Genomic DNA, 72,089 nt, shown 5'->3' with positions numbered 1-72,089 from the left:
TTAGACATTTTTTTTCGGAATTATTCAGCAGGAATGGCGGTTCTGCCTACGTTTTATAATTGCTTCATATTTGAACTCTTGTTACATTATTTTAGGTTGGCAGTTCTTTAATTATTTCTTGTTAAAATCATGAAAAAATGAAGTTTTTGATAAAAAGCCTAAGATTGAAATTTCGAGATCAATTTTCATTGTAGAGATGTCTAGTTTTCACTAAAAGGTCTACATTTGAGCCGGTAACAACTTCAAGGTAACCGCAAATTGATATGGTAAAGATTTAAAAATTCATGTTTTTTTGGGACAGTCTACTCAACACATAGCATTCATTCATTCATTCATTCATTTAGCCCGTTATCCTTCTTGTATAGGGTCACCGTCATCTGTTGCCAGATTTAAGAATCTGGCTGCGTCAGTTGGATTTGTCCAGAGGCTTTGGACAGTGAGGTTGGTTGGGTTTCCAGAACAATTAAACAGGTGTGCAGATGTATGACTATTATCACAGTTAGGGCATTTGTCATTAAAATTGTGGTCAATTCTGGCTTTATAACTATTGAGATAATGGCTATAACCAGATCTTAGTTGGGCCAATGTAGATCTAGTTACTCTGGGGAGGTTCTTCTCGGACTCGTCAATAGCAGGTGGACGAGTATTTAGCACGTTATTATTTGAAAAGGCCAAAAGTGAGTCCTTCACAGAATTGGTGTGTATGACTTTGAGCTTTTTCTTGTAGTTTTCCTCTGTCAGATTTCGAGCAATGGGTTTCACTGCTGAAGCAAACTTGGATGTCAGTGTTTGTTTCATCTGACGTGGAGGAGGTTGTCTGTACAGGTCAATGTGATTAGGGTGGCCAGGTTTTTGTGTTGCAAGAATAAATTGTTTAGAGATCATTTCGCAATGATCCTTAACTTTCATGGTCTTGGTCTCATCATGTAGGTGGTCAATATTTGTCATTTTATGGCAGCCTGTAGCAATGCGTAGGGCATGCTTTTGGGCTACCTGGAGCTCGTCCCATGACGTTTTGCTGATAGAGGGTGTCCATAAAGGACAGCAATAGTTAAGATGAGACTGACCTGTGGCCTTGTAGGTGTTGATGATCACCTCCTTCTCCTTGCCCCAGGTGGAGCCAGACAGGGCCTTCAGGATGTTGTTTTGGGCAAGGATTTTGGTCTTGGTGTTACTGACGTGTTGTCTAAAGGAGAGAAGACCATCAAAGGTGACACCTAGGATCTTTGGTTTCTTCTCAGTGGGCACATCTTCTCCATTTATTTTCACCTCCAATTCCTGTCCAACTTCATTGGAGAAGGTGGTGAATATAGTAGCCGAGGATTTGGAAGGTGAAATAAAGAGATTTCTGGCCTTGAACCTTTCATCAAGGACATCAAGGTATGCATTAATTTCCTTGACTATTGGTTCAATCTGTGGACCAGAGTTGAGAATGTTTCCATCATCAGCGTAAGATACAAGTCTAATATTGCCAGGTGGAGATGGCATTTTAGACATATAAAGGTTAAACAGCAGAGGAGAGAGAACTCCTCCCTGAGGGACACCTTGTTTAACCTTTCTTAGTTTAGATTTAGAGTTTCTAACCATAACGTATGACTGCCTTCCACAAAGGTATGCACATAAGAATCTCTTAATGTAGTCATTCATGTTGAGGTTGTTGATATCATCGAGGAGTATTTGATGGTCTACTGTGTCAAAGGCACGTGACAGGTCGATGGCTACAGAGATAGTGCGGTGGACGGGTTTCTTACGGTTGAGACCAGTGTTGATGTGGTCAAGGATGGTCTGGAGGGCAGTGTTGGTTGATCTTCCTTTCCGAAAACCATGCTGGTGTTCAGCAAGTTGGACAGCATCATTGATAAGAGGTAGTAGAAGTGCCTCTAGTAACTTGATGGATGGTGACAAGAGGGATACAGGTCGGTAGCTAGGGCCAAGGTCAGATGCTTTGCCAGGTTTCAAGAGAGGAATTATCTTCGTCGTTTTCCAAATGCTAGGGATGATGGATGTTGCCATGCATTTGTTGAAGATCTTGGTGAGGAAGTTGATGGCATGGGTACCAAGATTCTTTAACACGATTGGTGACAGACCATCTGGTCCAAGTGCTTTTGAGTTTTTGGCCTTTGAAAGCTGCAAGGGTTTGGGCTGGTGTAAAAACCACTGGTTGGTGTCTGGATTTTCTTTTTAGGGATCGAAGGGTTTTCCTCAGTTGTTGAAGAGGTTTTTTATTTGATGGTGGAGTGTATTGGTGATTGAATCTGTTTGCAATCTTCTTCGCGTCCATGAAGCCTTTATTATCAAAGTAGATACCTTGATTATCGGGCTGGTGTGGTTTATTGTTAAGGCTCTTTATGGTTGACCAGAGTTTCTTTGATCCTTGTTTGCAGTTGGCGAGATGTTCATGCCATTTATTCTTGCGGTGTTGGTTAATTTTCTGGTTAATCTCCTTGTTTAAGTCAGGGAGTCTAACATCAGAAGGGTTTGCAGTTTGAATCTCGTCTCTTTTCTCTATTAGCTTGGCAGCTTCAGTTGGGAGTGCATTGAAGGTCTTGGGTATGCGGCCAGCTGGAATGAACTTTTTGGAAGCCTTTAGAATTGTCTGGCAGAAGAATTTCTCCGCTTTGTGGACATTATTTACTGGTCGGGCATTTACAAAGATGTTCTCAGTGTATTCTTGAAATTTTGGCCAGTTGGCTTTCGAGAAATTTATATAGGTGGAAGGTCTCGAATTTGACTTCTTAAGTTCTGCTGTTAGGCTAATAGTGATGGGCAGATGGTCAGAGCTTAGTTTCCTTTCAACAGACCAGTTGGTGACAGGTATAAGGTTGGAGGAGGCTATACTGATGTCTGGTGATGTTGAAGCATCATTTGTCACTCTGGTGGGCAGGTCTTCATTTATAATTCCACAATCATGGGCTGCAACAGAAGCTGCGAGGGCGTTTCCTCTGATGTTGTGTGTGGATTCACTTAGCCAAAGATCATGGTGGGGGTTGAGGTCGCCAAGGATGTAATAATTATCACCAAGATCCAGGTAAAGGTCATCAAGGTTAGGGGTGTAACCTTGTGTACAGCTTGCTTGTGGAGGTATATACACGTTTCTTATCTTGAGGGGGGAGTCCTTTCCTTGAATACTGATGGTCATGGTCTCCATGTGTGGGTCTAAGCTAGGTGGTGTTTTATCCAGGGTGAAGGTAATATCCTTATGAATAAGGAAGGCAAGACCTCCACCTCTATTAACACCCCTGTCTTGTCTGATCAGGGTGTAGTTGGGTGTTTTGAGAGGCTTAGATTTGTTGGTCATCTTTGTCTCTTGTATTGCAGCTACTAGGAATTTCTTGTGTTCCATGTAATGGAGAAGTTCGTCAATTTTTCCTAGGATTCCATTGATGTTCCATTGCAATATTCTTGTGTTGAAGCCTGTGTTGGGAAGGATGTTGGGTTGGGGGGGGTTACGAGGGGGAGGGGGGTTACGGGTGAGAGGGGGGGAGGGGGTTACGAGGGGGAAGGGGGTTACGTGGGGGAGGGGTTTTCTGAGGGGAAGGGGTTTTAAGGGGGGGAGGGGGTTTGTGAGGGGAGAATGTGGTGGTGCAGCATGGTCCTGTCCAGGTGGTGTATTTCCTGCGTTCTTTGGATGTTTTCAGTTTAGAACATTTGACGTGGAGCCAAGCCAAGCATTTGGAGCATTGTACTGATGTGGTGCCGATGGATTCAGTGCACACTGGGCAGTAGTGTGGCCCAAATGAAGGTCTAAATCGCTTTTCAATGTGCGGAATGTAAAATTAGGTTATGTATTGTTTGTAGATTTTAGCCCTATAATTGATTTTAAGAAAAAATCTATCGCTATCTCGCTAAATGCATATTTATTTTCACTTTTCTTCACCAAATTATGAAAGCCTTACACTAGATATAAAGCAAAACATCAAATTTTCTGGCTGTTTGTTTACAAACATTGAAATAAAATATTAAAATCACCAGGAATAAACATATGAAGAAAGAAAGTATAAAAATTTATTTATGTACAATTACAATAATTTGGTAAAGCTAATTCATACTGCAAAATCATTGAAGAAAAATAATTGAAGATAAGCCTTACTCTTTATTCCTGGTTTAATAAAAAACAATCAAATTATTTTTTGCAATATTAATTTTTTTATTAGTATGCTTTTTTAAAAGTTGAATATGAGAATAAATATAATACATATTTTTTTACCTTCATTTAATTTTTTATTTAAGTAAACTGTCTCTATATTGGCGACAATGTCTGTTGAGCCATGCAATTTATTAAAAACACTTTTTCCTATTTTATGTCTTTAAAATGTATATTTTTTTGAGTTTTTCATCATTTCTCTTCTCATAAGACTAATATCTACTGTTTTAGTTCAATTTCTTACACAAATTATCAATTTAAATAAAACAATGTTTTTAGACGTTTTTCGGAATTATTCGGCAGGAATGGCGGTTCTGCCTACTTTTTATAATTGCTTCATATTTGAACTCTTGTTACATTATTTTAGGTTGGCAGTTCTTTAACTATTTCTTGTTAAAATCATGAAAATATGAAGTATAAGTGATAAAAAGCTTAAGATTGAAATTTCGATATCAATTTTCATTGTAGAGAGGTCTAGTTTTCACAAAAAGGTCTACATTTGAGCCGGTAACAACTTCAAGGTATCCGCAAATTGATATGGTAAAGATTTAAAAATTCATGTTTTTTTGGGCCAGTCTACTGGGCAGAACCAAGGTCCTGGATTCTGCTCGATACCAATTCTGATAAGAAGGAGCCGAATAAGACAGGCTGGATTTATCTTATTCTTTGTCAGGCAAATTAAAAACACATTTCAGCTTAGGGATTAATCTCAATGTCGTAGATGTTAAAAAACCTCTGGAGTTGACGGTGATGATGACGGTTCCCATATTGAAGGATGGGAGATTGTAAGCGTTGGCTCTTGGCTCCACGTCTGCTGCTGTTGTTGTTGCTGCTGATGTTGGAGGTAGATGTGCTGCGTAGAAGAGGCCAACATAACATCCAACACGTAGCGCATCCACTCATTGTCGGGAAGGTGATAGGTTCGAATCTTGGTCTGACACTGCGTCATAACTAAAGATGTTAAAAATGGTTCCCACTGCTACTATGTCAGATGTGCGACGTAAATAGTTAGAGTGGGGGAAATGCCTTGGCCTAAAACAGGCGCAGCTCGTTACCATGCACAGTTGGGAGTTCTCAGACAAAGGTCGTGCATCTCAGGGAGTTGGTTGTCTGATGGGTGAACACTTTACACCGCAATTAAAGGCGGAGTATGTTTCAAAGTGCGTGGAGTGAGGTCTAGTACCCGAAGCGACACCAAGCCCCCTAGAGTCTTAACTCTTATTAAAGGATAATTTATGATAACAACAGGGAGGAATAGGTTATGGGACTGTAAAATAAACTGGTACCCAAAGTTTTTTATTGCGTTATCTTATTCGTTTGCTACTTTTAATTACTTGTGATTGGTTGGTTTCAAACTAGTGTCCAAACTTTTAAAGACTAAAGCTTGTTGGAATCATTGAAGGATAATTTATTATATACATTATGGGAGGGAGAGGACATTGTACTCAAAATTACACTGGTATCCAAAGTTTTTATATCGCTTAATCTTATTAGTTGTCTTATCAACTTTGGTTAATTTAAGTGACTTGAGATTGGTAAGATCCAAACAAGTAGTGTTCCAAAATGTTCCACCATTAATCAATCCACGGAAGGAGTAATTATCATTGGGATTGTAAATAAGACAGCAACAAGTCATTATAATTCAGCAAGTATATATCATCTTTAAAGACTAGAGCTTGTTGGAGTTATTATGATAACAACAGGGAGAAATAGGTTATGGGACTGTAAAATAAACTGGTACCCAAAGTTTTTTATTACGTTATCATATTCGTTTGCTACTTGTAATGACTTGTGATTGGTTGGTTTCAAACTAGTAGTATCCAAACTTTTCCACCAATAAATAATCTACAATTTGTCATTACTAGGGATGTGTATTAATTTCATACTTTGTCTTATCCCTTAAGATCCCTGGATGTAAAGTAGAAAGTAATTCAGCAAGTGTATAGCATCTTTAAAGACTCGAGCTTATTGGAATTATTAAAGGGTAAGTTATGTTAGTAACCGAAGGGAGAGGACGCTGGACTAAAATTTACACTCTTACTCAAAGTTTTTATATTGCTTTATCTTATTCGTTTGCTCAAAAACTTTGGCTACGTTTAATGACTTTTGATTAGTTGGATTTAAACTATGTATCGTCCAATGTCTTATCTCTAAACATTCCTGGAAATAAAGTAGAATAGGCCTAGGTGTTGTTTTGCCTGTTTGTTTATTACTCTAGGTCAGGTTAGGTGATGATTCACAAAATTACCCCTTCTGTAGATTTCAATTAGTAGTTAAAAGGACACTTAACTTAAAGAACCAACCAATCAGAATTCAATAAAAGTCTTCAACAATATTAATTTACCGAATGAGAAAACGTTATGATAAAACTTTGGGTACCAGTGTAATTAATAACCCAATGTCCCCTCCCTCCCTGAATTTATTCAAAAATGTATTTATTCCCAAGAGGTCTATATAACAAACCAGATACAACCCTTCTGACACGTTAGCTATTCATAAATATTCGTATATTTTTCAAAACTGCTAATGTTTCTATTAGCCTGACACTTTATTTACTAGCGATTACGCCTCTAGAGCCTCTACGTGACCTGAGGGGAAGGGGTGGAGTCGACCTACTCCATTTTTGAAGAAAAGAAAAGACGTCATACATTACAAATGACCAATGATAGGCCAGCATACATTTTAACCCTGTTCAATTACAATGTATACTGGCCTATCATTGGTCATTTGCATTATAAGACGTAATTTTTTATTAAGCACCAAAAGATTTTTTTTTTGGTGGGGGGTTATTTTTTATAGGGCTGATTTCCCTAAAAGGTTTGTTGTTATGAACCTTCCAAGGACCTATAAGAAGCTATACTGTAAAGGAGAACCATACCAGCTCAACGGTTAGCAAGATCCTTTGGTACAGACAGATATACACCCAGATATCCTATCTCACTTTTATATAAAAGGAGGATAAAAGCTCTTTATTCCCAAGGGGTCTATATAACAAACCAGATACTACCCCTTTTGACACGTTAGTTCTTCATAAATATTCTGTTATTTATCAATAATGCAAATAAAAAATTTAGCAAGAAGAAGGATAATTTTTCTCTATTAAGTTCACATATAACATCCATAAAAGAGAAGCTATGAAATTGATTTAATACAGGATACTTACATTTTTATGACTTAATTATAGTAATGCTACGTTTATAATATTATAAACTTATCTTAAAAAGCAAAGTAACGGATAGCTTTTTTCGTTAATTTAGACATGTTAGAATTGTCCTATCGATTTCAAACTTTCCATGATGATTCCTGAAGTAGTTAGGTACGATTTAGAAAGCGTAGCAACTCTATAAGCGTTACCAGAATTACGTCCATTCAAAAGTGTTGATTATTAACTTTTTCTAATAACAATTTATAATATAATCTTCCGATTAATCTGATTTTTGGAGTACTGATTCCTATTACAATAAGGTATAATAAGTTATAATCAAATCCTAAAAATGTCAGTATGTCCCTCCTGTTTTGGAAGCTTTGGAACAAATTTACGTATAATTTTGTCAAAACTTTTTTATTATGTCATCCTTGTCTTTTTAAAAATTTGAAGGAAATTTCGCTTTCACAAATTTTAACTGTGAAGAAGTCATAAACTTAAAGTGCTATAGTATTAATTATAGTATAGTAGCGCTAAAAGATATTTAAAATGGATTAGGCATAATATAAATGTATGAGTCTAAATAAAATTGTATATAAATTTTTTACAAAATTCCGTAAATACAGGATGCAGTTGAAGAACATACTTTCATTTTTAAATGGATGTACGGACATTCTGTTAAGAGTCATAGAGTTGCTAAGCTTTTCAGATTGTACCATACTACTACAGGAATCCCCATGTAAAGTTTCAAATAGACGGAACAATTTTTTACGCTCCTAAATTAACATAAAGAGCTATCCATTACGGACAGACAAATGGACCGACCCTAATTAAGGAAAGCTTCGCTTTTAAAGTAAAGGTAATTAAGGTCAGTGTGACATTAGCAAAGCATTTGAAAATATAATTATGTTTGAAATAGAGACAGCGTAAAGTACTGCCAAAAAATGACGTCATACAATAAAATGACCAATGAGAGACCAATTCTAAAAATAACCATACCGGAATCTAAGTTTAGCTTCCCTAAAATAGAGAACTCAATCGGCTCAGCAGTTAAGCCAAAGACAAAAATAAACTTAACCTATAATATAAAGAAGTAAGATTTTTTGTCTGTAGTGAAGGACCGCTGAACCGAAATGGTGCTCCTTTACAGTGAAGCTTCTTATAGGTCCTGAGATGGCTTTAGGCTATTTCATAAAGAGCAACTTTTTTTGGAAATATCTATACTTTATATAGTAGGATTTACTTCCCATTACCTCAAAGGGCGAAGCCCCTAGAGGATAGGGGCGAAGCTGCTATTTGCTTTAAATAATAGGATATAAATTATGCATTTATGTTTATATTTTTGTATTTTTTTTGTAAAAACGTATTCTCAGTAGGCCTAATACAACCCTCTATGGTCTAAAAGCCTTTTAGTAGTCTTTCTCTTTCTATATATGGCTCTCTCTTTTCTCCCTCTCTCTCTCTCCTTTCTTTTTCCCTTCTCTCTCCTCCCTCTCCTTTCTCTCTCCTCACTCTCTCTATTTCCCCTCCCTCTTTCTCTCTCTCTCTCTATCTTTCTATGCCTTTCATGATACTGCATTACAATTTTCTCTCTCTATCTCTCTCTCTCTCTCTCTCTCTCTCATTATTTGTATGTTGTAATGTTGGTAGATTAAAAATTGTGCTGCAATGTTAGAACCATAAATCATGTTGCCAGACAAACTAAAAATAATATGAAAGAAAAATAAAAATGTAAACCTCAACCTTAATGATTCTTAAGTTAACAAGATTGACCATAACCATGGGAATCGAAGCAAGGTAATCTTAACAAACAATCCAAGTAAATTGATTGGATGGGTATAAAAATGAAATAAGTTCATTAGGAAAAAAAATTCTCACATCTGAATATAGATGCCCTAAAACTATTTTTTGACAAAGCAGCTTTTTGTGCTTAATAGAAAATGAAGTCATACAATACATAATACCATTTTACCATTGGTCAATTATAATGTATACTTGCCTATCATAGGTAATTTGTATTTTATGACGTCATTTTTATTAGTCTCTGTAAGCTGCTTCTTTGTTGTTCAAGGCTGTTTTAGGTAAGGAGAAACTACCAAAATAATGAATTATTAATTATTATTTAGAAACAAATTTTTAAGTAAATTTGTTAAAAACTATTATTTTTATGGACATACTTACATTTTTAGTACTTGATCATAGAGATGATTCGCTGATAACATAGTACTTTGTTGTCCTAGGAATCAGTATTACGATCACAGTAATAGTGTCTGACTGATTATGACGTAACAAAAAAAATAGCCAATGAGAGGCCGTTATTGACCAATGGTAAAATTTATAGTGGCCTCTCATTGGCTAATTTTTTTTGTTACGTCATAATCAGTCAGACACTATCACTGTGTTCAGTATTACAAAAATAAGACCAATCGGATAATTTATCACATAAAAATTTGTTCTTAAAAAGTTAAAAGAAGCAACATGTTAAAAAAGGACGTACAGACTTTCTGGTTACGATTATATAGTTACTTCGCTTTCTAACTTATACCTAGCTCCTATAGAAATCATCATGCAAAGTTTGAAATCGATAGCACAATTCTACATTAACGGAAAGGCAATCCGTCACGTACGGACTGACCCTATTTATAGAAAAGCTTCGCCTTTGAAATACACTTATTCTCAACAATATTGGGCCTTTTCCATAAAAAAAATCTGGCAACACATCTCAGGGAAAGTATTATAAATATCCACTAGAAAAGAGTAAAAGGGGGGAGGGGGGGAAAATATAACCCCACATTCAAGCAGAGAAAAGCAGAGGAGGGCGGATGGTAGTACCCATCCACGAAGAACTGACTCAGGGGAGGGCACCCAGTAGAAATATTATATTTACCCAGTAGTAGTTTGTAACCAAAAGGAGGGCAGAGTTAGAGACACTTTGTTATTAAGCCAACATTTCTATGGATACTGTTATAGGCTTAACTTTCTATATAAAAACATATTTATAATTGTAGGTGCTATTATGTGATTTAGTGTACTTTTGTGTACAGTTTTATTGATTCTAATATCATTAAAATGTTATAAATTATTAGGTCCAATTAGAAAATCTAAGGCGATCTACCTGTCCAACCTTTTCAAAACCCTTTCCTTTAAAAAAAAATTAATCCATTTTAATACAAAGAAAGAAGTAATTTGTAAGTCCAATAAGATCTTGAAAACATTATGAGTGCCATAACTAATTCTATGATATGAAATGAAATGACTTCATTTGCAGATAGCTTTCTTTATTATTAAGCAACCCTTTACAGTTGCATTGTACTAAACATGGATAACAATCATGAAAAACAATTTAGTCCTGTAAAATTCAAAAGCTTTGTGAAATTAAACAATTCAACTGTTTTAGTCGACAGTTTGGTAATTGATTAAAGAGATCATGGAAGAAGCGCTGGAAGGTGTCATGTTTGAAGACATAAAAAGACGTCTGAAAAGAAAGGATGAGAGGAGAAGTGAAAAGGAAACCCTAAAAAGATATGGATAATAGACATAGTTTTATGACGTCACACATGACACTTTCCAGCGTTTCCGTGTTAACAAGCCGTTATAAGATCTATGATGACGTTATTACAAGTACTTTTAAAAACATTTCAAAACAAACTTTTACTGCAATATAACGTTATACCTAAAATTTCTTTTAATAAAACGTATCAGGATGTATGTCTGTCTGTACCTAAGGATCTCTCTAACCGATGAGCCGATATTTGTTTTCCTTTACAATGTAGCTTTTTACTGTTAGAATATTTGTTTCTGTCTATGTGCAAACTTTCAATCATACAATCCTTATTTTCTTGTCATGTTTTCTATCAAACCAGTTTTTTGCATACTTTTTTTTAGGCTAGATATTATTTTAAAGCACAGCAATTCTATAATATCAAGAATCTAAAGGGATACAATTAGTGGTTGAACCGTTTGAACACCAAATTTAATTAATCAACCAATCAAAATTCAATAAAAATCTCCAAAGTTGTTCAGCCAACGAATAAGGAAAAGTTAATATAAAACTTTGGGGACAAGTGTATATTACAAAAAGCCAATGTCCCCTCCCTCCCTGCCAAAATATGGGAAGGAATATAGGTCTATCTTTTTTTAATACAAACATTGATTTCTTTGTCCAAAAAATCTTTTAAAAATACACATTTTATTATTTTAATCTAAAATAAGTGGTTAGAGAAATTTTAATGGACAAACAAACATTATTACTACGCTATGTAATATAATTACGCAATTTTTTTATTGATATCAAACAGGGATCTAAAGGGATCAGACAATGGCCAATAAATTGGTGTACATCTCCAAACATGATACACAAAATTACCCCTATGTAGATTACAATTAGTGGTTGAAACGTTTAGACAATCAACTTAATAACCAATCAAAATCGAAAGTCCCTAAAGTTGCGAGGCCAATCAAGAAGAAAACCTTATCATTAAACTTTGGGGACTAGTGTAATAAATAGCCCAATGTCCCCTCCCTCCCTGGATATTAAAAGATGAAAAAGAATTTAAATTTGGCTAATTCTAGATTATAAAGTGACCATCCTAAGAAATGAAATATTATGATAATATCATATTTCTTACCTTTACCCTGTAAACTCATTTAATTGGAATGTGAATTACACTAGTACCCAAACTTTTGGTACTTTTATTTTATTTTGATTGGTTGGTTTCAAACTAGTAGTGACTAAACTTTCCAACCAATTACTTAAATCTACAAAAGGGTAATTTGCATACAAAGTTCTGGCTCTCTCCAAGGAATAATGTTCGTTTATCCTACAGTCTGATGTTGTCATCCTTATTTTATTTAGAACTAGCTGGTTCGCCCCAAGAGGAAATTAAAAAAATTATGTGAGTATGGAAATTATTACTCTTCTATTACCTACCCAGCCGAAAAAAATTGCGAATGAGTTGCCAATCCCAGCCGAAAAAATTGCGAATGAGTCACCAATTTTCGTGAATAAATGGCGAATTCGCGAAATACATATATGCAAAACTAATTTTTTAAAAAATTAGGGGGGTGTCCCACCCCCAAGAATATAGCCTAAAACCACCACAGGACTAGAAGGTATATTCCCTGAAGAGTAGAATCCAATAAGTTTAGTGGTTACCGAGATCTTAGGGGATGGACAGACAGACGGACAGACACCATTCCACTTTGTTTTATAGATACTATTTTTTCCAGGAATCTAATGATATAAGTCAATGGCCGATAAATTAATGTACAACCCCAATGATGATATACAAAATTGCCCCTTCCGTAGAAAACACTCAATGATTGAAACGTTTTGACGCTAAACGAACTAACCAATCAAAATTTAATAAAAATGCCCAAAGTTGTTATGCTAACGAAAAGAAAATTTTGAGGACTAGTGTAATAAACAACCCAATGTCCTCTACTTCCCTGATTTCTTTCTTATGAATAAGAAAGAGGGAATATTAAATAGACAGTTTATGAAGATTTCTTACACGTTTATGAATATCATTAGACATTATTAATGGTCTCTTTCTCACCAGAGAATCACAATACTACATTTATATTAGATTTATCAGGGATATTAAGGGATAAGACAATGGATGATAAATCAATATCATCCCCAATGATGATAAATAAAATTTTCTCTTCTGTAGATTAATTTTTTTGGTAAAAACTTTTGACCCTATACGTTTGGAACTAACCAATCAAAATTTAATAAAAGTTCTCAAATTTTTGAGCCAACGAATAATATTACACAGTCGAATGTCCCCTCCCTTCCAGGTGGAATGCGGTATCTCATTTTTTAATACGCCTCTAGAGGTCTATAGGGGCATTTGAGGGAGAGGGGGAGCGAATGTGTCGACCCTCCATTTTAAATTTTTCCAAGAAATGGGGATCAATAATAATCATCCTCTATGTATTTTTTGTTTTCTAATCTGTTATTTTTTGTTGTTGTTTAGAATCACAAACGATTTTTTCAGACACAGTTATAAAACAAAACTCATCAAAAATGGCTATGATGGCTATGAAGAAAAATTTGACCGACAGAGCGGCCAAAAAAGCATTCAATGCTATTTTTGAAAAATTTGACAAAAATCAAAATGGTAAGTTTTCTTAAAAGCGCAGCTACTCATCATCTATAAGGTGTAGCGACGAAGCCCAAAATACATAACTTTTGCACCACGTCGTCTTCCTGTGACGTCATAAAGTGAGGGAGATGAGAGGAGAAGTGGAAAAGAAAATCCCTAAAAAAGATATGGAGAATATGACGTCACAGGAAGACGACGTGGTGCAAAAGTTATGTATTTTGGGGTTCGTCGGTGTAGCTTCCAGAGAGAGATTGGATGGACAATGGGCTGTTTATTACACTAGTCCCAAAAATTTTATAATAACGTTTTCTTATTCGTTGGATTAACAACTTTGGGGACTTTCGATTGGTTGATTTATTAAGTTGAGTGTTCAAAAGTTTCAATCATTAAATCTGTTCTACAGAAGGGGTAATTTTGTGTATCATCATTGAAGATGTACATCAATTTGCTGGCCTTTGTCTTATCACTTTAGATCTCTGTGTAGCTTCTCTTATTAACATGTTTGTCTGTATATATACGTTTATGAGCTAGGTAATTAGGGATTTTAACTAAAGTTACTTTCTTTTGGTGAAATTCAAGTCTTCAAATCCAAAATATTTACTTTTAAGTTTTAAAACCTTGAAGAAAAAAAACGTTTTTGGGACGTGAATTTAAAATATGTTTTGTGTTTTTAAAACATTGTAAAGCAAATATTTCCATTAAAAGTTAAAACGTTGCTGAAATATTAAATAAGTTTTAACTAAATTTTTGTGCACTTTTTTACATAACTTTAGTTGAGCATCGATTTTTTAATGCTAGGTTTTATCCAAGTTTTCAGTGCAAAAATTTCTACAATTATTTTTGTTTGGATTAGGTGGTCTGTTGAATTTTACCAGTACCGTGAACTAGGTTTGTCCAAGGGGATTAATACAACTGTCAAGAGGGTGTAATTACCCCCATACATAATGAACAAAAGTGAAACAAGCTTTCTCCTAATGGTAAATTGACGCGCGAAGCGCACAGCTTTTTTCACTTGCCGCTTAAATTTAAGTGGGTTGTAACTTTTTTACCTTAACACCCTCTTGGCTCTTCTCGATAAGGGAAGCAATTTTACACGAATTTGATTAAATAATTATAATTCTGTTATATATTCTATTTATGTTTTATGTATAATAAAAATTCCAAATGTGTATTCCTGAAAACAATTTATTAAATTTATACAAATTATATACTGCAACATACCTTTGACAGTGACAAAAATTTTTAATAAAATTCGGAAACTAACATAATTTTTGGATATTCTTTTACTTATAAATTAAAATCGCATTTGCCTCTAGGGGCAATAGAAGCGTATTGGAGGCGGGTGCTGGGTTAAAGTTGACTCCCTTCCCCATTTTCAATTCTAGTTTTAAAACTAAAAACTAAAAATTACTTTTTTGGGGAATAATTTTTCGAAGATTATAAAAGTCCCTCCACAGATTATGACGTCATTGAATAGCCAATGAGAGGCCAGCATAAATTTTATTCTTCCATTTTTCGAAGTCGATTTCTCATGGGAGGTTGGTTGGTGGTGCCTTCCCCAAAAATAAACCTTTCAATGACCTATCAGAGAGGTTAGCGAGATCCTTCGGTGTAGAAAGTTAGAAATCCTGTTACTTTTATATGAGGATAGAAATAGTTTTTTTTTAAAAACGTTATTGATGCGTTACTTTTGGATAAAATTGTCCTTTTTTTTCATTAATATGTCTTTAACCTTTACTTTACAAACACATATATCAAATATTTATGTTTGCTGCAAAGTGCTGAGAACCAAGGATCTTAAGGGATAAGACACTGGTCGATAAATCGATGTTCATACGCAATGATGATTAACCAAAATATGCTTTCTGTGGACTAAATTTATTGGTTGAAAAGTCCCCAACGTTTTTAAGTCAACGAATAAGAAAACGTTATTATAAAACTTTTGGTACTAGCATAATCAACAGACCAAAGTCACCTCCCTCCCTGGCTTTAAACATTTACAAATTATAACTAAATGAGCAACGCCTAATAGAAAGCTAAATAATTTGTAATAACCAATTATACCAACATTTACATCTCAGGGGCGAGGTCGCCTCAGGTTCCCCCTACTTTTACTATTAGTATCACATGCCTACTATAGTAGCAGTAGATACTATTTTTGATGTCTTTAGTATGACGATGCAATCCAACACCTCCCCAACAACAAGCTAACATGTTAACAATACAATAATGCTCTGGGTTAATAACCAATTATGAATCATATGATCTGATTTTAGGAAAGCTGTTTTTACGAGACTACATAGATGAACTCAGGTAATATTATTAATAATATTTTTTCAACATTTTTCATGTGCCATTTTCTTTGTCTATCTGTATGTTCATCTGTTTGTCTGTAATGTTAAGCTCTTATAGTAAACTTGTCATTTACTTGGTCTATCATTCTTTTAAAAGCTCTAGCAACATTTTTATTGCAGTTATTTACCCTAATTTTGATCTAAGAGCTTAAATTTGCTTTGAGTTTGTAATCCATGAATATGTTTTTTCTTCAAAATTTTTTTAATCTAATGTTTTATCACTGTACACACACATACACTCATAATTTCTTAGTAAAATACAACATTGACGCAAGTTTAATTGACTTTTTATTGAGGTTTTATGATGTACTGAATGACTTAACCTAGTAGTAAATTAAATATTCTACAGCCATAATTTCTTTTATACTTATACCATTCAGTTATGTTGTTAAAATTCTTTTCTTTATTATATGTATTGTGTATTTTAATGAGTGGCTACAAACCTTTTCTTGCGGAATAAAATTAATTAAAATTTTGTTCTGGTAATCAAAAATTTACACAAGAGACAAAAAAGTACTTTGTTACTTTTATTTTATCATTACTTACTAGCTGATTCAAAGCTGGTGAAAGTACTTATACAAAGTGGAGAATTTGAAAGAACTTTTGTCCTAAGTATCCTGATTGATGTCATCTTCCCTTCTAATATGACATCAATTGGAATAGTTCATCCAAATATTTTAACATTGTTCATTTTTTTACAAGCCTCACCATATTAAATACAATAATAATTTGATTATATTTTAGTTTGCATGATATAGAGTTGGAGGAAGAAGAACTAGGAAAATCAATTTCATTTTCTACTGCATATATATTAGGGTGGGTCAATTTTGGACATTTTTTTCTGAGGCCAAAGCGGGGATCTGCACTCAATTTATATAGATATAATACACCTCTGGATTATTAAAACCGCTGACGACCAGACATTTAATTGTATAGCTATTTGTAAATGGGAGTCAAAAATTTATTGAATCAGAACTATGGCTTCATCGTGCTCCCTGGAAATGCCTTGAGGAGCTGAGTCAGGAACTTTTGTCCGTTTCAAAAAAATCGTTCCTAGCCTGAGAAAATCTAAAAAACCTCTGCAAATTGGACAATTCTCAATAAACCTTAAAAAAATTTGTTTTTTTAGTGATTTCTAAGGCTAGGAACAAGAAATTTTCAAACGGACAAAAGTTCCTGATTCAGCTCCTCAAAGCCTTTCCAGGGAGCACCATGGAGCCATAGTTCTGATTCAAAAAAATTTTGAATGTCGTCTTTGCATACTAATAAGTAATAAATTATATTTTTAAGTGGTCGTGTTCTAAAACTCAATTTTTTTAAATTCTTTTTCGGTCAGAAATGTTTTTAAGGTTAATTTTATCTGTTGCATATCCCCGCTTTGTCTAATTCCGATATGAACCCACCCTAATATATATATATTTCATGTAAAAGTAGAGCAAAATAATTAAGATATCTAGAGACTTACTATATAAAACAGCCAATAGGAAAATGCTATAGGTACATTCATGAAATCTCATTGGTAGGAACATTTTCCAGATCTTAGTATGTAAGGTCATAATTATTTCATTTTGTATGCATTTTGAGTCAGCTATAAATTGTTGCATTCATTAGGGTTAAGCTTTTCTTGGGTAAATTATTTCTTGTTACAATTTCTTCCCTTGTATAATGTTAAGCATATGACAAAACATTTTACAAATAGACAAATTTGTTAGAATAAAGTTAGCTTTCTACTAACTATATCATCAAAAAATTTTGTTGCCTGTATCTTGTAAATAACTAAAAGTAAACTAAGATTTTTGTATGCACAAAATCTCTTTTTAAGTTTGATGGACCATCTAGATATATTATGTCTATTAGCAAAAAATACCATAGGTAAATGACTCCACTGTTTTTTTTTCTTTGATATCTCATTACTTGGAGTAATAGAAAATAATATTTCTAACTAGAAATAACTAACTTTCCAGGACAAAACATATATACTTTTAAAATAGGTTTCTGTTGTCATAGTGGGGGAATATCTGGAAAGTTTGGATCTAGTGTAGTTTGCAGTAAAATGTTCCTTGGGTTGATTATCTACAAAAGTGATGAACTTTAAAGGCTGCTATCGATATGAAAGAATAAAATTTGGAAACATTTTTTGAAGATAATTGTTCCCAGGAACATTTTACTATGAACTGCACTAGATCCAAAAGTTTTATTCATTTATGTGTCCTAAATATTGCAAAAGTGAATGATGAATAATGAAATTCATTTGTTGTCAGAATTATTGCAAAAATATGTGGATGACAGCGGAGAGGTAATTCCATTTTTTTAGCAGCACGTATACCCTATAACTGGGTTAAGTAGTATGAGTTTGCTAATAAAATAAATTTCTAAATATACACTTTGCTAAGGTCAACCATTTAATTTCTATAATTACGAAAAGAATCATACCAATGAATATGGAGAATGAGTGGTTCTAGCATACCCTGATCAAATGTCTTACAGCTGGCTAATATAACAATACCCTCATCCCCTTCTTATGACCTTACTCCATCCCTTCTCCTGACCTCGTAGGAACATATTGCCTTATATGAGGACTATATTAGCAACCTAAATTAATGAAAAAATTTCCCTTTTACAATATAATATAAATACATTTTTTTTGTGCTACATAGAAAATGAATTGTTACACTTGTATCTATTTTTTCTATTTGCAAAGTTTGTGCAGTTTGTCAATATCAAACAAACAAAGGCAAAAACATTCCTATTGATGTACATATTTGCTTTTGATTTTTTTTTATATCTTTTGAGTTTTTTTATCTTTAAATTTTTTTTAATTTTACATTTAGGATAAAGGGTATTGTGGGTAACAACGCTTAAAGCTATTTGAAAATGAATTAACCTCATAAAAAAATCTATGGGGGGTGAGGGCTTATAGACCCCAATGTATTGAAGTTCTGATCAAGAGTTAGAGTTGCTACGCTTATTAGAATGTGACTAGATTACAAATATCTTCATTTTAAGTTCATAAGTTCTAGGAAAAACTTTGCTTTTTATAAAAATGCAACAATTTGCATTTTTGATGTTACAAAAAAAGATGCATCACAATATATTTGTTGTAATAATATTCTATACATCCCATCTCTATTGTACAATAATGTTGCAATGGATATAGGATATACGTGGATATATTGACAGGGGAAAATTTGTCATTAAATGAGTTTGCTTATACGGAACTCATTGTTGGTAAAATCATTCATCGTGTAGGAGGGGAGGCGATGGGGTAAAGGGGGTATCGTTATTTTAGGCAGCGGCAAGTGTCACTTTATTATAGAACATGAAAATTTGGTGCAACATCCAAGTAACAATATGTCCATTAATGTTGCCATTATATTCAGATAACAAAGCATGATTTCCAAAAGTACACAAAAGAATCAGAATTGTGGAAAAGCCTGGACAAGAATAAGTAAGTATTTTACCTGATTTTTAGTAGCCCAGCTGTAATATACATATTCTTTTTTTTGTATTTTATAGAACCAAATTGGATTTTTCTCTTTAATATTTTATCTGTAGACTTTTAATGTAAATTATTTATTTCAAAGCTAATGAAGTAAAAATTTAAAATTAATATCAATTTTTTTAAAAACAGTGCTCGGCACCTGAGTCGCATGGCTTACAGAAGCCCGCTCAGGCTAAGTCACCTTCAGCCGCAGCCACGCCATAAAAGGCGCGGCTGCCAAGCCCTCATGAAAGAGAAACTCTGTATAACTTAGCCTAAACCCATTTTTGTAAAATGTTTTAGATTTTCATTTGCTTTACAAATGGGAATAAGATAGCCTAGTCTAGAATATTTAGAATTTCCTTATCTGCAGTATCTTCAGGGATCTAAGGGATCAGACAATGCCGGAAAATAGATGTTTATCCGCAATAAAGATTCACAAAATTACCCCTTTTTTGTAACTTTGGGAAACTCAACTTACGAAGCAACCTATAAAATTCAATAAAAGTCCCCCAAATTGTTAAACCAACAGTTAAATCTTTGGGGACTAGTGTAATAAACAACCCAATGTCTCCTCCCTCCCTGGGTAACTTAAACATAGAGGATTAAGATAAGCAACTGCATACCAATTCATGTAATAGTGTACATTCATTTCCGTACATGTAATTAAATCACTAGCGGTTTTGCCCCTAGAGACATCTAGCAGAACGTAAAATTTATCTTTTATAAATTCACGTTAAGATCAGCTGTTTACCAAAAATAATTTCCTGGCCGCTAGATTTTTGTTGATATTTTTTGCGAATTCTCTGAGGAGGGTGATGGTACCCTTATCCAAAAAAGTTGTAAACCTTCACATGACTTAGTAGACGCTACCCTGAAAATGAGAACCATATCGGTTCTGCGGTTAGCGCGATTCTTCGGTACAAACAGACAAATAGACATCTTGTTACTTTATTATAGAAGAGGGCATGCTTTGTTTAATTCAAGAGACCATTGCCAGGTCGAGGGACAAAGTGACTCAAAAATCAGCCATATGACGTCATAAAAATGAGTGATTATCCATCTCTTTTTAAGGGGTTTTCTTTCCCACTTCTTCTCTCATCACTCTCATTTTTATGACGTCACATGGCTGATTTTTAAGTCACTTTGTCCCTCGACATTGCCAGACACATCAAGGAGTTTAAGACAAATATTATTTGATTTAGAGTCGTATCAAAACGCTTATACTTCTATATTTACTTTGTAATTAATTCTACAAGATTATACCTATAACACGACAGATATTGAATAACATATAAGAAACCAATATCCAAGCCAAATTAGGATAATTAGGGAAAAGGAAATGTTTTCAGAAAAATTGGAGAGGAATATGTACATTGAATTTTATGATAAGTGGCTCTTTAAAATGCTCTAAGGAAAAGGATATTTCAACGAATAAGGGAAGGACGTCCAAGCTTTTTTTGAGGAGGTAAAGTGAATTGTATTCAAATTTTAAAAAAATGTTTCAAAGTTTTAGGGGGGTAAACATCCTTTACAGTCCAAAGTCCTCTCCCTTTAGTGAGAGAAAGTCGCTCAAAAAAAGGCATAAAAATGTGGGATGAGGAGAGGAGGAGTGAGAAAGAAAACCCCTAAAAAAGAGATAGATAATCCCTCATTTTTATGACGTCATATGCTGAATTTTTAAGCGACTTTCTCCTCTCACCTTCCTTTATTATATGACTAGCGGCTTCGCCACTAGCCTCTAGGGGCTTTGCCCCAAGAGGAAATGAGTTTTAAATAATTTTTTTTTAAATTTGAGGGGGGATTTTTTCATTTTTGGGGGGGTTGGGGGTGTCACACCCCCCAAGAAAATAGCCTAAAACCACCACAGGACCAGTAGATATATTCCCTGAAGAGTAGAATCCGATCGGTTCAGTGGTTACCGAGATCTTAAGGGACGGACAGACGGACAGACAGACAGACAGACGGACGGAAAGACATCATTCTACTTTGTATTATAGATAAGTAACGGGGTTGGGAACCTGTGACGAGTTTCAGTTAGTTATTTGGATATCAGCATCAGCCAATAGCGTCCAAAATATAAACACACCCAAGTCACTACAAAACAGGAGACAGCAATTTGCTAGCAGACGAAATAGGCTCTTGTCACTCGGGTTATACATCTATGCTTATACATAAGGGGATTTTCCCCGCCTTTTTTGAAATTTAAGTAATGTAGTTGCATTTATTAAGCCTTTTGGTGAAAATACATGAGTGTAAAAATTTTAACCATTTTGGACAAGTATTATACCCAGTAATCTGAGGCCCCCCTTATGAAGGTCAAAAATTCATTTCATCATTGTCCAAAATGGGTAAAATTTTTACACAAGTGTTTTTTTCTCTAAAAGGCATAGTAATTGTAACTGCATTACTTGACTCTCAAAAAAATAGCCGGGAAAAATCCCTTATTATACATTTATTTGTTTAGGGATGGAGTAGTGTCAGAACTTGAGATGACAAGCAAAGCAGAACTGGCTTTTGCGGTAAGGATTATTATTCGGTGTTTTCCCTTTAAGCGTTTAGCGGCCACAGAAATCTCCCTTTTTTTAAAATTGAAATTGAAATTAAAAATAAAGGGGGGGGGGGAGTAATGGTCCGTTTTAGGGAAACACATCTTTCTAATAAAGATATTCATAGGTCTGTTTGTCCCTTAAGATCTTAAAAAACAATGGAATGATTGAAAGTTGAACTTTTTAAAATATCGCTCCAGGTCGAAAGCAAACCCTGCGGGTGGAAAGCAAGTGGAAAGCTTGCAAGTCCTATATGTCTTCAGCTAACTCTTGTAATGGCAGTTTTAATGTTTTCAATTTTTAAATGGTTCCATAACTAAAAAAAAATACAAATAAAATAAGTTTTTAAGCTTAATCTAGTTCTTTCTATTTGTCTTGTACTCAAAAGTATAAAAAATGAATATATTTAAGGTACATTTGTAACTATTATAATTCTATTTGAACATCATAAGTGATTAATAGTTTTTGAGCAAACATAAAAGGTATTTGGTAATGACTTTTTAGTAATATCCCTTAGGACGCTAATGGACCACTTTTAACCTACAACCATTAATATAAAACACAATAAGATTGTATTAGAAAAAGCCTCAGGAGATGATTTTTTATTTAAAATAATCGTAAAAAAAAACATTAATTTCAAAGGATTATTTAGCTACATTTTTGTAAAGATTCATTCTTACTTTTGATAATAACGGGATTGCGGAAAGTATCATGTGTGACGTCATTAAAATATGTAATAATCATCTCTCTTTTGGGGGTTTCCTTTCATCCTATCTTTTATGACGTATTTCTGTGACGTCACACATGACACAATCTGCTGTCCCGATAATTACTTGTTTAAATTAAAATATTTTGTTTTTGGTATTATATGCTTTACTGAAGGTAAATAACATATTTACGCTTAAAATTAGTCTTTATTGTTCATCTACTTTTAACTGTCAGTTTGTTTCTTCGTATTCATTAGTACCGGCTATGCCCCTAGAAGCCTATGGGCACTTGATGAGGGGGGAGTTGGGATTTCCAAAACCTGCTTTTTGAGAGGCTACCCTGTTAAGGAGAACCCGATCGGCACAGCGGTTAGCGAGATCCTTCGGTACAAATCCTTTTACTTTATTATAAGGATTACTATCATAAATCTTTTAGTTACACTGACAAACATTTTTTACTAACGAACCGTCAGACTTACCAGTATTTCATGTGAGTCGAGTATTAGTTGCATTTATTATTGGTACGATCATAGAATTATTAGTCTAATATTAGAGTAAAACACTAGAGTGAGAAAGGGTTAAATAACTGTATTTTCCTAGCGCAATGACCTTGTGCTGATTCTCAATTGGGTCTTTGAAAATCAACTAATGGTGACGGGAATATTAACACAGTCAAGTAGCAGAAAACAATTTGCTAGCAGACGAAAAAGGTTATTGAAAAAGGGGGGGGGGTAGTTATTTGTATTTTGTATATATGCTATAGATCTATTAGTCTGACAAGGTCATGTCCATAGGATATGCAACATTCATTTATTTAAGGGCTCAAACTTTATATCACAACAATTAAAACAAAAATTAAAGGGTGTTTAGGTTCTTTTACACAAAGTGCCTGTTGAGTAATGATAACACCCCCCCCCCCTTTTTTTTTAATTATATGAAAAATAGGAGGAGGGGGGGGCCTAACACTGCTGGGCCTACTCCTGCGGGGCATTAATCATTCAGGGCTACCTAGAACACAATATAACCTATCCTTACATGACCTAAACAAATAAACAAACAACCAAAAAAATACACCTCAAAATATTTCGAAAATATCAGTGAAATAAAAGTAGGAAAGCCGTCACGTGTCACAACAAGACGGAGAGACAGACAGACACTGGTGACTTAATGAGGAGCTTTGCTACAAATACAAAACTTTTATTACATGTTTCATATAAGACTAATGACTTGGAAAATGCATTATTACAAATAATTAATCTATATCCCGAATGAGGGAACATAACGCAACTTTAAAACATAAGAAATATTATTTTAAAGCTTAAAAATACCTTTAAAAACAATGATTTTAGTTTTATTAAAAAAAAGTAAAAAAAAATTAGGTGGTCATTTACTTCTAGGGGCAATTTCTCTCGGGAGTGGGAGAGTACTCCTCCCAAAAAAATAGTTATAAACCTTCAAGGACCTTTTTGAAGCTTCACTGTAAAGGAGAAACGAATCGGTTCAGTTGTTAGCGAGATCTTTTTGTACACACAGACAGACAGACACATATTTTATTGCTTTTAAATAAGGATAAATATTTCTTTTTTTATAAAAGAAAAGAAAAAGTCTAGTGTTTTAGCATAAACTAAACATAAATTTCTTTGCCACGTATACTTTTATTGTTGTATTCAGGTTTTAATTGCTTTTTATGGTTTTAAATTTTACACTTCTGTCTTAAAATAAAAATATTTTCTTTTTAAACATTAGAGTAAAACAATAGAGGGGAAAAGGGGTTAAATAATTGTATGTCCCCTTCCCGAGGACCCTGTGCCGACTTTTGATTAGGAAAATCAGCCAATTGCGTTGGGAATATTAACACAGCCAAGTCGGTACAAAACAACAGTAGCAAAAACTTACAAAACTTTAGGGACTACAATGAAATTAATTCAGAAAAAATCACGAAACCAATACGTGTTTTTCATCTGTCGTTAGGGGGCAACACATCGTAAAATTAACGACCTCTCCGTTTGCCCCCAAAAAATTATTTTATATTTATTTCGCTTTTTGGTTATACCTTATACCTGCTAGGCTATTGTCCCCTCTCTCTGTGTAGGAATTTGAACATAAAATTTTAGCTGTCTATTTTAAACAGCATAGCAAATTGTACATATCAGAATATTATTACCGATTTGTTTTATCTAACACTATCGGCTGTTCCCCTAGCATCTAGGAGTAAGAAGGGGGCAGAACAATAGTTTAAAACCTTTCCAAGGTATGAATTTAATATGAATTTTAGGACATTTGCGAAGCTTTCCTAAAAGGGAGAACTCAATCTTAACCTTCAGACAAAATAGCTTACAACTTTATTACAACTAGCGGCTAGAGGCATCTAGTGGCACTTTAAATGAATCTACCTATCTATTTGGCGATCAAGTCTCCTCTACTATGTTGCGTAGAAGTCTCTAGACGAAAATTTATATTCGATTTTTTTGTGATTTCTCTTGGGAGGGTGGTGGTATCCTCCCCCCAAATAGTTATAAACCTTCCCAGGACCTATGAGAAGCTACCCTGTGAAGGAGAACCCGATCGGTTCAGCGGTTAGCGAGATCCTTCGGTAAAGAGAGACAAACAGACACAAAGACAGACACACATCCTGTTACTTCATTATAAGGATTATGAATGACTTTTGTTTCAAATTTCAGGCCTTTGACAGAAGTAAATCTGGGTACATAACGAAGGCAGAATTTAAAGCCATGGCTAAGAACCTGAGTGATGAACAGGTGAGGTTTTTTAAAAATAGCGTAGCTACTCTATAACTTGAGTCCGCCAGTCCGTCCCCAAAGTTTTATAATTATGTTATATAATTTGCCTACTTGATATATTTTGGATACTTTTATTGATTTAATTGATCAATTACATAATTTTATAACCAATAATTTTAAACTACAGAATGGGTAATTTTGATTATCATCAGTTGGGAAAGTATATCATTTTATTTACCATTGTCTTATCCCTTATGTATATTATCCTACAATGCAAGGCGTAGATATAATCTGAAACAGGAAAGAACCGGGACTGCACAGCGCAATAAGTCTAACTACACGTGTTTTTTACAGTTGCGCCCGTGTCAGTCAGCCGTTTGTTCTTTTTGCATCCTTGAAAGATAACTTAAGTGAAATCAAGTCCATTACATTTTATTTTGATTTGTAACACTTGCGGAAGTGATTGGAAGACCCATTAACATATTTCTCTCTCTCTCTCTCTCTCTCTCTCTCTCTCTCTCTCTCTTGCCCTATCTAAATTACTTTTCTTTATCATTAGATTAAACATTCGGACTAACAGACATAGACAATTATAGATTATTGGTCAGGTTACTTGTTTATTTTGACTAACAGACATAGACAATTATAGATTATTTGCCAGGTTACCAGTTTATTCGGACCAACAGACATAGACAATTATAGATTATAGGCCAGGTTATTAGTTTATTCGGACTAATATATATAGACAATTATAGATTATAGGCCAAGTTATTAGTTTATTTTGACTAACAGACATAGACAATTATAGATTATTGGCCAGGTTATTAGTTTATTTGGACTAATATACATAGACAATTATAGATTATTGGCCAGGTTACTTGTTTTTTCTTGTTTAAGGCAGCGCAGCTACTTTATCAGTCATTTAGTTCCGACTGTCCGTTTTAGTACTTTTTGCTTACTTGTTTTTTTTAATTCAAAATTCATTACAAATAAGAAGGGTGGGGGGGGGGGGGTATTTTTCATTTCTTTAATTTTTACTCTAGGTCAGGTTAGATTAGGTTATATTGGGTACTACAAAACCCTACAGGGTTTTGGCACTTGAGGTACAGGCCCTGCCTTTTGAGTAAAAACACCGAACTAATTATAGTATACCTACCATCTTTCAGTATAATTACAGTTTTCTATGATAGCAGAATAATGCAATCACAAAATTACTGTCGCAAAAGTTTTAGATGCAAAACTACTTTTTATTAAATGTTCCTGGTTGGATTATCAAAAAGTTCGACAAGGTTTTATAAATCTAAGAGATTGTAGGATAATTCTTATTGTTCAATGTTCGTTTACTATTTTTCACCATAATATTGTAATTTACTTCTTTATAAGGAAAATAAAACAAAATAATCATCTAGGGTTTTTGGCGTTTTTCCTCAAAGAGCCTTGTGGAGCAAAGAACCCCCTACTTATTTGAAATGAAAATAAGGGGAAAAAATAGTTTTTCTTTTGTTTGTTTATCAATTTAGGTCAGGTTAGGTTAGGTTTTAAAGGGTATAGGGAGAAAGGTGCATCTTGTAGTATATGCAATGTTTTGTCTGTTTGTCCATTCAGTGATTTTTTGTGCTTCACTACTTATGGATGTTTTCATCCTTGTAATTCTACATGAAAATTTTCTTCCCAATTTAGAATATCCCATAAGGATGGAAGTATGCAGAAATGTGTATTGACACATTGTTTTCATACAGGCCATATTTGTAGGTTGATGCTGTAATGAAGAAGTTTGACACAAACAAAGATGGAAAGCTGGATTTTGAAGAGTTTAGGAAAATGTTAAATAGTAAGAAAAAAGATAAATAGTTTCTTTTTTCAAAAACTTTTTTGTATCATAATTATAATCACTATCATAAGAGTTCATATAAGATTTTATAATTTAAAAAGAATAAGAAAAATTTTAAAATTATTTTCTTTGTGTGTTTTGATTTTATGTGTTTTGAAAAAAGTGATATTTAATTATACAGTATGGCCCCAAAACCGATTAATATCAGCTGGATTAGAACCGGATCTGAGCCTTACTCAATAAATCATGCATCGTATCATATTATAGACAATTTTCCACGAATAAAAATATAAAACTATGTAATGAAATTAATATTGTTGGCTGCGAGAGGCTGAAGTATGAATGTAATTTTTTATTTTACTTTTCGCGGAAAGTTGTTAATGCAGTGTGGTAAATAACTATTGTACTAAAATTTATGTATATCAGTTAGGGGAGTTTAAAGTGTATAGTAGTAGAAATAAAACCTTCCTTTTTCGTTTTTAGATGAACAATGTAGTTTTTTTATATTAGAGTCCTATTTACAAAGTCAAAATCGTTATGAACAGAAGGAAAAGGGTACAAAAAGTAACATCGTATTATAAACAGATTTCCGCGGATATCAAATGCACAATTGTCCTCATTAATGTACATGTTTATATTCGTAGAAAACTAAATATAACACGATGCTAGACATAATTTTTTCTTATGTGGATGAGAACCGGTTCTAATCCACAGGATATCAATCGGTTTCGAATGAATACTAGAAATATAAATATAATGCATTTTATTATAAAGCAGGGCTTGGCAGCCGTGCGTCAGCCGCGACCAAGATTCAACTGTAAACCAGTTTAGAGGGTTCGAATTACAAGGCTTACAAGCGGCTGAAGCGCGGCTGCCGAGCATTGCTATAGACTATGTTTCAACCTCCTAACTGTATAACTAACTAACTGTTTTACTATGTAAAGTACATTTATATATAATTAAGATTTTTGTAACCACTAATAAAGAAATTAAAGACATAACTTATTGGTGTCAAAATATATTCTTAATAGCATAAAAAAATGTGTACAATTATGATAGTGGACCAAATAATGCCATTTCTCGCGGTCGTACGCCGTCATGCATCATATTGGAAGGGTGACGCTTTTTGATTTACTATTTTTCTTTATAAGATAAAAGAGATGCTTGCAAGATTATTTTATTTAATTTAATATAAAGATAAATTTTTCTCCAATCGCAAAATCTGGGATCTTAAATTTGTGTCACCATTCCAACATGACGCATGACCCGGCGAGAAATGGCATTATTTGGTCCACTATCACAATTATGTTCATTAGCATGGGGGAGGGAGGGGACATTGGACTAATTGCACTGGTACCAAATTTTATCACGTTATCTTATTAGTTGCCTTAACGTCGGAGATTACATTGGATTTTGAATGGTTAATACTGTCCAAACTTTACAACAAAAATTTTAAATATTCAGAAGAGTTAGCTTTGTTCATTGTCATTGGGTAGGGATTTTATATTAAATTTTCGTCCATTGTCTTATCCCTTAAGATCCCTGTATTGTATTAATTAATTTTCTTATAAATATAAAATCATCTTTTATTGTGAATTCACTTTCGCATAATATACACTCTTATTGTGTTTTATAATCGCAAAAAAGACAAATAGCAATTAAATAAGAGGGGCGTTTGTCAGAGGGGATATTGGACTCTTATTACACTAGTTAAAAAAATTATTATACCATTTTCTTATTCGTTGGCTTAACAACTTTGGGGAACTATATTGTTATAGATGGTTTATTAAGTTAAGTGTTTAAACGTTGGCATTGTACATCAATTTATCAGCCATTGTCATATCCCTTTAGATCCCTTGGTGTATGCTGAGTGTATGGCAACGATGAAAGGAGAGTTTGTGCTGTTGTAATAATATGTAGTGCTAATGATTTAATAATTTGATACTTGTGCGGAAGTGAATTCGCAACGCCATCTTTACCAACAAATACATAAATTGATATAGAATACGTGGATATTGTGACAAGGAAATTTTTGTCTTCAATTTAGGTTGCTAATATAGTCCTCAGATATTTGTCAATGCGCATAGTCAGGGGTAGGAGGGGATGGGGGGACGGGGGCATCGTTATATTAGCCAGTGGATAGAAATATTTTTCTTAGGGTATGCAAGAATATCTCACAATATCCTCGTATAACATATCCATTGATACATATGCAATAATTATCTGGAAAATCTCATATTTTCATAGTGAACCCCTAATCCCCCTTTGATTAGGATAGTACAGTTCTCTTGGAAAATACGGGAAAACATCAGTTTTTTATAATGTAAATTTCAACACATTAATTTAAATAAGCTCAATAATAATAATGAAAATACTATTAATATTTAAAATGCTTGAAATCACATAACAATTGAATAAAAATTAAAAATTATTAGTTTTTTATTTATCCACAGTAAATTCGCCTGTCTGTCTGTTTGTGTATACCGAAACATCTTGCTAACCACTGAACCGATTTGTTTCTCCTTTCCAGTGATGTTTTTCATGGTTCTTTGGAATGTTTTGTCGGAAAGTATCACCACCCTCCCAATGGAAATCGCCTATAGGAAAAAAATCCCCCCTCCCCCCAATTTATTATTTTTTCTTTTTACAGCAAAAATTGAAAGAGAGGAGGTGTTCGAATTCACCATCCCCTCCTTAAGGGCTTAGTTGCTAGTGGTCGAGAACTGGTGCGTTCAACATGGTATGGCCGTCCGTAGATATAAAGCAACAAAATGAGGTTCAGTTAGGGTTAGGCTAGGAGTGGTTGGGTTTAGTTAAAACATGTTAAAGCTACGACACTAAGTATTCCCAGGTGTTCACCATGTGCCCATTGGTGCCTAATTTCAGTTGATAAGACGAGAACTGGTGCTTTCAGAATGGCCGTATTTATAAACAAATTTGTTTCCAAAGTTCTGTTAGGATTGGTTGGCTTAATCCAACCAATCCTAGCCTAACCCTAACTGAACCTCACACAGTTTTCTCTTCCTGCCCTATTCCCCAACAAAACTTAAGTTTTGACAAAAAAATTCTGTTTAAGGAAATACTGATATTTTAAGGACTTGATTATAGAGATGCTTCGCTTATAATATTGTAACTTATTGTAATAGGAATAAGTACTCCAAAAATCAGACCAATAGGATAATTTAATCATATAAAAAATGTTGTTAAAAAATTTTTAAAAATCAAATTGTTAAAAATGGACGTACGTACGGACATTCTGGTAATGACTGTACAATCTGTAAGTTTTTTTATATGTTTGATCATGTATTTGGACATAACTCTGTCAAAAATGCTTTCAAAACAGACCTTTTTCAACCTAAGATACCAAATCAGTTGCTCTATAAGCCCATGTAATTAGTTTTGTAATATCTTTCTATTTTATGGAAAACTAATGAAAATGCTAAACATATGCAAATTTGGGTATAAGTTACTATATGTATGGAAACAATAAGATCTCTATTTTTAGACTTTTTTCTAATTTTTAAAGTTTGATTCTGTTCAATTAACTTTTTTAAGGGATTTTTTATTTGTTTATTGATTACTAGCGGCTTCGCCCCTAGCCTCTAGGTGCTTCGCCCTATATAGTAATGGGAAGTCAACCCTCTCAAATAGAAATATTCAAAAAAGTTATTCTTTGTTTAATTACTCTGTGGTAAAATTAAACCCAGGTTGCACAAAAATTTCAATTTGTTAAAACTAAAATTTGTAAAAAAATTATTTAAATTTTTTTTTTTGGGGGGGGGGGGATTTATGGGGCCTTCGCCCCATGTTGCAGTGGGGTTCACTCACCCCAATTACTGGTTTTTGTTTACAAAAGTTATAAAAATGAAAAATTTTGGAAGTTGAATTTTTTTTGGGGGGGGTTGGGGGGTTGGGGTGTCCCATCCCCCCCAAGAAAATAGCTTGAAACAGAGGACCAGTAGGTATATTCCCAGAAGGATAGAGCCCAATTTGTTCAGCAGTTACTGAGATTTTACAAAAAATGTAAATAATTTTTTTTTATGGGGGGGTGGGTTTTTTAGTTTTTGGGAAGGTAGGGGGTGTACCACCCCCCAAGAAAATAGCCTAAAACCACCACAGTACCAGTAGGTATATTCCCTGAAATAAAAGTATTAAAATTCCAGTTTTAGGTATTGTAGGGGATTAATTTTTACATTTTAACGCGATTTCCTCCACACTACCATTCAAGATTAACTGTGGTATTCGGCAACCGTGAGCCATGTCTATGGCACCCCTGATCTGGGGTTCGGTGGAGGGTCAATGGCCCTCCCCCGAGTCCTGGGGAAGGGGTCTAGTGACCCCCTCCCTACGCTTAGAATTAATGATTTGAATCTGTCATGTTTATTATGGTTAACTGTATTCTTAATTCTCCCCCACCCTTTCCAGGGATGGGGGAATCATTATTGCCCAAACTGACCATTGTATATACATTATTTATGCTTTTATGTTATGATTATTTATTCCTATCCATGTAATTATTGTTTGTTGTATATAACTCCAGTATATCTTAACCCTTCAATAAAGTGACAACTAAAAGTAGATGTTGATCATTATCTAGTGAAAGCTAGAGAAGCGTAGCTTCTCTATAGTAAGGTGTCCACGTCTGTCACACTGCCGTAATCTAATTGAACTCCGGTGTCTGCCATTGATCCTCGGCGGATACCACAACTTTGGTGACAGCTGTGTGAGATTACGGCGAACCACAAGTGTAGAGCAGACGCGCATCTGAGGCTAAGGTACTCCCAGCAGTGAATCTGGCAAAACTGACGCAAGCAACCTGAATTACCCACCCTGGACAGCAAAGTTTAACTCTGCATCCGGCAGTTGTGGAAGCAAAACAGCGAAATCTGACGAATAACCGCGAGCAGCGCTGATATCTAACGGAGAATTGAGCGCCAAAAGGGCTGAAACAGGCCTGCGGACCGGCTGAAACAAGCCAAATACGTGTAGACGGCTGAAAATAGGCCAACTTTACTGCAAGAAATAGCAGGATCCGAACCAGTGGCGCTAGCAGGACGGGACATTCCCTGCCGCCGATAGGCTGAAACATGCCACATAGCTGCAAGCTGCGAGCTAACATACGGGTGTAGTGCACCAGAACAGAGAAAAACTACGTCAACCCCGAGTATCCTGAGAAGCTACAACGCAGCCACCCATCTAGAAGACAGATATTATATCACATTTGCAGGGATTACCACCCTAATGTGATGACCAAACAATAGATTTATGAGCAAAGCTTGGCAAACAAATTGTTGTGTTGTGATAAATCTAAGAATAGAACAGGCTTGGATTACTGTTTATTGTGATAACAGCTAAAAATAGAACAGAGTTGGTCAACAAATCTGTTATGTAATTGTGATAAGGACAGCAATAAAAGTTAGATGTAATATAATCAAAACAATTTCAAGCCCACAGCACAATAACAAATACACCCCTTATTCCAAGGGAAGGGGAGGGGGCCCCTCTCCATTTGAAGACAAATACAATCAGGGTTGTATAACAGATAAGCCTAAGATTAAGAAGCAGAGGCCCCATTACACCAACACACAGTTACCCCCTCCCTCACAGTGGGAACGGACGGAGTTACCCCCGTCCCCTCACGCGCTTCCCCCTTCCTACCCACACTAGGCCAAGTCCGTCTGTAGTGTGGAGCTAGCGATCGGATATACAGAGCGCCATTCACGGGTAGCGCAACAAAGTGCGGAAAACATCATAAATCCAACGGACGAAGCGGACCAATGAGGGAGCGAGCTGAGGGGTGAGAGCGCGTTTTCCCCGTGTGCGCGGATTTGACGGCGCGAACGCGCGTTACAAGGACAGAAGATTCCACGTACACACACACACACACACACACACACACACCTTCACACCAGAGCAGAGCTACTCCATAGCATCTAACAGGGGTATTTTTAGCAAATAAAGAATTGCAAGTTTCTTTCCTCCTAGCTCTAGTGTGATAAGGGAAAACCCAATCAGTTCCTGACAGCAGTTCAGACCCTCAACATCTATCTACCTCAACATCTAACCATTGATAAGTACAGCTAAGTTATACCTTTGCAACTAAAACTCCCAACCTAGTGATACAAACAGTGTTGGCTGTTAGGCTAGGAAGCCTCAAGTGACAACCCATTCATTGTAGTCCTGTATAACTTTGTGCCCGCCGTTTCACCGTTGACCCAATGGACCAGCATCAAGTCCCAGGAGGTGACCAAGCCCCAGGATGGCTCCAGGATGACCCTCAGCCGGCCCCAGCCGAGTACCGCAAGCTGATGCTGAGCAATCTGCCGGAGTATAGAGGGCCGCCCAAGCAGTCCTGGTCGGCACATATCCGCCGACTGGAAATGTCATGGGCGGCTTACCGCGTGCCACCTCATGATTCCCTCAACCGCCGCAACGCCCTACTACTGTCATTGGTAGGGCAAGCGGCGGAAATGGCGTCCCATCTGTTTGGCGAGGCAGGCCAAGCCTTGACCTACGAGCAGGTCAAGACCGAGTGTGAATTGTTATTTCGTCCTGCTTTTGAGTCCCAAACGCTTAAACAAGCGTTTAGGGACTACAAGCAACACTCGACAGAACCTATACAGGCGTACATATCAACAAAGTGCGCCTTGTATAGGGACGCCTACAATCATGAGGATCTTGAATTGTTGGTGGACGAATTAAACCGTGGAATTCGTAACGCCAATGTAAAACGCCTCATGATGAACCATGAAATTGCGAGTGTACCTGAGTACACTCGCAAGGCCATGTTCACCGTGACCATGGTTACTAAGCAACTGAAGGAGGGTGTGTGCTTAGTGGACTCGACCGACGGGCTGACTGGATCTGCCTGCATCCAGTTGCCCCAATATGACGAGTCGGAGCCAATGGAGATTGGCTCCTTGGCTCCGGGTCTCCACCAGATGGGGAAGGTCGCTCCAGATGACAAGGTTCCAGGCCGCTGCTACCGCTGCCAGGGGAGAGGCCACCGAGCTCGAGACTGTCCAACGCCTATGGAAGTTAGCCTAGAGGAGAGGCGCACCCAGCCACGCCGTGACCGTTCTGCCAAGTGTGAGCGTTGCCACTATGACGGCCACACGGCGGCCGAGTGTAGAGCTGACTGGGCCCAGGTAGCCAGCCGCAGGCGCACCGCCGACAAAGGTGCCCCTCCAGGGAAGCCCAGCAGAGTGGCCCATATGGAAGGGAGCGCGCCCCCAGCACCACCACCGCAAGCAGCCGCCTCCAGAGCTGCGGACCGAGCCGATGGGATGCCGCAGTTCGGGACTGTCCCAGCTAGGATCAACGTACTGGGCGGCGCGGCTGAGCCCAACCGGGTTGGCCTAGGCTTCAGTCTTAACCATCTGGGGCCAGAGCTGATACAGCCCAACAACATAGCCGAGCCAGAGGTGCTGAGGCCCCAGCCTTTCAGTCTCAATATGATGGAACCTGCCCGACTGAGCCTACCCAGCAAGAGTGGAGGGGCGCTGCCCAGCGTCCCTGAGACGGTGTATGGGGAGGCCCTGGCAGCCGCTGAACGAGAGAGGCAGGAGGTGCTAGCCAGCACCTCTGCATCGATGTATGGGACGCCACCCGGCGTCGCCACCTGGGATGATGGGGGGGTGCTATCCAGCGCCTCCCACCGTGTGCCTGGGGCGACAACCGTCGCCGCCACCGAGATACCTGGATCCTGGAACGAGCCAGCCTCCAACCTGATGTCTGGGGCGACCCCCGTCGCCGCCACCGAGAGACCTGAGTCCTGGAACGAGCCAGCGGTCCCAGAGGAAGGGGTGACACCCGTCACCCCCAGCCAGCCAGCGCCACCAGCCTGCAGTGAGAGCCCAGCTACATGCCAGCCAGCGCCACCAGCCTGCAGGGAGAGTCCAGCTACATGCCATCCAGAGCCCTCTACCAGCCAAGGGAACCCAGCGGCTCACCATCAGGATAAGTTGAATTTGTTAAATGTATTGAATCCAAAACCTTGTAAACACCCAGCCTTGCCTGTGCCCCCTGCACTTGAGGCTGGGGAGATTGAAAATTGGGAAAATAAGGGCTTGCCTGTGCCACATGCACCTGAGTTCCTAGGGCAGGGGAGGGCATTGAGTAAGGGCGAGCCTGTGCCACATGCACTTCAGCCCCATGCCACTGGGCATGCCTTGGACCAGGGAAGGGAGCATTTAGGGCTAGGGGAGCCGACACCCAGGCAAGTGCCAGTCGCTTGCCAGTCTGTCATTGGGGAGGGTATCGGGGTGCCTCGGCCGCATACAGATAACGCTCAATGGAAATTTGTGTCTAGCCAGGAGCAGCCCAGCCGTGTCCAGCCCCAAGAAGCAGCCGTGACCAGAACCGGAGATCCCCAGCCGCGTGCACGAGGAAGATGGTTACCTGGAAGCCTCTCCCATTGGTGGATGGTCCTGTGGGGCCTCCTTCTGGCAGCCGTGTGGCCTACAACCAGCTACGTCCTGGTGGGGTGGGACTGTGCCAACCCCACCCATGTCACGTCTTACAACAAAGAAAAGATGTGTGACACGGAGCCCCTACACCAGGAGGTGCCCCTGGGCCACGACATCCACGTCCTGCAGCAAGTCAAGGTGAGGGAAACCACTGGGTTCAGCTGTCAGCTCACCGTGTCCCAGTGGACATTCAGGTGTGGGGTATGGGGTCACCTCAAGGTGACCTCGGTCCCCACCCTCATGAGGCCAACCAAGATAGACCCAGAAGCGTGCCGAGACCTGGCCAGGAACCGAGTATACACGTTGCCAGGCAAGACCCAGCCACTGACGTTCCAGCTGAACCACCCCCTGTTCTTCACCGTTGATGTAGTGGGCGCCCTCGTCAACAGCCCCGAGGGGGTGGGTTGCGAGGGGGAGGACGTCCACTTTGAGGGCCAGCTCTACCGCAATGAATTAGTGCTCCAGGAGCGGCGGCTGCTGGTCAAGGAGGAGACCTATGTGGTGGAGGATGGACGGGTGGAGTCCCAGTCTGACCACCTGACCCTCGACTGTCCCCATTCTGAGCTGTCCTGTATCACTGGGGAAGCAACCTACGTGTGGGACCACCTGGGAAGAGATTGCCCCTTGAGGCTGATCCGCAGCCTCCAGCCCAGCCTGGTGAGGGATGCATATCTGGTTGACCATCAGGCCCAGTTTTTCATCAACATGACCAGCCCCACCTCAATTGTGAACTGCGACTTCGAGGCCCATGCCACCAACCATCCAGCGCTGTTTGTGGCAGCTGACCCAGCCGCGGCTGCGCTGCCCCGAGTGTCGGCCAGGGATGTTGACGTTCCCCTCCAAGCACAGATCCATGCAGGTTATATTGGATTCACCCTGGAAACACGCATGAGGAGCACTGCAGCAGAAGAAGTAGCGGCCAACTGCTGGAAGCTCCAGCAACTAGATCCGGCCCACCCGGTGCGTGTCCAGGGGAGCACGTTCTCGGTACTGAGGGGAGACATCCTGCTGCAGCTGACCTGCCAAAGGCACAAGTATGTTGTCCGCGAACACAAGGAGTGTTGGGACAAAGTGCCAGTGGAGCCCACAGGTTTTGTAGACGCCGTGACGCGGGTATACAGTGAGCACGCCACCAAGATTCCCTGTTCCTCCACCTACCCCCTGACTGTGCACGCAGAGGAAGGCTGGATAGAGCTGACCCCTGCTCCCAAGAAGAGGCCACCCCCGCTGGATACGCCCAAGCAGTTGTTGACAGACCCCTTAGATGACTTCAGTTCAGGTGGTTTGTATTCACAGGCTGAGTTGAACGACTGGCAACAGCTGCTGGCGTTCCCAGCATACAAGAGCGCCATGCTGACTGGCCTATCCTATGGCTCCTGCGTTCAGCAAGGCAGCTGTTCGGCCACAGGAGACCATGGGATAGTGTCCTACAACATTGACCGACTGGCGGAGGAAGGAGAGGCAGCCCTGGATGTCTGGGCAGGATTTAGACAAGCCATCCACGAGTGGGGAGATGGCGCCGCCATCTTGTGCTTGCTGCTGCTGATCCTCAAACTGCTGGGGGACCTCACCATCATTTCTCTGGCAGCAGCACAAGGAGGAGTCCGGGCAGCCCTGAATGCGATATCACAAGTGTTCCTGTACCACCCAGCCTTGTATAAGAAGGCGATGGCTAGAGCCAGGCTCAACCATGCCAAGTCCCGGGACTTTTCAGTGGACTGGGATGCCATCCCCATCGGCAGGGAAGCAGCCGAGGAAATGGTGTCTATGAAATCAACTGACAGCGGGCATGACCGCCCAGGTAGACCAGGACCGCCCTCTGGCAGACCCCGCGGCCCCTCAGGAGGACAGGCCGCTGCTCAGACACTCAACCTGGCAGCCAGTGCCCCAGCCGCTGCCAACAACAACCCGCAGGTCCCACTGCTGACCGTTCCAGCAACAAATGTGCCACCACCAAACCTGATACCTGCCGGCGCTGACCAACGTATCCAACCCAAGGCAGCCTCTGCCTTCTATCCCACATTGGGAGCCCATCAACCCTAAGAAGATACTCACCACTAGGATTCCATTGAATCATTATCGTTTGTATATATTTTTAGCCCTAAGGAGCGGGCCGAAGGCCTCAACCACTGTCGGAAGTCTGGTAGGGAAACCATCTCCCAGCCTTCCGAGGGGAGAGTTGTGGTATTCGGCAACCGTGAGCCATGTCTATGGCACCCCTGATCTGGGGTTCGGTGGAGGGTCAATGGCCCTCCCCCGAGTCCTGGGGAAGGGGTCTAGTGACCCCCTCCCTACGCTTAGAATTAATGATTTGAATCTGTCATGTTTATTATGGTTAACTGTATTCTTAATTCTCCCCCACCCTTTCCAGGGATGGGGGAATCATTATTGCCCAAACTGACCATTGTATATACATTATTTATGCTTTTATGTTATGATTATTTATTCCTATCCATGTAATTATTGTTTGTTGTATATAACTCCAGTATATCTTAACCCTTCAATAAAGTGACAACTAAAAGTAGATGTTGATCATTATCTAGTGAAAGCTAGAGAAGCGTAGCTTCTCTATAGTAAGGTGTCCACGTCTGTCACACTGCCGTAATCTAATTGAACTCCGGTGTCTGCCATTGATCCTCGGCGGATACCACATAACCACTCAATTTTTTTTTTTTTTGAAGAATCCTAATAGCATTTATGTATTTCTATGGTATTTGTTTTGTCACCGTTTTCTTATCTTTTTATAGCTTAACATAGCTAGGTTTTTGAACAAGAATGATACATCAATATAAAAGCCCAGCTCAATAATTTTTTAGAAATTTTCCTTTCTATTTAAAACTTTAAATAATGATTCCTGGAGCAGTTTGGTACAATTAAGAATGCGTAGCAATTCTATAATCAATACCATAATTTCTGTATGTTCTTATTAAATTTATGTTAGTGTCACTTAATCATCCCATTTACTTAACTATTTGACTATTGATTCCTACTATCATTAGGTATAAAGTTATAAGCAAACCATTTCTATGTAGGATTGATTAAAGAGAAGCTTTACTCCTCTTTATTATAAACAGACAGCTAAATAAGATTAAGGACTAAAGGGGTAGCTGTCATGATATTGCAAGCTGCGGCTTGCAAACAAATATATGCAAAGCCAAAGTGAGCTAGTTGGTATTTGAATCATGCATAGCTAGATTTGCCCCTTGTAACAGTCCCTTAATGTGGACGTCACAGTTATTTTATAAATCCAACCCAGGATAAATATATAAAGTATCAGTTATAATATTATTGCTTGCTTTATCATTTTATGTATTAATAAAGTTGATCAACTAATCAAAGTGAAGTTTATTGATGGTAAAAATAGCGAAGCTTATCTATAATTAGCTATTGTCTGTTATACGTCCATAATACATCTATAATAGAGTATCAAAATGTAAGTATGTCCATATCCTGCATCCTGTATTAAAAAACTCTGATCTTATTATCTCATTCATCATTTCTCAAAGATTTTACAACATTATTAATGAGCAAAGCTTTTCCATAACTATTAGATTTCTTGTAGACAATGGATAAGATTAATTGGTTAGAAAGTTCCCAAGAGACCCGGAGAAGGAGCATTTGAAGAATCATACTTGGAGACTAAAGTCAGGTTAAATGGATATATTAACGCCTGACAAATAAAGAAAATATTGTAGAGTAGTTGCAAACATAAAAAGCAAGATAAGCCTTATCTCCAATATTTGATATTCAGTTAAAATTATGACTCAGTTAAATTTTTTAAGTGAAAATATTTATACAAATATCCTTATACTAAAGTAACAGGATGTTTGTGTATCTGTGTGTCAAAGTGTCTCAAAAATCAGTTATGTGACGTCATAAAAAGGAGGGAGATGAGAGGAGAAGAAGGAAAGAAATAAAAGAGATGGATGAACACTCATTTTTTAAAAATTACATGGCTGAACCTTTGTATTTGTGTTTGTTTAAAGTATAGTTATGTTTTATATGATTGCACCACATTTAATTTTAGTCTATGCAATCTGTAGTTCATTTCAATTTAAAATCTTAAAGTTATTTTGCTTCTGGCGGCTACTTGGAAATTGATTATCAGGGTTGATTTATCTTAGGAGAGTGGTATTTCCTTCCCCCCAAATAGTAATAAATTTTAGCTGGACCTATATAGTATACTAGCGGCTTCGCCCCTAGCCTCTAGGAGCTTTGCCCCAAGAGGTGATAAAAAAAATTAAGGCGAAATTCGTTAAAGGACCAAGGAAATCTTAATAAAAAAAAATAAAAAATAAAAATGGGGGGGAATTTTTTTGTTTTTTGGGGGTTGGGGGTGTCCCACCCCCCAAGAAAATAGCTGAAAACCACTACAGGACCAATACGTATATACCCTGAAGAGTAGAATCCGATCAGTTCAGTGGTTACCGAGATCTTAAGGGACAGACAGACATCGTTCTACTTTGTATTATAGATAAGCTACACTGTAAAGGAGATCCTTATTGGTTTAGTGGTATGCGAAATCTTCAGCTTTAAATGAACAGACAGACACACATTCTATTACTTTTATCAATATAATATTGTTTTATTTTGATATAATTAAAATGATTTCAGATTGCTATACATTGCAAGAGAGTGCAATTAGAATTTACAAGTCTTCAAAAAAAACAGTAAGGTATGAATTAAATTATTTATCTAGAAAGAAAATTAAGTACAATCATAAAATAAAAGCCCGTACTCTAGCCTAAATGTAATGCTAAGGAAACCCTTTTTCAGTGCTAGTCTTGGAATATTTTCATAAATAACCTTGATATCTTGACTAGCAGCTTTGCACCTAGCATCAGGGGCCTTGTATTTGAAAAGTGAGGAAGAAAAATAGCATAAGACCACATTTTAAATAGCTTTAGGGAGGGGAGGGGGATATTATAGACTACAAGAGGGTGTTATTATAATGTCAGGGGATTGGATACAATCACATGTGTGTCCAGTCCACCCCCTACATGATCAACATAAAAAAGTCAAACAATTAAACTTTGATTGGTAAATTGATAGCAAAGTGCTCAAATTTTTTACCTTGACACAACCCCTGACTGTTTAAAGAGGGTGTAGAACTCTTGTAAACAGGGATGTATAGAGGAGGGGGGGAGGAAATTGACATCTAGGACCATGAATCCTCCCCCTTTAATTTTGCCAGGGGGTTATTATTTGTCAAAATCTAACACACAAAGATATGCATCATCCTGTCACTGTAAAGATGTAGCACAAATTAAATAGATTCATTGTCCACAATTATTAATGAACTAAAACATTTAGGAAAAGAATGGCTTACAGCAACGCAGACAGTACATCAACAATTGAAGAGCAGCTAAGACAAAGTCATATTGATGGTCCTTCTAGTAGGCTTCAAGTTAAAGTTAAGAAAGCAAGAGAAGTAAAATTGAATGAAGAATGGGGTACATATCCAATGAATTCCACTCCAAGAGGTTTAGCTGTTGTCTTTAATTATGATAACATTCCAAATTATAATGAAAGGAAAGGAAGCCAGATTGATGTTGAAAATCTTCAGGAATTATGCAAACAGCTGGGATTTAAAGTTGAGATTTATGAGGATTTGAATAAACAAGAAACTTTGGATACCATAGATCTAGTTACAAAGAATCCTGTGATGCAAAGAGGTGATATGCTGATGTTGTTCATGATGTCACATGGAGATGAAAACTATATAATATGCTCAGATGGATTAGAATTGAAAACAGAACAAATCTTAAGAAATTTTACATGCATTGAACTGAAAGGAAAGCCAAAGTTTATTGCTTTCCAGGCCTGCAGGGGCCATGAAGAGGATGTTGGAGTGACAAGAAAGGCACAGACAGATGCAAGACCAGTTAAACCAACTACAACTCAGACCAAGGATCCCATGTGGCGGGACATGATCATTGCCTTTTCAACTGTTCCAGGATTTGTGGCTTACAGGGATCCCGTCTATGGTAGCTGGTTTATAAAATCTCTTGTCAAGGTATTCATGAACAGTGCTTGTGATAAGGATCTGTTATTATTGCTCAGAGATGTCTCAGATGTTATGGACAAAATCTCCCATAAACATAGATACAAACAAAGCTTTACTTGGGAAAATCGCTCCTTTAAGAGAGCACTTTATTTCAACCCAGGCTTGCCCAATGTTAACAATCACTTGGAGAGAGGTAGTTATAAGCTACAAAAAAATAGAGACTGGTTCTATTGTTGTCTGTTTACAGTATGATAAAAAGAAGATTGTTGCAGGACTATGGAATGGTTCTATTCAAATTTACAACAAAAAAACATTAAAATTAGAAAACGATATTAAAGCTCACACTCATGCAGTTTGGTGTTTACAATTTGATCAAAATATATTGTTGAGTGGTTCTGAGGATAATTATTTGAAAATATGGCGCCTAAATAGAAACTATGAACTTTTAAACACTTTAAAACTTGATAATGCAGTGTTTAGTCTTAAATGTAACTTTAAAGGTGTATTAGTTACAGGCACCTTTGAAGGTAAATTATCTGTATGGAGAATGAAAAGTCTCACAGATATTACATTAACCAAAGTATTACATTCAGGTGAAACATATCTACATTGTATTGACTTTGATGAGGCACATATAGTAAATGTATGTAATCATGATATTCAAGTTTGGTCAACTAAATCATTAGTATTACTGAAGACAATGACTGGGCACACATCCTGGGTATGTAGTCTGCAACTTAAGAATAATCTGGTTGTATCTGGAAGTAATGATAAAACTGTAAGAATCTGGGACATTGAGACAGGTCAGTGCCTCAGAAAACTAGATGGTCATAATGATTGGATCTTCTGTGTCAGTTTTGATGCCACAAGAATATTTTCTGGTTCTCCTGATAAAACTATAAAAATCTGGGATCTTGAAGCAGCTCTGGATACAAATAAAGCAAGTGACGCAGTGTGTATCCATACATTTAAGGAACATACAGAAGAGGTTTGGTGTTTCCAGTTTGATGAAACACAAATAATATCTGGTTCAAAGGATAAAACTATCCTTATTTGGAACTTTCAAAGCACTCAATAACAAGAAATGGGAAACTCTACAAACAAATCAAATCAAATAAAGAAAAATACTTTTTTGTATTACACAAGAAAAATTACAGTAACCAGCCTTTTAAGCCATGATATAAAAGTTATCCATCTATTCACAGTAATTTAGTTTAGCAATATTAAGATGCTATAATAATTTTTTCTTTATTTTATTATATTTAAAATTACAAGTACATTAGTTAATGGTTTATTTTAACTTTACATATTGTTTTAACTTATCTTTCTGATAAACTGCGCCTTGCTACTAATTAACATAATTGTCCTTGTTTTAAAATATGTAATTTCAATTCATTGATTGATAAAATGGGATTTCAAATTCTAAATTCTAAGCACTTTATGTGGATACTAGTGGCTACGCCCCCTAGAAGCCTCTAGGGGCACTTAAGGTAGGAGGGGGGAAAGTCGACCTCATCCCATTTTAAATTTGAGTATCAAAAGAGTAAAAAAAATATTTTTGGGGGGGATGGGAGTGAAGACACCCTTTCTAAAAATAGTTTAAAACCTTCCCAGGACCTATAAGAAGCTTCACTGTTAAGGAGAACAATATCGGTTTAGCGGTTAGCGAGATCCTTCTTGACAAACAAAAACGGCTTACTACTTTATATAATAGGATAAAGGACAACATTTTTAAAGAGGGGTTGAACCCCCCTTGGATAATTCTTATGGGAGGGGGGGGGGGGTATGTCGGTAGATATTTGTCCCCCCGCCCCCCCCCCCCCAATAAATTATCCCCAGAACATGCCTACAAGAAAATGATCAGGGCAGGGGGGTTTATACACCCTCCTTATAAAAAGTAATTAGCTCGCATATGATTTTTGTATAGTTTAACATACTTTTATATCAATATATGATCAATAATGTACCTAATAATTTTAGAGTTTGAATATTGGAAAAATATACTAAAATTATAAAAATGAAAAAATCTATTTATATATGCAAAGCATCTCTATAAGTATCCTTATCACATAGTCAATACTAAATATTGTTTTTGCATGTCAAAATTTTAGGATAATTTCATTGTTGTGTTTTCATCCATACATCTAGAATCTATGTATTTATGGTTAAATCTAGTCTTAAGTTAAAACGAACATTATTGTGCAAAAGTAGAACAGCAATAACGAGCTTTGTTCAATTATATTTTCATTGTAATTAACAGTAATTATGTAATGATGGGGAAAAAAATGTAGGACATATTAAGGGAATGTAAGTTTATATCCTATAATTTGAAGCAGTATAAGTTTTTTTTTTGTCTGAAGCTGAAGATTTCAATTACTACAGAAAAGAGGTGAATTCTTAATTAAAAAAAACTTTTGCCCACAAAAATTTTAGTGAGGCAAAATTATTCCCTCTAAATCTTTAGTTTGCTTCACTGATTTTAGTGGGGCAAAAGTTTTTAAAAATTCACCTATGATTTCTCTCATGAGATAGCTTAACTTAGGTTCCAGGATGGTTTTAGACTATTTATTTCTAGATTTATGCCTTGGAATGGTTTTAGGCTATTTTTCTATTATTTTGAACTTATTGTAATTTAAAGAAGGGGTAATCTTGTGCTTGATCATTGGGGAAATGTTTTGGTCACTGTCTTATCCCTTTAGATCCCTGAATTTTTTTTATCTATGAACAAACTTTATTTTTAAATCCTTATCATACTTCAACAAAGACGACCTTCAATGAAACTAGAAAATGCGCAAAAACGCGGCATCCTCTGTTTACCGTCCGTGCCGTAGACATGGCTGCTTTGCGGCCGCTGTATTTTAATTTTACAGTGATAAATATTTAAAATTGATATATTTATAACAATTTTATAATTTATATTGAAAATTATATTAAAATAATGTTTTTGTTGGTAACATTTCATGTATTTGATTTGATAATTGTTGGGATTTTAGTAGTTTTAAACAGAAAACGTTTTTACTGTTATTATTATACTCTGTATATGTACACGTAATTATATACGTTATTTAATTGGATATCTAAAGTAAGAGAATATATTTGTGACTGTCTATTATTTATTAGCGGCACGCCCCCAGTGGCTTCTCGCATCAAAATTTTTTACATTTTCTAACCATTTTTTATGGGTCTATATAGCTAGTTCTGGCCTCACTGTATTTATTGGCCGATTTAAAAAGTACCTATATATCTAGCTCCATTTTTATTTATTTTTGTTTCTTCATTTTGGGAAAATTTCATATCCTTTGCTTATATCGTATTATATTTCAGAAATAATAAAATAAAAAAAATCAGTTTAAACGACAAAATGGCTGATGATCTGGACATTGATGCTTTGTTGGAGGCACCATACGAGAAAAAAGACGATGGCGGGGATAGAGATAGAAATGGGGACAGGTATGATGTTCTTTATGACTAGCGGAGCGCTTGATCGACTAGGGGCGCTTGATCGAGTGAATAGGTTGTGGTTTGGGGGGAAGTCGACCCTACACAGTTAATTTTAGTTTTACAAAGAAAATGTTTTAAAGTACTCTAAGGGGGGCAAATTTTTGTCCAAAAACTGACTGTCATTACCAAATGTATGCATTTAAAACGTTCTAGAAAAGAACTTGCAATTAAAGGGTTTATTCTTGAAATTTAGTATTTGGTGATGCTTTCTTTAGTCACTGTTTTAACCAGTGTTGCGGAGTCGGGAGCCGTGAAGCCGCCATATTGAGCCGGAGCTGGAGCCGTAATTTTCGTTAAAAAACGGCTCTGGATTAGATAAATAAAAAGATTTTTATAAATTATAATTTGGTAACTCTGTTTTGTCATGTGCAAATGCCCCTTTTAAGTTTTTCAAGTCCATTTTTGTCAAAAATTAAACTTTTAAAACCTTCAAAAGTAAAAATAGACGTGGGAAAAAAAATATGTCGAGTTTTTCTTGATTTTAGGTCGGAGCCGGAGCCGCACCAAAATCAAACGGCTCCGCAACGCTAGTTTTTAACATTATTGTAAATTAAATTCTATGAATACTAATAGTTAAAGCAAAAATATATGAAAGTTATTTTTAGTAAAAGTCGTGACCGTGATCGTAGCCGTGACAGAGATCGTAAGCGGTCAAGAAGCAGAGACAGAAGGAGATCAAGATCTAGAGATAGGTAAGAATTAAATTTACCCTTATCCTAAAAATTCAGTCTTTCATGGGTTGGTTTGGAAAAAATAGTTTTAATTAACATGATAGGTACCTAATACACTTAAGCCATCAAAAATTTTAAAAATGGATTTTATTGTAAATTAGCATGTTACCTATTTATGTAACAATAAATTTAAGAAATATATGAATAATCAGACAATTACCTGGATACATCTGTTGTGCACCATTTCGTCTGCTAGCAAATTGCTTTTTGCTCTTTTGTAGCGACTTGGAAGTGTTAATATTCCCAACGCACGCTATTGGTTGATTTTCCAAGACCTGTATAATATTTTTATTTGCCGATATTGTAGATCATATTCACCCCATGCATATTATTAATTAATCACCGAGTTAAAAGAAACTGAATTGATATTTTTGAATATTTTTTAGAAAACGCAGAAGCCGCAGTAGAAGCAGGGGCGATCGAAAGAGCAGTCGTAGATCTCCATACAGGTAGATACAACTTTCTTGTAGTAATTATAACTTGGATGGGATAACATTCTACTCTCTATAGCTATGGTTATTAAAATACAAATTAACATTCCTAATAAAATGGATGTTTCCATAAAGAATAATTGTTTTTAGTGGTGAAAAATAGATTATCAGCATATTTTTTTTCTATATAAAGAACTTTACACAATTTCAAAATTATTTTCATAGATCCTTGTATTAAATTGGATAATCTTCATAAACATGAGAATGCTGGATTTAAAAAAAAACTTAGTCTAGCTCGGATTTTTTCTTGAATAGTCACCACACTAAGTAGCTTAACTCTGAAATACTCGTATGAAAATATCCCTTCAAATCTCTGCTTCTTTACATTTTTGTTGTAATTTCATTCTATCGAAGTGGTTTGTTATTCCATCCTTGATTTAATGTCCAGCACTTTTAAAAATGGCACTATTCGATAATCTTTGCTAATAGTAGAATATATGGGTAGTTTTTAATTGAATATTGCAAATATAACTACAGTTTTCCAGAGGTCTAATGTAAAAATATAAGAATTGTGGATTTTTTACGTCTTACTTCTTATTCTTTATTGAAAAAACAAACAATAAAACCATTATATTCTACCATTAAAGAGCAAACCAATGTGAATTATGAGAAATACAAATAAAGTCTCATACGTATTTATTTTTAAAGTCTCGACTTGATATTATAGTTCAATCAAGTTATTCTCATAATTTAAAGATTATTTGTTGCTGGACATTTTTATTAACTTATTGTGGAGTTTCTCAGATCAAGGCTACACCCCAACCATATGAGCATAGCCTTGTGTATTATTTATTAATGAAAGCTAACTGATATCATTGTTTAGGTTACACAAAAGTGAGTATCTCTCAAGAGAGCGCGTGAATTTATAAAGAGAAGTTGTGTTCTTTTATTCTTCAAAATATTGTCATCCTTGTTTTACAAGAATAATACAATTTCGCTTAGTTTCATTGAATTGATTGCACTTTTCAAGAAGCTCAATAATTGTCTTTGGACGTTTTAAGGCCATTTTCTGAATTTCCACGCCCTTTCCCTGAGGATTGGGAAGAAGCTACTAGTAATAAAGTACTAGTAATAAAGTAATTCAAATTAAGCGAAGTTGTATTATTATCAGATTGTGAAAAATATGTTTATTACTTTGTCTTGAGGAAGGCACTGAGGGACATGAAAACATCTATATCTTGGTGTTAAGAAAGTTAAACTCTATATTGTGAAGGCAATCGGCTCTTTGATTTGCAATCATTTGTCCCTAGGATTTTGAAAAGTTAGTAATCTTGTGGGCTTGCTATGTCCAAAAAAAAGCTAAAAAGCACCTTAAATAAAAATCAAATTATCAATATTTTATTTTATGAGTATTATTCTATTATTTATGAATAGCGGCTACGCTCCTAGAGGCCTCTAGTAGCACTTTAAATGTATGTTTCCTTATTTCAAATATGTCTAGGTTGCGTTCAAGTCTCTTCGCAAATTTTAAAACCCTCCCCCAAAATAGATGTAAATCTTCCCGGGACCTATGAGAAGCTACCCTGTTAAGGAGAACCCGATCGGTTCAGCGGTTAGCGAGATCCTTCGGTACACACCGACAGACATCCTGTTACTTTATTATTATTTATGATACACAGATCAAATGTTTATTAATGAGATAGTTAAATAGTTGATAGATCTAGGTTTAAGCCAAGATTTGATTTTCCTTTGATGTTTCAGTTGTTACAAAAACATTAGGCCCCTACTTATTTCTTTCAAGTTTTTGTTTAAGCTTTAGTTTTCAACTTACAAGACCCCTAGCAACCATACTAGTGTAGTAATAGTTTCTTGTTATAGGTTTAAGTCTACACTTTACCCTTTGAGCAATTATACAAAGGTAATGAATGATACTTTAGGTTCTTTTTTTTTCAGGATATAGTTACACTTTTAATATATATTATATTCACATCTGTTTGATTATCTTTGTTTTATAAAAAGAATTCTATCTTTGTACTTTCAAGAAAATTGATCTTAGTTAATAAAATAATTTGTTTTCTGTAAAATAAGTTTTCGTAAGGTCAAACGCAGAATTAAGGATATTTTATCTTTATATAGTTTTAACTAGGTAACTATCTAAAACTATTTATGATTAATGTTTCAATGTCAGTGTGCGTAATTCTGTGTTTCTAGCGTGAAGGGAATCTATATTGTAAGGGATAGGGAAGATAGACTAAACCCTCCTAATACTTAAAGTAAAAGTTAAAAGTCTAAATCCACCAGGGGACCAAAGTCAAGCTTCCCTAAAATGTAGAACTCAATTGGCTCAGTAGTTTTAAATACAGACAAAAAAATCTTACTACCTACTTTGTATGATAGAATAGGAACTGTTATAATATTTCAATATGAACAATCTTAGATAACATTTTCAGATTCACGAACGGACTAACGATTGGGTAATAATTTATAGAAGCTTCGCTTTAAAAAAATAATTATTAAATATTATTAAACACAAGTATATGACGTAAAAATTGTATAAATGTATGTGCTATTGGATTTAAATAACTTATGCTTTTTTAATTTCCTTTGATGGGAAATGAAAATTTCCATGAAATTTTTTTTTCTGTAGGTATGTATTACTTTTTATAATCATACCTAAAACATAAAACATTGAGGAACCCAACTTAAAAAAGAGTTACAGTACTGAGATTTGGCATTGCAGTTGCCTAAATGTTGGGTACAACAATGATGCAAAAAGTGGTTCATCCGCCCCCCATCCCCTTGTCCACCTTTTATTATCAAACACTGTTGATATGTACTTGCTGAAGTATTTATGGATAGATAGTAGTATATCTTAACTTAATCTGTATGAATATCTGATTATCTCGCTCCTGAACTATCTCTGAATATTTATCTTTTCATGTTCTAAATATTCGGTTACTCCAGAATTAATAACTACAATTGCCAGACAGAGATAGCTAGCTATTTACTTTAATTTCGTTGATTTAATAATATTCTATCTAAGTATCTTTTGTTTATTTTTATCTTATATGTTACACGGAGTATGTTAACTTGTCTTATGTTTTCTTCGTATTAATCTGAAAATGTTCTTTGTTAAACACTGATTTAATACTAGTAGCTATGCTACTTTATATATTTATTGCAAGAATCTAATAGTTTAATTTCAGGGAGGACCGACGATCCTCACGGCGCAGCCGTTCGCGTGACCGCGGCGACCGGCGCTCGTCCCGCCGTTCTCGCTCCCGCGACCGTTCACGCGAGCGCAGGGTCGAGGCAAGACTGGGATCTCCGCCCCGCCGTGGCGGCGGCGGCGGGCGCGACCGCGGACCAATTTCGCCGATCCGCAATCCTGGCAACGTGAACACGGAGTTCCATATTCGCAATGTGCGCAGCTCGTCGCCCGACACGCCCTTGACGCCGGAGGAGAGAGACGCGAGGACAGTGTTCTGTATGCAGTTGAGCCAACGGTGTAGGTAAGAAACCTTGATGATTCTAATATACTAGAAGTTTTTGGTAGCGGAGCTGCTCTATATGTTTAACTATATGCCAGTAATTCACAAATTGGATTCATTGGAACATATTTCCCTTTTGGCTTTTCTTCTTTCTAGTAATCTCTCATTGTTTAGCAGTATATTTAGGTTTGATTTTAAGAACTTCTTCAATATTTGACTTAATTGTCCTTGTTTTCATTTAAATGCTTGAAACACTCTTACTTAACCCTCTTGCATTTGTTTGAAATTTTATTAGATTTTTTTATTTTCAGGGCTAGAGACTTGGAAGACTTTATGTCGAGTGTTGGCAAGGTGAGAGACGTCAAGCTGATTGTCTGTAACAAGACCAGGAGGTTCAAGGGGATCGCCTACGTTGAATTCAAGGCAGGATATATATATTATTTGTGTTAGTAGTGAAGCTACTCTATAATTCACTTTGTCAGGACTTCTGTAACGCTATGGGGGAAATGTGATTTTTTTGTCTGTTATTTAATACTAAAGGCAACGACCCCGGAAGCCTTTAGGGGCACTTAAGGTGAGAGGGACAAAATTCGACCTCCCCTCCTTTTTTCCTGATGGGTTTTTTAAAAAGTAAAAAAAAACGTTTTAATACTCAACTTAATAAATCAACCAATATAAATCACTAAAGTCACCAAAGTTGTTAAGCCAACAAATAAGAAAACATTATTATAAAATATTGAGGATTAGTGTAATTAACAGCCCATTGTCCTCTCACCCTGGTAATGTACGTACATCCGTATTAAAGAGTAGCTGCGCCTCAACAAAAAGCTTTAACACTAATAATATAAATAAATCAGGATCTTGAATCCGTTCCCCTGGCCATGGGTCTGTCCGGCCAGAAGCTGCTGGGAGTGCCAGTAATAATCCAGCCCAGCCAGGCTGAGAAGAACAGAGTGGGCATGACTTATTCAGATCCTCTCGTCAGGAAAATACACATTCTCGTTTTCATTCGAAACCGATTAATATCCGGTGGATTAAAACCGGTTCTCATTCATACGAAAAAAATAAAATTTAGCATATTATATCCAGTTTTCTACGAATATAAAAATGTACAGTTATAGATTAAAACCATTTTTTTGCCCGTGCTAAAACTGGTGTTAGTCATATAAATGTACACTTTATATCCGCGGAAAGCTGTTCATAATACGATGCGAAAAATAACTATTCTAGTATTTACATTTCCGCGGACAACATTTGTCACGTGTTCTAAACAATTTATTCTATAATATTTGTTCGTCTGAAGCTAAATATCTCTGAAAATGTTGATTCAAATTGGCTGTACTTTTCAGGGAAGCAATATTAATGTCTCGATGGTTTTATGCTATTTTCCTGACCTCTCACAGGCGTCCATAGAGAATAGTTAACAACCTTTGTTTTTAGGTCTTTTTTACTTAAAATATTCAAACGGCTGTAATTTTCTTATTTTTGAAGCTAGAAGAAAATTTTTATATTTAGGTAAAGGAGGATGTGCTTAAGGACCATTTGGGCAGGGGGGGGGGGGGGGTTTACTCGAGAACCCTTAGAGCTAGAGGGAGCTAATTTTGGATTTAAGCTTCTATGGGGCCAAAGTTACTTTTAAAATTATCGTCGACCCCCCACCCCCCCCAAAAAATTTTTTTTTGGGGGGAGGGTAAAATTTTTTTATTTCATTTCTCGCCGAATTAGGCAATTTGGAATCATTTGAGACCATGTTATTTTTTTCAAAAATTTTTCGCCTTACAAGCAACCCTGCGGGGGGACTTAGTCATTTATTTCAAATTCTCGTTTATGAAGGTATATCTTAAATACAGTATGCTACTCTCTTAGTTTTAAAGATAATTGGATGAAATCTTTTTGATTGTGTCACTAATTACCCCAAGTTTTGGTATCTTTAAAAATAACGGCGGCGGGACCGCCGCTCCCGCCGTCCGCCGCCGTTTTCCGCCGCCACCAAAAAAGAAATTTTTTATTGCATTTCTCGCCGAATTAGGCAATTTGGAATCATTTGAGACCATGTTATTTTTTCAAAAATTTTTCCCCTAACATGCAACCCTGCGGGGGGGACTTTTTCAAATTCTCATTTATGAAGGTATATCTTAAATACAGTATGCTACTCTCTTAGTTTTAAAGATAATTGGATGAAATCTTTTTGATTGTGTCTCTTATTACCCCAAGTTTTGGTATCTTTCAAAAAAAACGACGGTGGGACCGCCGCTCCCGTTGTCCGCCGCCGTTTTCCGTTTTGAAAAAAATAACATGGTCTCAAATGATTCCAAATTGCCCAATTCGGCAAGAAATACAATAAAAAAAAAAATTTTGGTGGCGGACGGCGGGAGCGGCGGTCCCGCCGCCGTTTTTTTTTTAAAGATACCAAAACTTGAAGTAATTAGTGACACAATCAAAAAGATTTCATCCAATTATCTCTAAAACTAAGAGAGTAGCATACTGTATTTAAGATATACCTTCATAAACAAGAATTTGAAAAATTGGAATCATTTGAGACCATGTCCCCCCCGCAGGGTTGCTTGTTAGGGGAAAAATTTTTGAAAAAAATAACATGGTCTCAAATGATTCCAAATTGCCTAATTCGGCGAGAAATCCAGCCCAAAAGATTTCATCCAATTATCTCTAAAACTAAGAGAGTAGCATACTGTATTTAAGATATACCTTCATAAACGAATTGGGCAATTTGGAATCATTTGAGACCATGTTATTTTTTTCAAAACGGAAAACGACGGCGGGAGCAGCGGTCCCGCCGTCGTTTTTTTTTAAAGATACCAAAACTTGGGGTAATAAGTGACACAATCAAAAAGATTTCATTTTTTCCGTTTTTTTTTAAAGATACCAAAACTTGAAGTAATTAGTGACACAATCAAAAAGATTTCATCCAATTATCTCTAAAACTAAGAGAGTAGCATACTGTATTTAAGATATACCTTCATAAACAAGAATTTGAAAAAAATGACTAAGTCCCCCCCGCAGGGTTGCATGTTAGGGGAAAAATTTTTGAAAAATAACATGGTCTCAAATGATTCCAAATTGCCTAATTCGGCGAGAAATGCAATAAAAAATTTCTTTTTTGGTGGCGGCGGAAAACGGCGGCGGACGGCAGGAGCTTGTAAACGAGAATGATTCCAAATTGCCTAATTCGGCGAGAAATGCAATAAAAAAAATTTTTACCCCCCCCAAAAAAAAATTTTTTGGGGGGGGGTGGGGGGTCGACGATAATTTTAAAAGTAACTTTGGCCCCATAGAAGCTTAAATCCAAAATTAGCTCCCTCTAGCTCTAAGGGTTCTCGAGTAAACCCCCCCCCCCCCCTGCCCAAATGGTCCTTAAGCACATCCTCCTTTTATATTAGAAATATCAAAAATTAAATTTCAGCGGTCGCAGCTGTACTTGTACAATCTAAAATAACTATGTATTTAAGAGTACATAGGTACCTTATGACACACTTAACTTAGAAAATCTTATTAAATAAAATTAAAAATTGAATGTGTATATTTAATAATAGACCAGAGAAAGGTCCTCTGAAGCTTTACATTGGTTCCTTGCATGTCAATATCACTGAAGACATGTTGAGAGGAATTTTTGAACCTTTTGGACGCATACAGACTATTCAACTTGTTAAGGCAAGGGTTACAAACATAAAAGTCAGGGGGGGGGGGGGTTATATTCTGCAGGTGGGGGGATCAACGGCTAAAAAAGGGGGGGAGGGTGTACAAAATATGTGAAGGGGGGAATTAAAAAAATAAAGAGTACTGACAAGATATTTTCCATTTTTCCCCTCCTTGGGTGGAAAAACAACTAGAAAAATTATGTAAGAGATATAATGCCATTAAAAGGCGAAGTCACATAGCTTTTTTTTTTTTTGAAAAATAACGGTGGAAAGGTTTGTTCTCTACTTATACTAGAAATGTAATTAGGTAATCAAACATTAGCAATTCAGTAAAAGTACCAAATAAATAAAATATATAAAACTGTGGGTACTATTACTAGTATTTACAGTCTAATATCCCCTCCCTCCTTCGGTGCATGTTTGTAACCGCTGTAATGTCAGGACAATGACACTGGAAGAAGCAAAGGTTATGGATATATTATCTATTATGAAGCTGAGGATGCTAAAAAGGAAAGTGTGGAAATTTTAAAATATTCAAATATATCTTTTAAGTTTTAAAAAAATAATAATTTTTATGTATATTAAACTTATTTTAAAAAGGGCTATGGGAATAACTGTGGTGATTTCGTAATCAAATAATTAAAGGCTATTAATATATATTATATATTTACTTCAAGAGGTTCAAATTGAATAAATATCTTATCTTAATTTTGGCTCTTTACCAATATTTTACTATTTTTTCTGTTGTTTTACCATGTTTTCTCTCGTATTTTAAGTGTCTTTAATTCATTGATTACTAGCTCAATAATCAAACCTCTTCCCAATCAATACCTAACTTTTTCGTAGGCTTTAAGTTCTTAAAATGACCACATTTGCAACAAATAGGCGATCGAACATCTGAACGGTTTCGAGCTGGCCGGACGGGCGATGAAGGTCGGTCACGTGACCGAATCCGGCGTACCAATGGGCATTGGCGGCCCCATGGACGGGGACGATGACCGTGCCGGCTATGATTTGGGAGCTACGGGCAGGCTGGCCCTCATGGCCAAGCTGGCTGAAGGCACTGGTCTCAAGGTAAATATTTTTGTGTTGACTTAAATCTTTTCATGCTAATCTTAATTTAAAAGTAACAGAATGTCTAGAATGTGTGTGTCCCAGTCCTATAGGAGAGTTTTGCATTACTAGCCACTTACTAATAATATTAATAATCATCATCATTTGACCTATCGCTAAGATTTTCCTTGAAAAACTGCTTAACAAAGCGAAAAATCGTGTGGTAATGAAAATAACACATAAAACTATTATCAAGAATATTGCCAATTGCATTAGTCATTCAAAACTAGCCCCTCCCTAATTATCTTTAATTTATTTCAAAAATAAAGTGAGGGGGGGGGGGATTGGTATTAAACATAATATTATTCGATTTTCCCTTACCTACCTAATTAGTAAAAAAAAACTCTAAAACTATGTGGGTATGAATAAAATACATAGAAAAGGTACTAATTTTTTTCCAATTTCTTCTCCCTCCTTGTGAAAAAAAAAATAGGGGAAGGGGTGGTTGTAAATAAATGAAATTTTTTGCACCCCTGCTTGAGAAATAACTAATATATTTTTATTTTAGGTCCCAGAGCAGGCAGCCAACGCGCTTAACATGGCCGGCAGCAACTCAAGTGTGATGGCGGTGGCCCAGATGCACCACCAGCAACAGGCGCAGCAGCAAATGGCCGCCGCCGCGGCCGCCAGCAACAACTCGGCCAACCTGCCGCCCATCGCCACCCAGTGCTTCATGCTGTCCAACATGTTCGACCCGCAGAATGAGTCGGAGCCGAACTGGGATGCCGAGATCCGGGAGGATGTGATTGAGGAGTGTAATAAACACGGAGGAGTGTCACATATTTATGTGGATAAAGCTAGCACACAGGAAAGTTTGGATACTTAAATATTTAAGCACCAGCTTATACCAACGACGACATTAATTCGGGAAACAAAATCACGGAACCTATACGTGTTTTTCACCTATCGTTGGGGTCAACACAAAGTAAAATTGACAACCTTTGCTTCTGCCCCCCAAATATTATTTTATATTTATTTCGCTTGTTGGTTATACCTTATTACTGTATTAAAACGGGGATTTTAAAATGCCATAAAAAAAGTCTGAAAAGATTACATCCGAAACTTGCAGACATTCAAGGACGTCTAAGCTTTTCATTTTGGGGGTGGTATAAATCTGAATAGGTTGGGTGGAGGGGGGGGGGGGGGATAGAGTTTTTTTCAATCTTGTTAATTAACTCTAATCCAGCTAAATTACATATAATCTTAATTTCTTATTTGAATTATAATTGAAGTATCCAAAATGATTGCAGGGCAACGTGTATGTTAAGTGTCCAACAGTCCCGACGGCCGTGGCCGCTGTCAACGCTCTTCACGGCCGCTGGTTTGCCGGCAAAGTGATCACAGCGGCATATGTGCCCGTCGTCAATTATCATAACCTATTTCCCGACTCTATGGGCCGTTAAACCAATATTCAAAATTTGTTTCGCCAATGTTCAAAATGGCTCTAATTTGGCGTTTGACGATTTTTTTTGTTTTTCTTCTTTTTTTCATACTTTTTGAGTATTTTTAATATTTGTTTATAAGTGGCATTTCTGATTATGTGTAACTGAGTTTAAAATTAAATTTAAATGGTGACTTAACAAAAAAAACGGCTTAAATGATGAAAATCTTATTAAAGCTTAAAAAACATATTTTTTCATTGATAATTTTAATTTTTATAAATCTTCCGTAAAACTTCTGTAAAAAGTCAAATTCTTCAGTTGAAATGTATATTTTAAAATAATTAAATCAATCAATGTAAATTAAGATCACATAAAAGGTAAGGTAACAATTTTTTACTTTGGTTTCTATGCTTTTAATCAAATACTAGTTTTTTAGCAAAGGAATTTTTAAGATTTTACTTGAAGCAGATAAACTCAAGTCAAAAATTGTCCTATTATCACACATTGTCTATAAAATATTTCACATAAAGATTAAAATTTACTTAAAAATTATTTTTGTGTTTTTATTTGTTGTATAAATATTAGTTATCATATAATAATACATGTTCCTTTAATTTTTCAATTTTTTTTTTCTATCAAATATTTTTTTTTTACAGTTTTGGTGTTTTTTAAAAGTTACAGGGGTGTATATTCTGCACGGGATTTCTGTTTAAGGAATGAAAAATAAGAGTACTAAAAACTTTTTTTCCCCTGAAAAACTAGGGAGTGGAGAGGAAATATTTTTGCTGCTAGTGAAAAAAATGAATTTGTGGAGAATATACACCCCTGAAAAGTTACTTTGGCCTTTGAGCTTATGAAAGTTATCGTTTCAGACTAAAAAAAAATGCATACATTACAAAAGTATTATTGTGAATACCATTTTAGAATAACCTCGCTAAAATTACTAACAACGTAAAGGCGGCAAGGCTGTTATATTTCAAGTTTAAGGGGAAATTGACATCCTACAACATGACCCTCCCTCATGCTAATGTTTTTACGTGTTAACAGGGGTGTATATTCTGCACAAGATTTATTTTTTTCCCCGGCTACAAATTTCTTTATTCCCCCCCCCCCCCCCTAGTTTTTTCTCACCAAGTAGGGGGGAAAATGGAAAAATATTTAAAGAACTCTATATTTTGTTTATTTTATCCCTCCTACCACACATTCTTTTAGTTTTTTTTTACCAAGGAGGGGGGGGGGGATGGAAAAAATGTGTTCAGTTTTCTTAATTTTTATATTTTTTTCCCCTCCAACCACTAATTTTTTATTCCCCCCCCCCCCCTGAGCCGGGGATCCCATGTAGAATATACACCCCTGCGTGTTAATTTAGTTTGCATTTTTCAAGATATTAACCTATTCTATAAAATAGCTAAGTTTTTGTATAAATCTGAAGAAGCTGCTGGTCCAAACAAATGAAATGGTACATTTTAGGGTAGCTTAAATATTGTCCGATTGGTTTTATGCTATTTTTCTGGCTTCTTTTGCCCTCCACTAGAGGCAAGGGGCGAAGAATTGCAATTTATAGAAATTTTAGTAGTTATCAAACCATCTGTTAAGACAGAATAACTAATTAAAATAGCAAGACATATCATAGACAATAGACATTGATTTAAAATCACCTTCAACTCGATTTCTTAATTTCTTGCGTAACTTTTAGTAACAATATAGGTGGATTCTTAAAAAACTTTTTGGCTGACTGCCTCACTAAAATTAGTGAGGCTCTCTAAATTTTTTTTGAAAAATCCTCCAAATTGGCATAAAAAATCAACATAAATTAAATAAAATCATGAAAAAGGGTTATTAACCTAAGATTTTGTTTAATTTTTGTAGATTTTTAATGCTATTTTGTTGGTTTTTAGCGAGCCTCACTAATTTTAGTGAGGCAGTGAGCCAAAAAGTATTTTAAGAATCCACCTCAGTTATCATATAGACTAAACTCATTTTTTTCTGGATTTCGCCCTGGTATTCAACAATAAACAAAAATCGGTTATAGTCCCTTTCGTTAAAACGCCTTTTAAGGGGCGTTTCGTCTTAATTTCACTATGGCTTTTGATAGGTTTTTTTTAGGTTATATTAGGTTAGTTGATTGCCCTGCATGGTTAGTCAATTGGCCCCGGAGGGGCTAGAATTAGGAGAAAAGCTACTGCAAAATTCGACGCTTCTTAAGAGGCGTTGTCACGAAAGGGTTATACCCAAAAATCATAGGTATGATACTTTATAATGAAACTACTTTTTACCTGCAGGCGGAGAACTAGAAAAAGATAATAATATTTGATAAGAGATTACCTAGCTTTAATATGATATCCTAAATTCCTTCATCTATTGTTTTATTATAATTCTCTTATATAAATAAATTTTTCACATTAAGTAGGTACCTTTTTGTTAGCATTAAGACCCCTTCCTTTTTATAGAATAAAGTGTAAATATGGAAAGGGTATAGCCTCCCCCTGCAGGGGTTAATCGCATAGGAAAATTAAATGAACACTTACTTAAATTTTTTTTTTCTGGATCGGGGTGGTATTCTGTGCTCAACAAGCACTTTGTTGGTAAAGCACCATTAATTCAGGATATTAATATCTCAATGTATCTGTATAAAAGATTGATAATTATCAAAAATATTTTCTTTAATCACCAAATAATAGCGCAGCTAATCTATAACTAGGGTACGTACGACCGTCCGTACTGAATGGCGCGAATATGCAACAGAATACAGAGAATGCGTGACTCATTATCCACAATTTTGTTATTTATGGTACTAGGGGCTTTGGCCCTCTTCTCTAAGGGCTTGTTCTCAAGAGGTGGAAAGCCTCTAAAGGACACTAGGGGGCTGTTAGTGTTCAACGCTTCTAGAAAAAAGCTTAAAACTTTTAAGTACTATCTTCAAACTATTCTTTTAATCTAAAAAGAAAATATCCTAAAGCCATCACACGATTTATGTTAAGCTTAACTAAAATAGAGAACATAATCGGTTCAGCAGTTATTGAGATCTTCAGTTTCATACAATAATTCTTACTATAGTCTATAATATATAATAGAATTATGAATATTCAAACTGTAAACATAACCTTAGACATTTCTAATGATGCGCTACTTATGGACAAAATTATTCTTGTATACACCATAAAACGTTTTGTAATATAAACTTTTCCATCTAGTACATAAACTTTCCTTAATTATTTGGAAATTTTTTGATGTTTTGCTTGTTAAAAAAAACTTGATAGGTAAGTTTGCTGTACTTTCTAAAATGACTATAACGGATATGCTTCTAGAGGCCTGGCTGTAATAATAGCAGAAATAGTAAGGGATGAGACAATTGACGATAGATTTAAACACCCCAAATTATGATAAACAAAATTATGATTAATATTATTGGTGGAAAAGTGTGGACATTGTTACTTTTTGCATTTTTTGTGTGCTTGTTTGTTAAAAAAGATTTACAGAAAAGATATTTTATTGATAAAAGTTTGATACTAATTAAAGAGCAATCAAAAGAAACTTTATATTATTAACTTTTGGTTTATTAATAGATTTTTGTACTGCTTTGGTTAAGTACTTTTTCATAAATTACCAAAATAATTAAAAATAGTAGGGGCTATTTCCCTCTATGGCCTCCCCCCCCCCCTAAATATTAATATTTATTTTTATGTTGTTCTTTACCTTGACTCTTTGTCATCTTAATATGTATAGATTATTAGTATGATTTCTCTGTTTTACAGTTAACTGTTTTTTTTAGCTTAGTTTTCTAAAGTTAAGTGTACGAGCAGCTACGCCCCTAGAGGTCTCTAGTGACACTTTTTATATATTATTTGGTATTTTTTCTAAGGGGAATTTCTCCTGGGAGGCTGGAGGTACCTTCCCCGTAAGTAAATGTTATTCCTGCACCCTATAGAAGCATCACTATAAAGGAGAGAACCCTATCGGTTCAGCTGCTAGTGGAATCCATCGCACACACACACACAGACATCATGTTACTTTTAAATAAGGACAATCAACCTATTTATCTAAAAAAAAGTGGCATGTCAGCAAAAATGTTATCCTGTAACTAAATTCCTAGAGCAAAAATTACTAGATAGGTATTTTTAGGTCTGCAGGGATTAACTTATGACACAAAAATTTCCTCTTCCTTTGTAAATCAAATATATTACTCAATTTATTGAAAAATGAAAGAAGATTTTTTTTCACAGACAACATTTTAGTTTAGAAGATTAAGTTATTTTCCATTGTTTCAACCCTGCATGTAAGATTTTTTATTAAGAATTCAGAAATTTGTATTTTCAGCAAACATTTGTATTAGGAATTTGGTCTTAAATTGTTTGACTTAAAAGTTTTAGTTTTTTCAGGGAGGGAGAGTACATTGGCTGTTTATTACACTAGTCCCCAAAGTCTTATAATAACGTGTTTTTTATTCGTTGGCTTACCAACCTTAGGAACTTTTATAGGTTCGTTTTTAGTCGAGTGTTCAAACGTTTTAACCACTAATTGTAATCTACAGATGGGGAAATTTTGTTTATCATCATTGGGGATTAACATCAATTTATCGGCCATTGTCTTATCCCTTTTCATCCCTGAGTATTTTGGCTCATTATTTTTAATTCATTTTCCTTAGATGTATAAATTTACAGGACTTTAAATTTTCAATTTAAGACTAAAAATGTCCCCTTTCTGGTCTTTAGACATATAGTACGTTATTTTAACTACGCATATTTTTTCCTCTTCAATATTTAATTAGCTTTTTTTCCGTACTTTCTAAGTAAATAACATACATACTAGGGTTGGGCCGGATATCCCGCCAACGCCGGATATCCGGCAAATATCCGGATATTCGGCCGGATAGTTTCAATATCCGGTACCCGGCCGGATATTGAAAATGGCCGGATATCCGGCCACACCGGATATCCGGCCCAACCCTAATACATACATATGTATGTATGTAAATTACTTTAAGGCAGGGATATAAAGGGATAAGACAATGGTCGAAAAATTGATGTACATCCCCCATTATAATAAATTGAAATTAATGGTTGAAATGTTTGGACAATCAACTTAATAAATAAACCAATCAAAATTCAATAAAGTCTCCAAGTTGTATAGCCAACAAATAAGAAAACGTTATTATAAAACTCTGGGGCTAATGTAATAAACAGCCCATTGTCCCCTTCCTCCCTGACTTTAAGGCCTACACAAACACTCACAAGAACACACCCACAGAAACACACAAAACACTCACCCACCAAAGACACACACACACACACACAGACAGATATGATAAAGAAACATGCATAGTTTCGTAAAATAACAATATTACATAAGTATCATAAAAGGGAGGATAGTACACTAGTTCATTATAAGTGTTGTTATATAATACTTTTTTTTCAATTTCATTTTTTCATATAAATAGTTGCGTGATTCTGGGTAAAATACACACATGGTAATTTTCTAAATATTTGGCTTTTTTGCTTCTTGGCATTAAAAACACAGATCTCATTTTCTCATTCTCCCTTCTCTATCTTTTTCATTACCCTTTTTAGATTTCTCTGTTCTAGTTCTTTCTATTCCCCCCACTAGAGACGTTTATATTCAACCCCTTTCCCCCTCTGCCCCGGTCGGATATTCTTCACAGTGGGATTAATTCGTAATGTAAATAAAGAAATTCATTATTTTGGTGAAAGCTGTCTTAACGTGTAAAGTGGCAGGAAGGGAGGGGACATTGGGCTGTTTATCACACTAGTCCCTAAAGGAACGTTTTCTGATTCGTTGGCTTTACAACTTTGGGGACAGTGAGTTTTAATGGATTGATTCATTAAGTTAAGTGTTAAAATTTTTTAAACTTTATTTTCAAATACAGAAGGGGTAATTTTGTATATCATCATTGGGGATATACGTCATTATATTGGCCATTGTCTTATCCCCTTAGGTTCCTGCCTAATTAAACTATTTCATAGTTCTCGCCCTTATTACCCATTAAAAAAGGATTAATGATGTTTTAAAGATATATTATAGCAACAAGAAATTGATATGAAATATTGAGAATATTTTATTCAAAATCGGTGAAAATTTCACTGTGCGGCACCATGATTATTTTTTTCAAGTTCAGTCTATACTCACTACATAGAACTACACAACTTCCAGGGTAGGGATATCAAACTAGTATTTAAGTTTACACTTATTTGGTTCAAATCCAATAATAGCAGACGTCAAGACGGGGGGGGGGGGGGGTGTTAAGGATTGGTATACCCCCCTCAAACTTTGAAACCCCTCATTTACCCCCATTAAAATTTGTAGAATGCATTAGATTACCCCCCTTAAACATTTGTTTGTTAATCCTTTTTGATTTTACCTCCATCAAAAAAGCTTTGATGTCATTGCATCCAAATGTAGAGTTTGATTTCTTATTTATGTAGTTTTTAAAGTTTACATTATTGTCCCCTATCGTGCTAAAAATCAATTGGAAGTTCCATTGTACGACCAATTTCAGCATTAAAATTTAATTTTACAAAACTAATAGAACAGTGCGTTGAGACGTATGTTTGTACTATTTGGAATAATATGGAGTTGCATTTGCTAAACTCCTAATTAGGATTATCTACTCAGAAAATGCTCAAAATTGATAGTATGATTTTAGCATGCTTAAATATTACATACCATCAATCAAAGCTTTACATTATGATGAACAAACACTCTAGATGTAGAAAAGTTGTTCTTCAAAAAAATTTCTCAAGTAAGGTGAAAGTCCGGGATATAAAGGAATAAGACAATGACCGTTAAATTGATGTACAGTACATTTCTAATGATGAAACAAAAAATTATCCCTTCTGTAAATTACAATTATTAATTGAAATATTTGAACACTCAACTTCATAAACCAACCAATCATAATTCAGTAAAAGTCCCCAAAGTTGTTAAGTCAACAAATAAGAAACGTTATTTTAAAAACTTTGTTTACAAGTGTAATAAACAGCCCAATTCCCCTTCTCGGGTTGAAAGTAGAATTGGCCAATTACTTTAGTTTGACATCCGTGTCTACATAGTGTTAGTTCACTGTGAACAGAAACGTGAATGGCTTTCTCGTGTTATTTCATCTTTATAGCAGAAAATATTATTCTTATACAGAGTTTTTTTTATTTGATTAAACATTTTTTGTTGGAATATTAGTGACATTTAATTATATTTATACAAAGTGATGTGTTTATTTATTTAGTCGGTTATTGTGAAAAGTATGTTATTGCAGTTTAATAATAAACAATAAATGGACAAAATATGCAATGATTTAAGTAAATAATAAAACATATTATGTAAATTATGCATTCTAAGTTAGGAAGTTTTTTTGGTCTGTATCTGAAGATTTCATTAACTACTTAACCGGTTAAGTTATCCTTTTTTGCGGAAGCTTCTTTAAGTTTTGGGATGGATTTAGGCTTTTTTTGTTGCTTTCCCCATCCTTAGAATATAGAGCTTCTAGATATAAGGTATAATGTATAGCATATTCAAGGCGAGTTATAAAAAGCTGCTTTTTCTGATTCGATGCCTTTCAGACTAGCCTAAAAAATTTTTAAGTTATAAATGATCGTTTTTTGTTGTAGATATTTGGGCTTTTTTGTTAAACAAGAACCATTTTGGGAATAAATAAACGTTTAAAATCTCACGTACCCCTTGTTCAGCATAACATTTTATTTCCCCTTTAAATTAGGGAAATAATCACGTAAGTTAAGATAGCGGTGTGAATTCACTTCCGTACATGTATTCGATTTTATCTTCGTCGAAAATGCATTAAAATAGCACAAATTACCCTTTTCCCTTTGATTCACTCTTATCAGTAAATGACATTTTTCTATTATTTAATGTTTTGTCTTTTAGTGAATTTCAATCGCACTGTGCGGATTTTTAAAATGTGCGAAAGTCTATACACACCGTTTGAATATAACTAATGATTTTCTTCAATTATTATTCAGTCATTTTAGTGCATATAAAAAATATGATGAACTTGTCCTACTAATTTGATTCTATGACGATTTGCAATAAGTATATATCCATATTAAGCAATATGGGTAATTTTGCGTCAGTTTACACAGAACTGATTAGTATACCTACTCTGTATGTGTTGATTTTCGTTCGTCCGGCTAGCCTTATGATTTATTGATTTTCGCTTTTAACGATGTTATCATCCTTGTACCTTTTACCAAAACTTATTACGCACCAAAAATGGCAGAATTAAGTATGATTTTTGAAAGAATTTCCCCATACTATTTAAACTGCGTATTATGAATATTTTTTGTATGATATTATTTGTCAGTCTGTGTCTGGCTGCTACACCCAATAAGCGAAGTTTTTACAAGAAAGTTTAATTTTTGGATTTTAGCGGATTTTTAATTCAAGCTGATTCTTTGAAAACCTTATTCTTATATGTGGATTCATAGGACCATTACGTATTATGCAAAAGGCGATGCCTCTTTAAATCAAGTCATAAAATTAAAATATATGTTTATTTTAAACATCCTGTATTTAAGTTTTTTTTCGAAATTTAAAATGCGCTGTTACTTATTTCTTGTTAAAGTTCGTTTGTCTGACATTCTGATTTGTTAAGCTTCGCTTTCATAAATGTTGTCTTTCTCGTTTTTCTAGCTTCAAATATCATGCTATTCATATATTTGGTTTGTTTTGTTTTTGTCATAGATTTTCAATAGCCATATTAAAAACTTTCTATATTATAAACATTGGCTAAAAAGTTGAAACACTAAGAGACACTCAATAAAGCTTAGCATGCATGGAAAAATACAAAAAAAGTTGACAAAATTTGTATTTCTGTTTTTACCTTCTTAGTTGGTCAGCTTTTCTTTAAGTAGAATATGCTCGTCTTCACGTGAATTAAATAATACTTTTTATTTATTTATTTACTATTACATTTCATTTGCTAGCGGCTACGCCCATTTTCTTTAAAGGGGTAGTTGCACGTAATGCATTTGAAGTTAATTTAGTGAATCGCATTTTTTTGCTAGTTAATGGGTTAAACTATATTTATATGGCATATATTTGAAAGAATTTCAATTTTCTACCACGTAGTTTTTAAAATATCAAGACTACGTGGTAGAAAATTAAAATTCTTTCGTGAAAGTACCCCTTTTAGTTTCAAAAAGAAATTTTTAAAAAATGTTGGTCGGTAAATTCTCAGGGAGGGAGGGTACACAAGTCCCCAAAGTTTCTTAAATAAGGTTTTCTTATTATTTGGCTTAACAACTTTGGGAACTTTATTGAATTTTGATTGGTTGGTTCATAAAGTTGAGTGTCCAAACGTTACAACCACTAATTGTAATCTAAAGAAGGGGTATTTTTTTTTTCATAATTAGATATTTTCATCAATTTATCGGCCATTATCTTATCCCTTTAGATTTCTGGTGGATTCTATTGGGAGGATGTAGCTACCCTCCCCCAAAATAGTTTTAAACCCTTTCTCTGGACCTATAAGTAGCTTTTTTCGGTACGGACACACACACAGAGACAGAGAGACATCCTATTGCTTTTATTTCAATGTATTACGCGCCGTTTTATGTAGTGTCGCCTATGTTTTCATACTTGTTTTGAAATGATTCATAAAAATTTATAGGAAAAGTTACATAATACCTAATATGGTCAACTTTTAAAAAAAGAATTTAACATAGTACACATTAGAAAAACAAGGATAAAAAAACGAAAGATAGTTCTCAATTATAGAGCAGTTGAGTTTTAGATATTCAGGGATCTAAAGGGATAAGACAATAGCCGATAAATTGATGTACATCCCCAATTACCCCTTCTGTAAATTAAAATTAGTAGTTGAAACGTGTGATCACTCAACTCAATTAGATAACCAATCAAAATTCACTGAAGTCCCCAAAGTTGTTGAGCCAACGAATAAGATAATGTGATTATAAAACTTTGGGGATTAGGGTAAAAAACAGCCCATTGTCCCCTCTACCTCTGTAAATATTACATTTATCTTTTAAGGGTGGAGTTAGTTAGTTATACCTTTTCTGGACATTTTCGGAGCTTTTCTTGAAGGGAAACCATATCGCTTTAGTGGTTCACGAGATCCTTCGCTACAGACACATAGGCAGACATCATGATACTTCTAAAGAAGGATGTACACATGAAAGAACACACCCCATATAAAAAGCATTGCTTTTAAATATTATTCTTTTATGACCTTACCGATTTTAAAAGAAGTTCTTAAAATTTATAAAATGATTGATTCCTTTAAATTCTTTGCTTATCAAGGTCGAATTTAATTTGGAATTTTAATAAGAAGGTTTTATTTTTTTTACTAAAATAAGAGGTAATGATATGACTAGGTATAGAAGAAGAAAAAATATAGGTATTTTTCTAATTTGATGTTAGTCAAATTAGAATTAGCAGTGTCTTTTGTTAGGTATAAATATTGCTTTTTATTACAACTTAATGTACCCTTAAACAAAAGATAATACACAAGAATAACAATATTCATATGTAAGCAAAGCACAAAAAACTTTGAAGGGTGGACGAAGTGAATTAAAGAATGTTAAGTTTAGTAGCCATAAATCAAGAATATGTTTACATTATAAAGTCACGAAACCTTCACATTTGTTATTTATATAATTTTATGATTTGAGGAATGACTAAGAGATCAACGGACTAAGTAAATTAAATGCTAGATGCTATGACTGACTGACGGACGGACAGACAAAGTGTATGTTAGAGTATCTTCGCTACTAAAAATACAATTCCGTAAAAATCCATTTTTCGTCTCTTTCAGTTTAGAAAACAAGTTAATAGAAAATAAGTGCATTTCATTCATGGAGGAAGGGGACATAGGACTGTTTATTTAACTAGTCTCCAAAAGTTTTTAATAAAGGTTCATTTATTAGTTTGTGTGTCCAAACGTTTCAACCACTTATTGTTATCTACAGAAGAGGCATATTTGTGTATCATCATTAGGGATCATGTATGTATAATCAATTTATAGGCTATTGTCTTATCCCTTTAGATCCCGGATTTCATGGAAATATTGGTGATGTAAAATGATTCCTTCAGCTTGTTTATCCATCTTCCTATTTGTTTATCTATCTAGCTTCACATTTCTGCGGTTTCCCTCAAAGTGCCAGCCCCCCCCCCTCCCTTATTTTGAAATAACCCAAAAATAAAGGGGAGAGGTTTTTTTTTTAAGTCAGGTTGGGTAATATTGGTTTAGGGCATCGGAGGTAAAAAAATTCTTTATTATTTTCATTTTTTTTCAAAAAAAAGGTGGGTTGGGGTCAGAACTTTTTAGTGGATTTTTTAACAGAGTTTTGTCATTATGTTTACCGTTTTGCATTCTTAATTATACTTGGAACTCAAATCACACACATACACCGTATTACTTTAAAATGACTAAAGAAATTATTCAGCTTGTTCTTTATTGTCTAATTATGTTATTGCTGCGCATTTTATATTCTGTCTGATATTTGGGTAGATACTTTGGCTATTCTATAGTTTCGAAAAAAATATTTCACAAAATCTATAAAAATAAATGCGATTCAAAAAGAAAATGACAACTCAGTTGCACGAAGAATTTCAAGCAAAATGTTGTAAGACATTGATTCATTTATATTATTACTATGTATTTATTTGCAGAGAGGGGGAAATGGGCTGTTTAGTGTTTATTACTCTAGTCCCCAAAGTTTTTTATTAATTTTTACTTATTCGTTGGCTTAACAACTTCTCCAGAATAGGTGTTTTTGTGTATAATCATTGGTGATGTACATAAATTTATTGGTCATTGTTTATCCCTTTAGGTACCTAATATATTTGAGTTTTATATTGAACAAGGATGACAAAATCCACGAGAAGCGAAGTACGGTCAAACATAGGTAACTAAAAACAAATGGCCTAAAAAAGTAAGTCATATAGCATCGAATTTCAAATAAAAGTCGGTATTACCTGTAGTACAGTTAACTGCAGTACATTTTTTTAGTAGCGAAGCTACTCTATAATTCGAAATGTCCGTCCGTCCGTCCGTCTGTCCGTCCGTCTGTCCGTCCGTGTAAGACAGAATAGGGGAAACGTGATTTTCTCAGCTCCTATTAAAGATAGACAGCTGAAATTTTTTTGACAATATTCCCATTATTTAGGAGCACAATTAACTATAAAACATCAAGGGCGGTCGGACCCCTTTTTAGCAGGTTTTAGGCTATTTTTGTATGTTTCACATTTTTCTCCATATCTTCAGTGTTTATGGTCCGATTTTCAAAATTTTTTCAATTATAGATATGAGAATTAAATTTCCCGTCGTTTAAAGAAAACATCAATTACGGCCAGACTGCCTTTTTGCAGGTTTTAGGCTATTTTTGTATTTTTCACATTTCCACCATATCTTCAGTGTATATGGTCCAATTTTCAAAATTTTTTCAGTTATAGATATGAGAATTAAATTTCCCGTCGTTTAAAGAAAACATCCATGACGGCCAGACTGCCTTTTTGCAGGTTTTAGGCTATTTTTGTATTTATCACATTATTCTCCATATCTTCATTGTTTATGGTCCGATTTTCAAAATTTTTTCAGTTATAGATATCAAAATTAAATTTCCCGTCATTTAAAGAAAACAACCATGGCGGTCAGACTGCCTTTTATCAGGTTTTTGGCTATTTTTATATGTTTTAAATATATCCCCATATATTTGGTGTTTTTGGTCCATTTTCAAACTTTTTTGGGATAAATACACTTTAAATCTACTTTTACGTATTTCCATCCACGATTTTTTGTGCTTCGCTACTTATGGATGTTGTCATCCTTGTTTTGTTAACTTAATCAAAACGTAATAATTTCCATCCCTCCATTATCCTTAAAATAAGAATTAAAATAAAAAGTTCTATAATAAGTATTTACATAAATAAAATAAGATTTTAATGTAAATTTTAATATTAACTTAATACCCCTATTGTGTTTCTAAATTTTACATTTTCACAACAAGTTTTGTTATGTAATGAAAATGATCAATAATTTAAGTGGACTATCCATGAATAGGTAAGAAAAGATTGGTTTGATATTTAAAATAGTGATGGCAATCCGTCAAATTTTTGGACCGGATTCGGATTCCTACAAGATTCGGATTCCGTATTCTTACAATATTTTAAAGGCTTTTTTTTAAATAAAAAATTTAAGTGCTAAATATGTCCTAAAAATTCTTGTTGTCTGTTGTTCTCTATAATTCACTTCCGAGAATCGAACCAGATTTTAAAAGATATTATATATAAGGATGATAATATTTGCCTTCAAAAAGGGGGAGTTGAGAGAAAAAACGCAAGACGCTAATTTTAGCCTACCAATTAAGAATCCGAATCCGCTATTAAAAAACAGATTTTGGATTCCAAAATTGGCAAAAATTTGGGCGGATTCGGATTGCCAACCCTAGCAAAATGTTTAATTAAAGTAGACTATCCATGAATAAGAAAAGATGGGTATGAGATTTCAAAGATCATTTTAACTCCACTTTAATGACTACTAAACTGAGAACCAAAAAAATAGGCAAATCCGAATTTTCAGAATTGCAGCTTCATTATTCATTTGGGACGAATTTACTGTAAATATAATATTTAGATGCATCTTTTTGTTACAAGTTTCCACCGTAGATTTTTTATTAATCAGCACCAATGAAGCACAAGATCTCTAAAACAGCATTTTGGGTAAAAACTGGTGAACCAAAAAGATATGCAAATCCAAAACAAATCAATGGAAAAACGATTTTTTTTGCACTTTTCTTTTGTTTTAAAGATTGATTCTGATAAATTAACAATTTTTAAAGGGATTTATGCATTAATTATTATGAAATGTAGTATAAGGTAGAAATTAATGATATTTTAAAATAAGAAATATTAGAAAAAATGAAATTCAACACCTATCACTTTAGAGGTCAGCTGCTGACCTCCAGTTTAATGGATGTAGCCTAATACATGTTTAAGATAAAAATTACCCTGAACAGTATACAAAAATGCTTTTTAATGTGTTAATAAAAAACATTTCAAAATCTTGATTTTGAGAATGATGTCCTTTCAGATGCTCCTGTTGGTGATGATGGTGAGCCAAATGTTATCTAAGTACATGCCCATTACAACAACTTGTCTATCAACCTATGTACCATTTTTTGTGGTCATGGCAATCTCCAATGGAGCCTGATGACAAGAAGTATAAACATCTTCTAAAAACGACAGTATTTACCTTATGCATTGGAGTAATTGAAATTGCAATTTTTTCTTTTTTAATACTGCTTTGCTGGAGGCTGCTATGGATACAAAAATTGGATCATAGTTCAATATATAAGTTGTCATCATGGCCATGCACTTTGCTAACATTTGGCTCATTATCACTACCCATAGGAGCATCTTAAAGGCCATCATCCTTAAAATCAAGATTTTAAAATGGATTTTTTTTAAACATTAAAAATCATTTTTGTATACTTTTGGGAGTAATTATTATTTTGAATATGTACTTAGCTTCATCCATAAGACTGGAGGTCAGCAACTGTGATAGGGGTCGAATTTCTTTTTTTCTAATATTTCTTATTTTAAAAAATCATTAATTTCTACCTTATACTACATTTCATAATAATTAATGCATAAATCCCTTAAAAAAATGTTAATTTATCAGAATCAATCTTTAAAACAGGAGAAAAGTGCAAAAAAATCATTTTTCCATTGATTTGTTTTGGATTTGCATATCTTTTTGGTTCACACTTTTTACCCAAAATGCTGTTTTTGAGATCTTGTGCTTCAATGGTGCTGATTAATAAAAAAGTAATGGTGGAAACTTGTAACCAAAAGCTGCATCTACATTTTATATTTACAGTAAAATTATCCTAAATGAATATTAAAGCTGCTATTCTGCAAATTCAGATTTGCCTATTTTTTTGGTTTGCAGTTTAGAATAATATTAGAGAGAGAGAAGGGACAATAGGCTGTTTAATACACTAGTCCCCAAAGTTTTATAATAACATTTTCTTATTCGGTGGCTGAACAACTTTGGACACTTCAGTAAATTTTGATTGGTTGGTAAATTAAGTTGAATGATCGAACGTTTCATACAATTATCTTAATCTACAGAAGGGGTTATTTTGTGTATTATCATTGGGATGTACTTTAATTTATCGTCCATTGATTTATCCCCTTAGATCCCTATTAATATTAATATCAGATAAAAGAGTTCATTATCGTGTAATAGATACAACCCGTAAAGCTTTTTATTGTACTTTTGAATATAATAAAGCATTTGATTACTAACCTATCAAAGACAAGTTAAACTTTTCTTATAATTTACTATGACTGTCTGTCCGTCAGTCAGTAAGTCAGTCCTTAACGCTATGGGGAAATGATGAGCATTTATTATGTAATTTACTTGGTCCGTAGGTCTGCCTGTAATGCTACAAAAATATAAATTTTAGAACATTATATAGAAAAGGTTTTGTGATTTTTTGTATTTTATTCTCCCTTTATAATCACTTAACATATGCTGTCTAAAACACTTTTCTGTAATATTTAGGGTGTCAATTCAACTCTTGTTCATAAATATATCTCTTAAAATAACATTTTGCTGCTGTTCAATGTTAATTTACAATGATGTAAGTAAATATTTTGAATAGGGTACAATTTCATTAACTTTTACATCTTCATAAGATTTATGTATTATGTTTTTTGCTTTTATTCAATTCTATTACTTGACCACCGACCCCCGTATTAAAAACTTTGATTTGGGTACTTTTAATTTTAATCAACTGGCTAAATTTACAGTGTCCACAGCGTTGCAGAGCCTTTTGATTTTGTTGCGGCTCCTTCTCCGCGGAGCCGTCTGTGAAGATGGCGGCTCCGGCTCCGACCTAAAATCAAGAAAAACTCGACACATTTTTTTCCCCACGTCTATTTTTGACTTTTGAAGGTTTTAATAGTCCAGTTTTGATAAAATGGACTTGAAAAACTTAAAAGGGGCATTTGTACTTGACAAAACATAGTTACCAAATTATAATTAATAAAAAATCTCTCAATTTAGCTAGTCCGGAGCCGGAGCCGTTTTTAAACTAAAATTACGGCTCCAGCTTCACCAAAATATTGCGGCTTCACGGCTCCCGGCTCCGTGTCCAAACTTTCCAATAAAAAAGTTCATTAACAGAAGATTTGATTTTGTTTATTATTATTGGAGAAACTCCTCCTATATGCTCTTTCTTGCAGTATATTCG

The 72,089-nt window shown here is 35.3% G+C and overlaps 3 protein-coding genes across 3 annotated transcripts; all 3 read left to right on the top strand.

Annotated features, from left to right (window-relative positions):
- The first annotated feature begins 13,295 nt into the window (after positions 1–13,295).
- LOC145303963 (uncharacterized) lies at positions 13,296–29,487 on the top strand. Its single transcript, XM_080145632.1, has 8 exons — positions 13,296–13,414; positions 15,676–15,712; positions 16,498–16,532; positions 18,015–18,049; positions 19,134–19,201; positions 21,702–21,756; positions 25,172–25,249; positions 26,984–29,487. Exons 1-8 carry the CDS (start codon positions 13,321–13,323, stop codon positions 27,080–27,082), a joined length of 501 nt encoding a protein of 166 aa, XP_080001758.1. The 5' UTR covers positions 13,296–13,320; the 3' UTR covers positions 27,083–29,487.
- Positions 29,488–40,069: 10,582 nt separating this feature from the next.
- On the top strand, positions 40,070–41,933 carry LOC145335464 (caspase-1-like). Its single transcript, XM_080181226.1, has 2 exons — positions 40,070–40,205; positions 40,844–41,933. The coding sequence occupies exons 1-2, from the start codon at positions 40,135–40,137 to the stop codon at positions 41,787–41,789; spliced, it is 1,017 nt and encodes a 338-aa protein (XP_080037352.1). The 5' UTR covers positions 40,070–40,134; the 3' UTR covers positions 41,790–41,933.
- A 2,420-nt stretch (positions 41,934–44,353) lies between these two features.
- On the top strand, positions 44,354–56,464 carry LOC145304065 (RNA-binding protein 39-like). Its single transcript, XM_080145826.1, has 11 exons — positions 44,354–44,987; positions 45,644–45,730; positions 46,156–46,218; positions 49,407–49,712; positions 50,003–50,114; positions 50,549–50,676; positions 53,243–53,360; positions 53,789–53,858; positions 54,234–54,421; positions 54,969–55,269; positions 55,712–56,464. The coding sequence occupies exons 1-11, from the start codon at positions 44,899–44,901 to the stop codon at positions 55,861–55,863; spliced, it is 1,614 nt and encodes a 537-aa protein (XP_080001952.1). The 5' UTR covers positions 44,354–44,898; the 3' UTR covers positions 55,864–56,464.
- Positions 56,465–72,089: the final 15,625 nt, after the last annotated feature.

This window comes from Acartia tonsa, chromosome 13 (assembly GCF_053477335.1).
Source record: "Acartia tonsa isolate MP-2025a chromosome 13, ASM5347733v1, whole genome shotgun sequence".
NCBI lineage: Eukaryota > Metazoa > Arthropoda > Copepoda > Calanoida > Acartiidae > Acartia > Acartia tonsa.
This window is presented reverse-complemented; position numbering and strand designations above follow the sequence as displayed.

Excerpts from the sequence above, each read along its gene's own strand:
- LOC145303963 (XM_080145632.1), top strand. The coding sequence starts at position 13,321 with ATGGCTATGATGGCTATGAAGAAAAATTTGACCGACAGAGCGGCCAAA. Across the intron at positions 15,713-16,497 it reads GACTACATAGATGAACTCAG|TTTGCATGATATAGAGTTGG; the intron begins GTAATATTATTA and ends ATTATATTTTAG. Across the intron at positions 18,050-19,133 it reads ATGTGGATGACAGCGGAGAG|ATAACAAAGCATGATTTCCA; the intron begins GTAATTCCATTT and ends CATTATATTCAG.
- LOC145335464 (XM_080181226.1), top strand. The coding sequence starts at position 40,135 with ATGATTTCAGATTGCTATACATTGCAAGAGAGTGCAATTAGAATTTAC. Across the intron at positions 40,206-40,843 it reads TCTTCAAAAAAAACAGTAAG|GAAAAGAATGGCTTACAGCA; the intron begins GTATGAATTAAA and ends TAAAACATTTAG.
- LOC145304065 (XM_080145826.1), top strand. The coding sequence starts at position 44,899 with ATGGCTGATGATCTGGACATTGATGCTTTGTTGGAGGCACCATACGAG. Across the intron at positions 45,731-46,155 it reads AGATCAAGATCTAGAGATAG|AAAACGCAGAAGCCGCAGTA; the intron begins GTAAGAATTAAA and ends AATATTTTTTAG. Across the intron at positions 54,422-54,968 it reads CTGAAGGCACTGGTCTCAAG|GTCCCAGAGCAGGCAGCCAA; the intron begins GTAAATATTTTT and ends TTTTTATTTTAG.